The following is a 58,208-nucleotide window of genomic DNA, read 5'->3' as shown; positions in this document are numbered from 1 at the left end:
AGAGCAACGCATTCTGTAATACCTCTCGTTTTATACTTTATTAAATGCAAGTAAATTCAGATCAGTTTATCAATTAATGTTATTCCACCTTCCGGGTACCTGTTGTATAATAATTGTATTACAAAATAAGTTTAAAAACATGTGCGGGTGGAATGAAAAAAAAAATCCCTATATTTTCCGTGAACCTGATAACATTTTCCAACCAAACTTTACAGACATTATTTCACCACCGATTTATCTAAACACTTCTTAATTCATTTATTTTTATTTAAAATGTTACTATTTCAAAACTTTTTTTTGTAGTTTCTGTTAAATACTATGCACATTTTCAAACAAAATTTTTCATTCAGAAATATATTTTGAAACCCTTATTTTAAATTCAAACATTAATTTGAAAAACTTTTCTTGCATAAAAATATTCCATTATTGTATTTGTAATAGATAAATAATATTTATTACAATACAGTTTGGAAATTTTCGTGTTCAAATATTTTATATTTCGGCAATTCTCATTTGGAATGTTGAAATTTGGTAATTATAGAAACTTTTGGCTATTTTATTATTCGGAAGTTTTCAAAATCTGTAGATTTATAAAATGTTCGGGAATTTTATCTTTGGTAATTTCACGATCAGGGATTGTTATATTTCGGCAATTTTATTATTCGTAAATTTTTCAATTCGGAAGTTTTACAATGTTAAGAATTTTTTCAGATCTTTTTAGACGTTCGTGATTTAATAAGATTTTTTTATTGAAATAGTTTAATTTTGAGGATTCACGAATTAAACTTCTTAAATTTTGATGATCCTGATGATTCTGGGAATCAAAAGTTCAGCTTTTCATTCCTCAGTGTCCAAGTTAAACAAACTTCACATGTAAAGCATACAAATTAAAGAATTTAAAAAGATTTTTTAAGGATTAAGAATTCAATTTTCTACAATTTGGAAGAGTTTCAATTAAAAATTCTTCAATTTTAAAGCTATAGTAATAAAAAAATCTTATATCGGAATAATTCTCAAAATGAAAAGATAAAATTTTAATTCAAAGTGTTCCAAATTAAAAGAATTTTAAATTGAGCATAATAATTGCACAATATTTCACGGAAAAAATTTAAACTAGCGTAACTTTTAATTGTAAATTTAAAAAATGACAACTCTTTAATTTTGAATAGTTCCAATTGAAAATTCCAAAATTTTAAAGATATAGCTGAAATATTTTGAATTTTAATGGTTTTAAGTTCGAAATGCTTTAATTCAAAAGATGTAAAAGAGAATTTCTCAAGCTTTGATAATTTTAAAGGTAATAAATTAATACTTTTCTTTTCTAAATCTTCCAAATTCATAAAATTTAAAATTTAAAAGAGTTGCAATAAAAAAATCTACGATTTCAACGATCTGCTTTTTTAAATTCTTTAATTTTCAATATTTGCAATTGAAGACTGTTCAATAATTAAGCAATAATTAACCATTAATAAGAATCCTTCAATTTTAAAGACCGTCGATTAGAATTTATTTGTTAATTTATCCACTTCGATTCCACTGACTAGAAATGTTACATGTTTCTATTCAAGGAACCTATATTGTCATTAGAGAATAGCTGGGAATCGAACCACAGAATTTCTGAATACCGATCGGGTGCTTATCCCTTAATCTATCGAGTCTGAAAGGACAGTAAGAATTTCTGTTTTTCTCTGATGATAATACAGATTCCTTGAAATAATTTTGATACGTAAGACCAGGCAAAAGAGTGGGTGTATTTCTGATCTAAGATTCTTCTTTCGAACTCTCTAGTAGCTTATGGGAAAAGCACCCAACCAGCAATCAGAAATTCTGTGGTTAGTTGCACAGCAGATCGAAAGACTAGATCTTTTTTCAGAAAAAATCTAATTAAGAAAATTTTTAATTAATATTCTCACCTACTCTGAAAAGACGTTAAGAATTTTCGTTATTCTATAATTATAATACAGATTATTTGAAATTTTTGAATTCGTAACACCTGCTAAATAATGCGTGTAATTTCTGAAAAAGGATTCCTCTTTCAATTTCTCTAGTAGCTTAAAGGTAAAGCACGCGACCAGCAAACGGAAGTTCTGTGACTCTATTACCAGCGGATCAAAGGAGATCTTTTTTTGGACAAACTTTCATTTAAAAATGTTTTAATTTATAACTTTATCTAGTCTGAAAAGACGTTAAGAATTTCTGTTATTCTCTAATGATAACACAGGTTTCTTAAATAATTTTAATACGTAAGACCAGGCAAAAGAATGAGTGGACTTCCGAAAAAATTCTTCTTCCCAACTCTGTAGTAGCTTATAGGAAAAGCGCCCAACCGGCGATCGGAAGCTCTGTGGGTCGATTCCCAGCGAATCAAAGGAGATTTTTTTTAGAAAAAAATTTTATTGAAAAAATGGTCCATTTATATATCTATCTAGTCTGAAAAGATGTTAAGAATTTCTGTTATTCTCTAATGATAGTACAGAATCCTTAGTAATTTTAATACGTATGATCTGGAAACTAATGAGTGTTTTTCTGAAAAATAATTCTTTATTATCAAATCACATTAAAAGAATATTTATGAGGAATTATAGTTATTATAATTAAAATTATAAAAATTATAAAAATTATTATGATTAAAATTATTAAAATTATAATTAAAAAAATAGTTATTGTAAAATATTTCCTATAAATCTTTTTAAAAACATTTGTTTGTAAATTTTTGTATACATTTCTACCTGTAAAAAAAATACTAAACAGTTGTGAAATAATAAATAGGTCACAATTAAAAATCAAAATTACGCGCTGAAGAAACTGAAGCAGTGATCAATAAAACAATAAGAATTGGAGACATAGTTCTTTCAAGTTTAAGAACAGAAATTGAACTGAAGTTTCTTGAATTTTTGATAACTTTTCTATCACGAATCTTTAAAAATTTGCAATGACATTCTAGTTTTTGCCTCCCCTGGTACTGATGATACAATAAAAATTCCTTTATTGTTGTTATCTTTAAGACATTTTTCCACTACGTAATAAAGAAAATAAAGACATTTGTCAATAAGGACAAATTAAAAATCGCATTTTCTTGTAGAATGGCTAGTGGATACATTTAAATATTCCAATATTCCAATTTAAATATTTCAATAAAATTTATTCTAATGTTGCATTTTCCATTATGCACATTAAATATTGACGATTTCAAATTGCAGATCCTTTAAAACGAAGAGTTTTTAATAGCGAATTTCTAAAATTGAAATATTTAAGACAAAAATTAAAAAACTATTTTTTACAAATTCGTCTTCTTAGGTTTGAAATTCAATTCCTTTAGTATGGGTCGCACAGTGGGGCCAAATGAGGTGTCCCTGGACAAATTAACTTTCAGCTCAAACTGTTCGACCAATTAATTTTTTTTTTAAATTAAACCTTATGAAATTTTTAAGAAAGTTGTGGAGGCGTATTTTTAAAAAGTTGATAATTTTTTTTATTTAATAATAAAAAACTATTTTAAAAATTTCAAAAATGCCATTTTTTGGAAATTTATCAAATTTATGCAAAATGAACAGAATTAGTGGGGAAACTTGTCTTGAATGATGTGCAGCAGTATCAGATATTTAAAAAATTGTTTATAATTTTTATAAACAAATTATTCAAGAAAATTTAGATTTTTAGTAAAAATGATTCATAAATTCTTTATTTTCGAATAGATTTATGTTGTTTTTTAACATAAAAACGTTAATATCTTCCTTCTATGATACTTTGTTATAAAAAATATCATGTATTTGTTTCAACAAATTGAATAAACAAATTTATTACTTTGCCATTTTTCAACATATAAATTTCGTTCTTGCAGAGAAATATTCATAATGTCTTGCTAGTAGCTCTATAGTTATTTTTAATTAACACTTTAGAATTAGAAATTCATATTGAAAATATAGTAAACAAATGCATTAATTCTTTATTTTCAATCGGATCTGTTTAGTTTTTTTTAACAGAAAGAATAATAAATATCTTGCTTATAACTGTTTTGCGGTATTCTTTGTTTTAAGACAATTAGTGTTATTTGTTTAAACAAAATTAATTAACAAATGCATAACATTGTCATTTTTCAGAATAAAGCATTCGTTTTTTTTAATAAACGTCAGATTTGTTAAGAATACTTCCTGATATAATAAATGGTTATAAAAATAATATATAGTTGTTTAAAAAAATTAAATAAACAAATGCATTGTTTTGTCATTTTTCAACATATAGATTTCATTTTATCAGATAAATACCTTTCTAATGTCTTTCTAGTAGCTCTCTGTAATTTGTTTCAACAAAATTAATTAACAAATGCATTAAGCTGTCATTTTTAAGTAAAAGGAATTTGTTTCCTTAAAATCACTATCCGATATGTGTTAAATACTTTTATGATATTTGGTTATAAAAATTAATATCTTTTTGTTTAAACAATATTAAATTAAAAATGCATAGCTTTGCGATTTTTCAACAAATAGATTTTGTTTTTTCCAAAAAATGAATTCCTAATGTCTTCCATTAGCCCTCTACAGTTAATTTTATTATTTAGATAACAATTCCTCATTTTTAAACAAATTTAATAAATGATTTACTCTGAGGTCTAATTGTTTAGTGATGATAAAAAATAACTATAGAGAGCTACTAGCAAGACATAAGGAATTTATTTCTATAAAAAAAACGAAATCTATGTGTTAAAAAATGGAAAAACAATCAATTTGTTTGTTGACTTTGTTTAAACAAGTCGAAATTATTTTTTTATTATCAAATTTCATATCAAGAGGTATTTTTAACATGTCTGAAGTTTATTTAAAAAAAAGGGATTCCTTTTTCTGAAAAATGACAACATTATGGATTTGTTAATTAATTTTGTTTAATCAAAGAACACTACTTGTCTAAAATCAAATAATCGAACAGAAAAGATACAAGCAAGATATTTATTGTGGTTTCTGTTAAAAAAGACAATAAAAATCTATTTGAAAATAACGACTCGATGCATATGTTTATAATTTTTTTTAAATATTCACAAATTGTCTCTATTTTTTTATAATTCATATACAAATTTTTTTTCTTGAAATGTCCACTTCACTTAAGAATATAAATCTGAAGTAGCTATGTATCATTTTTACTAAAAATCTAACTTTTGTTAATTAATTTGTTTATAAAAATTGTAAATATTTTTTTAAAATTAAAAATCAATCGAATAGTTTGGGCTTCAAGTTAATTTGTCCTTGGATAGCTCATTTGGTTTTTCAAAGTAAGATTATTCATCAAGATAGGGCAATCAAAATATAATTAGCAATATTTTGCAAAAATGGGTTTGAGAGATCCCTTTGTATATGTTTTTACTATTCTGAAAAAAATTAGGAAATTATTTGTTACCAAAAGGAACAATTTGTAAGAAGCCATTTTAAAAAAATCAGCTTTTTTGGATTACCCTAATATCATATGCTATAAACTATAATTTTAATTATATAATTACTTTTTTAAAAATTTGAGTCTAAAGAGAAATTTGCACTTTCTGTGTTAGTTCATTCTCATTTTGACAAAAAAAGCGACAAGAAGAAGCAATAAAGTAAAAAAAACCAAATAAATGTGTATGAAGTAGGGAAAGGAATAAAAAATAAGCGCACTGTCCAGAATATTTATTTTATACAATTAGAGTCACTTTATTCATGCCTGCAATATAATAAACAAATAAATAAAGATTTAAAAGTTTTTTATAAATTTATATATAGGTTTATCAAAAGTATTATTAGCAATTCTATTAATCCAAATTGCGTTAAACTGGAAATTTTAATTATAAATTTTAAAGAAAAATTAAAAAATCCTTTCTTTCTTGCTTTTATTTAGATGCTGTTAAATCGAAAACTTTAAAATTATCTTATCCATTATTGAAAATTTTAAATATTTATATTGTTATTATTTTTCTCTGGAAATAAATGTCCCTAACGAATTATTTCAATAAAAATCATTTCATAAAAATCAGTTTCATAATTTTTGAACAATTTTAAGTTGTTAGCGTTTTGCATCAAAAAATCACACTTCAGATGAAAGTATAATTGTAGTTTAAACTAGATTTTAAATTTGGAAGAAGTTGTAGGCTATATTCATGTTTCTTTACAGGAAATTGAATATTTTCAATAAAAATTTGATTGTAAAAAACATTAACAATTAAAAATAATTAATATTTTATTAACGCTTCTAGTGGTATTATAAACAAAAATGATTAAATGCCAAAGAAAATTTACATCTTTAAAAATTATCGGTACTGTTAAGTAAAAATTAGTGGATTTCAAAGAAAATTAAAATTTTTTTGACAACCTCTTTCAATGTAAAAAAATTGATTAAAAAATGTTCTCTCTTCCAGCTCTATAAAAATTCTTCAAATAAGAATAATTTTCCCATTTAATAAAAAATCAAACATTCCAATTCGACAAGATAACTCAAAAATGCAAAAATGTCCTTCTTTGATTATAAATAAAACTAATCCAAATTTCACCACTTCCAACTCAATAGAAAAAAAGAAAGCGTTTTTTCCATTCAGGAAAAACTGAAAACTGAAAAAAAAGGAAAGCCAAAGTTTTAAAAAAATGTGTACACAGGAGGGAAAAAAATAAAGAACTCAAGGAGCAGGTTCAAAAATGTTTATTTCATCCATTAAAGGTCATTATACTTACATCTGAGCCCAAGAATTTTTATAATGTTTCTGTAACACAAAATAAAGCAGATGATTCACTTATCTCTCAGTAATTCCAGTTTACAATTCTAAACGTATAATGAATATAAATTTATAATAAAATTGATTAAAAAGCTATCTAATTACAATAACATCTAATAAATATTGCTTTATTTTTCTAATTAAAGAAGTTGTAGAAAAAAATTAAAAAATACTTTTTCTATTTAGCTTTTATTAAGACGCTCTTTAGAAAATATATCACAAAAAAGATTAACCAATATTATGTTTTTAATAATAATTTTTTTTCTCACATTGCGTCTCAACACTCTTCTGGCAGAACACAAAGTTGTGAAGAGTCATGTCTTACGTATCCTGGCAAACAGTCACAGCCAATTTTGCATATCTAAAAAAACCACATTAAATATAAACAAGATATTTAATTCTGATTGCAAAAAAAAATTAAAAATTCTATTATCAGGGAACTGAAAAATAGTTTCATGTTCACTTGAAACGAATCAAATTAGAAAATACGATTTGATAGACTAGAACACAAATACGTATGCTGCAAGAGTTAAGAATGCATTTATTAATTTAGATCCAATTAACAGAATTAAGAATCATTTTACCTATTAAAAACTTTAAAAAAATTCGATTTTGAACAATTTTAATATTACAGAAAAAAATATTTTAATGATAAAATCAAGCTCACCGCAACACATGCACGCGATTCCCTTTGATCATTGCATGTTTTCGGGCAAGCAGTCCCACATCTGTTGAAAACTTCATTTTCGCCACAATCCTGGCTTGGTGGACCTTCAAATTCTGTAATTACACCATTTATTTTTATTTTAATCAAATAATACATAAGTTTATCAATTCGCACATCCTCTGAGGTATTCAGTCGGCACTAGATACCTTCTTCAGTGGCTGCTTGGATTTCATAATTGCACTATGCATCACCACACATTCTTCCTACAACCGCAGTACCACACACTTCAGTCGCACTCTTAAAAATAACATCCGGGATTATATTCAATGCGTCATGTACATCATTATATAAATAGTCTTCTGATTCCTACTTTCATTATAACTTACAACAATCTGCGAGATTCACATTCATGATCTCTGAGATGCTGCTTCGCTCTTTCATTCACAATCAAGAACACCCTTTGACTACCATGTGATTCATTATCATTCTACTCCTGACTAATTCAAGTCCAGTATCTATTTATCGCCTGAAACTTTTCAGGATTAACAAAAACCGAAATTACAAAATTGCTCAAATATAAAAATCTCGAATTGAAAAATTCCCGAACAGTTTATAATATAATCGATTGTAAAAAAGTATATGATATTCCAATAAAAACAATTTGAAAAATTGTTTTTTTAATTTAAATTATTTTTTCTCAAAAATACAATAATGATACATTCTGATAAACGATATTTGTTTCCTAATGCTGAATGAGTGCCTGCTTGGATTTCATAATTGCACTATGCATCACCACACATTCATCCTACAATCGCAGTACCACACACTTCAGTTGCACTTTTAAAAATAACCTAGCAGATCATATTCAATACGCCCTGTATATCATTATATAAATAATCTTATGATTCCTACTTTCATTCTAACCTACGACAATCTCCGAGATGCACATTCATGATCTCTGAGATGCTGCTTTGCTCTTTCCTTCATAATCAAATACACCCCTTGACTACCATGTGATTCATTATCATTCTACTCCTGATTAATTCAAGTCCAGTATCCGTTCATCACCTGAAACTTTCCTGAATTAATACCTTTCGACAACCAAAGTTTCAGTCCATTCAAAAGCTACTCTTTTGCTTATATTATTCATTGTTTAAAGTATACGATCCAAATATAAACTTGATTCTATAAATGCATTTTGCGAGTCGAAATCATACCCAAATTAAGTAGTTAGTCATCGTATGGTGAAAAGTTGAGTTATAACGTCAGTCCCAACAAACTTAGATCACATTTGATTTGCGTATATTTTAGAAGTTGACCGTTGGAAGCATCGAAATTTCTATTTCAGGCTTTCCACAAATATACTTGAATTTTCATGAAAACAATTAAATCTTTAGCCAATTATAAAGTATTTTAACTTTAGGAATCGCAGGAAATTATTTAAAGTCTTTTTAATCTCTTAAGACAAAAAAAATGAATGATGACATAAAAATGGTTGGGATTTCAATTAAATTTTCAAGAAAAGAATCGCAGTTTCACAACAAAAAGTAATAGGTTTTTGAACCAAATATTTTTTTATTTATTAAGAAAAGAGGGTACACCCCCACCCTCTCAACGGATGAAGCAAGTTATTCTAATTTCAGTTCGAAAATAACTTTATATTTGAAAATCTTTGAAACATTGTGAAATACCTTAATTGTTGTAAACAAAATTTCTTGCGTAGCATTAAAATATTATATAATCCTAGGAAATTTGAACATCTGATACTTTTTTTAATATAAAATTGTGAATTCTTTGGTAACACAAAACGCCCTATAATGTTGAAACATCTTGAAAATATTTTTAAAATATTTTTAAATTCTTATAAATTACTCAAATCATTTAAAAACTTCATAGAATATTTAAAAAAACATTAAATCATTAAAACTCAAGAAAATAATTGTGTGACAATAAATAAAAAAAGTGATTTTGTTAGAGTTACACCGGAAATAGGTATTTAAAAAAAAATAGATTTTAAAGGTCCATAATTTCTTAACAATTTTAGGTTATTTTAGCATTTTGCACCAAAAATTGATATTTTATAACAAAAATCATTATAGTTTAAACAAGATTTTATTTATTTTTTTAAATACCAAGGTTTTATTTACGATTTTCAAAGGAAATTGGTTCATTGAAACCAAAATTGGTTTCAAAAAATATTTAACCCTTTCGTAAAATTGTAGCTTAAGGTAGCGATTTTTAAGGTATATATAAATATGAATTAATAAGAAAGGGTTTTTTACATTTTTGGAGACAATTTAAGCTTATGTTCTGTTAGTGTTTATCGTCAAAAATTGGTATTTACAAAGACATTTTTTTAAGGATTTTCCAGAATAATTAGGATTCATTACAATTTTGAAAAATTTTAGGTTATGAGCGAGTTCTTCATAAATTTCAAAAATATTTGCAATTTTAGAACAATTTTAGGTTATGTTAATATGTTGAATAGAAAATTGGTTATTTTAAACAAAACACATTAGTTTTAAGAGAATGTTAAAAATATTAAATAATTAGTTGTTATATTATTTATTGTTTGTCTAAATTGCTATTAATAATAAAAAATAATCAGATTTAAAAGAATAATTATATTTGATCAATAATAATGTTTTATAGAATTTTTCACTGAAAATGTGATTAAAAATATTTTTTTAAATGCAAAATTCGATATTTCTACAACCGATTTATATTCCCCAATTTTTTCCAATTTTACTGCGAAAATATAAAAAGATGGTATTAACAAAAATCTAAATTACAAAATAGCTGAGATATAAAAATCTCTAATTGGAAAATTCCCGAACAGTTTATAATATAATCGATTGTCAAAATGTATATGATATTCCAATAAAATTAGTTTGAAAAATTGTTTTTCAATTTATATTATTTTTTACCAAGAATGCAATAATAATACATTCTGATAAATGATATGTGTTTCCTAATGCTGAATGAAAGTTTTTTACTATTGATTAAATTGAAAATTAAAACAATTCAAAAAATGTTTTCAATGCATTTCTTTTTTTAAATATGGGTAGTAGTTTTTTGAACTATTTTCCTCATAATAAAAAATTTATTTCATTTATTATTCTTTTGTATTCAGAAAATTTAATTCGATGATTAATATTTCAAATTTAAACCATAATTTAAAAAAAATACATTGGAAATAAAGAAAAATGTTCTATAAAATATTTAGTTATTGTATTTTTAATAAATAAATGAAGTTAATTAAAAAACAGTTTTTAATTGTTTATTTTTGTTAATTAATTAATTTTCGAAAATTCAAACCTTAATTTAAAAAAAGACATTGACAGTCAAAAAATTTGAATAACATATTTAGTTATTGCATATTTAATAAATAAATACGATTAATTAAAAAACAGTTTTTTTAGTTTTTTTATTTGGTTAATTTACTAGCGTTTAGCAATTTGTATCATTACTGAAATTTTTCAAGTCAGGATTTTTAAATTTCGGCAATTTTATAATTTCGAAAATTTTTTTATTTTTAATATTTACTTTTGCTGGAGTTTGAAAGTGTCATGATATTTATTTTTCGGGATTTTGCAAGTGTCCCTAACTTTTGACAATTTTAATTAAGTTTTAAATAATCAGGCAGGAATAAAATATTGTTTTATAAAAAAATTACTCACGAGCTGATGCAACGGCCACAATTAATAAAAGAGCAAAAATAGGAGACATGTTGACAACTTTATGAAATTTAAAATTCAACTGAAATTCTCATTTCTGTGAGTCCTAGTTTTATAATACTGATATCTGACATATAATCAAGTAGCCTTCAGAATAATTGCCTCTCTCTCTCTTCCTCGCTAAATTCGATGGACTCACAAATTGGCATTTTTTCAATTTTATATTGACCTTTTTCATTTTATCATTCATTGTGCGAACTTTAGGTAGACGGTGATAGTGATAAAACAAGTAGTGTTCTTCTTGTTAATTAGAAATAATTTTGACAGTCTGAACATCAAATTTAAAAAATCAAATTAGTCTCAAATTTAATTAATTCAATTAATAAAATTCGATTCATTTAATTAAATTTAAATTTAAATAATATTCATAAATATTGTAAACTTTCCAAACAAATAATTTCAGTTACTCTTAAATATTTTCTATGAAATTCGATTTCTTAAAATAGGGGAGACCACCATACAGTGAATAATGAACTTACAGTAGATAATAATTAGTTAAAAGCAAAAATATATTTAAAATGGTTAATTTTAATATTAATTGGTTAAGGCATATAGTATTCTATCTATTATTTAAATTGAATTCTTTATTTAACAAACAATGTTATTTTTAATTAATAATTATCTAGTGTATATTTATTATTTATTGTTGGGTGGTCACTAGTGAAAAATAATTTGATTTCAAATCAAAATATTTTCATTTTCACTATCTAGAGACTCTTGCATGTTTTTAATTTCACAATCTACCTCGATTAGACAAACAGGCCTGAACCAATTATTTCATCCAGTTTTGTGAAAAATATCATTCACCAGTTTTATAAAAAAAGAGCCATTTATCAACTTCTCTTCATTAAATTCGTGAAAAAATTGTAATCATCATAATTACATTTGTAAAATTAAAGTGGCCCGCTTAATCAATGAAAAAAATTTTCGGTCATTTCCTGATTTTTTCGGGTTTGAAAAATATTTTCATGGTCATTGAAATTAAAAAATTTGAACTTTTTGAAACTAATTTTTTTCATTCGAAGCTGTAAATTGAGATTAATTCTCCTTTTATCTCGTAATAATAACAATGTTCAAAATAAAACATTTTCCTCTTCCAATTTAGTGACAAAAATAAAAAGTTATATCTTTTATCTGATATTTTAAAACCCGAAATTTTCCCCGAAACGCTCATTAAAAATATTAAAAAGAAAAAAAATAACCTTTTTTCAGAAATAAAAAAAAATCTGCTCAAATTTAGAAGAAAAAAAAAAGATATTTTCTTTCTCAAAAATCAATAAAAATATTCAAAATAAAAACTGTTCTCCGTCAACTCAATAAAAATTTGAAAACCAAAAATAGCTTCTTCTAAATTCAGAGAACAAAATAAAAAACCAAAATTTAATTTCTTTAAACTCCACAAAAATAATAAAGGTAAAAAAATATTCTTTGAATTTATAAAATACGGAAAATAAAAATTTCGTCCTACTAACTTAATAAAAATATTAAAAGGGAAGAATTTTTTCTTGAACTTCAGAAAAAAAATAAAAATTTTCTCTCTACCAATTTAGAAAACAATGGAAAGTTTACGATTAAGTTTTAAGCGTAACATATTTGGTTAAAAATACGAAATTATTTTTCTAATTCATGAAATATTTAAAATGAAAAATTTTTCTCTCAAACTTCTCAAAAATTTTAATAAGAAAAAATCACCTCTTTCAATTTAGAAAATATTTAAATAATCAAAATTCAATCCCGCACTAAATTTCTCTCTTTTATCTCAATAAAAATGTTTAAAATTGAATGAAAAATAAGTAGTTTGTTCTTCTAATTCAGAAAATAAAAATATCCCCGCAAACTATATAAAAATGTTAAAAAGAAAAAGAAACTCTTTCAATTCGGAACAAAAATAACAAAAATTTGTTTCTTCCAATTTAAAAAAACAAATCAAAATTTCTTTCCTTACAACTCAATAAAAACGTTAAAAATTAAACATTTTCCTCTTTCGATTCAGAAAATAATTTAAAATAAAAAAATCTTGCCCTAAACTGAATAAATATCTTAAAAAGAAAAAGATTGCCTTTTTCAATTCAAAAAAATATCAAATAACCAAAATTTGTCGCTTCTAATTCAACAAAAATGATAGCAACAAAAAAGGGTCTCTTTCAATTTAGAAAAAATAAAAAAACAAAAACTTCTCTTTTTCCATCCTAATAAAAATACTAAAAATAAGAAGTTTTCTTCCAATTTATGAAATATTGAAAGCAAAAATTTCGTCCTTTTCAAGTTTATGTAAAATTTTAATTTAAGATTATTAATTTTCAATCAATCAATAGATTTTTGTAATAGTTCATACTTCCACCAAGAATATTTTGATTTAAAATTAAAAAAAAAAATTTGAGTTAATCTTAAATCAAAACAGAATCATTCTTAAACCAAAACGAGGAATTAACTGTTGAATAGTACAGTTTAATTTTCAACGAGAAAAGATTTTTTAATCAACTAACAGGGGAATTTTTTACAAAAAGATTAACTTAACAATTCAAAATATGTATTTTATGACAAAATAATTGAATTTTGAACTTATAAAAGACAATTATTCTTTTAAATTAGTGAATTTTAAATTGAAAAAAATCAGTTATCTAGAAAAATGGGATAGTTTTATTTCCAGTCAAAAAAGAATTTTCGACAAAATAGTGAAAATTTGAATAAAAATCATTACATTCTCAAGCCAGAAGATGAGTTTTCTACAAGAATAATAAATGTCTATAGAAAAATATTGACAAAAAATCCAATCGTTACATTTTCAATTTGAAAAATTAAATTTTTAAATTTAAAACACAATTCTGAACCAAAGAAATTAATTCTTATCGAAAATATTAATTTTCTATGAAAAATAATCATTTTTAACAAAACAGATGAATTTTTATCCAAATAATTTAATTAAAAAATGAATTATCAGAAGATAATAATAAATAACATTCATTATTAATGAAAAACAAAATTTTTTAAACAAATAATTGAATTGATAATTGAAAAAGATCCAACATGATGAAATAGCTCAATTTCCAGTTGAAAAAGTAATTTTTCAATCTAAAAATAATATTAAATGAACCAAAGAAATAAATTTGTCACTAAAACGATTGATTTTTAAACAAAAAAGATCAATTTTTAAGAAAATACATGAGTTATTAACCAAAAAAGTAAATTAGTCACCAAAAATATTAATGTTCTACCAGAAAACACAATGTTTTATTGTAAAAGAGAAAATTTAAAACAAATAGTTGAATTATCATCCAATGGTGACGAATCTCCAATCAAACATGAAATAATTAAATTTTCAGTCAACAAAAATTAATTTACAGTAAAAAAAAAACAACTAATTTTCGACAAAAAAATATTAATCATAAGCCAAAAAGGCAAATTAGGCACACAGAAGAATAAGTCTTACCACAAAAAGCAAAGTTTCAACAAAATGCAGCAATTTTCAAACAAATAGTTGAATTTTCAACCGATGAAGATTTAAGCTTATTTAAGAGAAAGTTTAACAAAACATGGAATATTTAAACTTCAGAGAAAGATCTTTCCAAAATTTGTAAAATTTTTGTCAGAAGAGATCACTGACATTTCCCAATCCAGTGGCTACCCTTAAAATTAATACGAAAAAAATTTTTTAAATAAGTTCAGTACTAAAAAGGAAATTTTTTATTTAGGTTCAGCTGCAGAATTTGATCACCTCGAAATTTATAGCCCACTTCTTGGAAGAAGTTTCGATCTGGCAAAAAAAATTAAGTGTAGCTGATCAAGTGACGACAGTTTGGTTTGAAGTTCAGCGAACTTGGATGCATTTGGAGAGCATTTTCATGTCTTCTGAAGATATAAGAAAACAGCTTCCAGTCGATGCTGACAGATTTAATAGAATTGACAAAGAATTTAAAGCAATGACCGAAGATATGGCAAAAACACCAAATGTCGTTGAAGCAACAAATCGGGAAGGATTAGCCGCTAAACTGGATATTTTGCAAAAAGAATTAGTCTTGTGTGAGAAAGCATTAGCAGAATATCTGGAAACGAAACGACTCGCCTTTCCAAGATTTTATTTTGTCTCCTCGAGTGATTTGTTGGACATTCTTTCTAATGGAACCCAACCTGCTGTCGTTGCTAAACATCTGACAAAACTTTTTGATTCAATGGCTAGATTGAAATTTGCTGAAACTAAAGAAAATGCACCCAAGAAAATTTATGGTAAGTAATGAATTGATTTTGTCCAAAAATATTAATTAATGTCTTGGAAATTGATCCTAAAAACATTATTTTGGTACTACTTGCTCAACTCTATAATCTGGGGTTAGCAGTCTTCTTCTTTGTTTTCATGGTTTTTAAAAAAAAAGAACGACTGTTGACCCCAGATTGGAGCGTAAACTACAGAGGTACCGTAAAGGAACATTAATTTGGAAATTCTTTTTAAGCTCTCCAATTTGGGGTAAGCAGCCTTCTTATTCTTTGTCTTTATTGTTGAAAAAGGAAAGAAGCACTTCTAACCCCAGATTGGAGCGTTTAGCATAAAGGTACTCGTACCAAAAAGAATATCAATTTGGTATCTCTTTTTAAGCTCTACAATCTGGGGTGAGCAGTCTTCTTTTTCTTTGTTTTCATAGTTTTCAAAGAAAAGGAAGACTACTATCCCCAGATTGGAGCGTTTACAAAAGACGTACCAAACAAGAAAATTAATTAGGAAACTCCATGTTAAGCTCTTCAATCTGGGGTAAGCATTATTCTTCTTTACTAAAAACAGAACATTATTTTGGTAGCTCCATGCTAAACCTTTCAATCTGGGGTTATTAGTCTTTTTTCCTTCCTTTCAAAGAATGAGAATACTGCTAACCACAGATTGGATAGATTAGCTTGAAGGTACAGAAACAAACATTATTTTGATACCTCTATCCTCAACTTTTCACTTCGGAGTGAACAGTCTTCTTCTCTTTTCTTTTTTTTAGAGAAGAAGAAAACTGCTAACCCAGAATTCTAGATTTTAACATACATGCACTGAAAAAACCATTGTTTTTCTACTTGTATGCTAAACTCTGCGCCCTGGGGTTAGAAGTCTTCTTCTTTTTTTCATTGTTTTCAAAGAAAAGAGGCACTGCTTATCCGAGATTGGAGCGTTTAGGAGAGAGATACCGAGAAGACCATTAATTTGGTATTTTTTTTCAAACTATCCAATCTGGGATTAGCCGGCTTCTTCCTCTTTATTTTGGTAGTTTTTAAAGAAAAGAACGACTGCTAACTCCAGATTAAAGCGTGTACCAGAGAGGTACCGAAGAAGAACATTAATTTGGTTACTCTTTTTAAGCTCTCCAAACTGGGGTTAGCAGCCTTTTTCTTTTTTTTTTTTTTTGCATGATGTTCAGAGAAAAGTAAGATTTCTAACCCCAGATTGGAGCGTCTAGCAGAGGTACGAAAGAAAAACATTAATTTGGTAACTGCATGCTAAGCTCTCCAATCTGGGGTTAGCAGTCTTTCTCTTCCTCTTCTTCTTTGTTTTCAATGTTTCCAAAGAACAGGAGCACCGTTAAACCCAGATGAGAGCGTTTAGCAGAGAGGTACCAAAAGGAATTTCAATTTGGTACCTTTTTAAGTTCTACAATCTGGAGTAAGCAATCTTCTTCTTCTTCTTGGTTTTCACGGTTTTTAAAGAAAAGGAAAACTACTTAACCCAGATTGAAGCATTTAGCAAAGACATACCAAAAAAAAATTAATTAGGCAACTCCATGTTAAGCTCTTCAACCGAGGGTAAGCATTCTTTTTCTTTTTTGTTTTCATTGTTCTCAAAGACGAGGAAGACTTTTAACCACCAATTGGAGCCTTTATCGTCGAGTTACTAAAAACAAAATATTATTTTGGTAACTCCATGCTAAACCTTCCAATCTGGGGTTAGAAGTCATATTTTTTTCTTCGTTTCAAAGAACAAGAATACTGCTAACCCCAGCTTCGATAGATTAGCTTGAAGATACAAAAAAAAACATTATTTTGATACCTTTATGCCAAACTCTTCACTCCGGAGTTAACAGTCTTCTACTATTTTTTCTTTGGTTTTAAAGAAAAAGAAAACTTCTAACCCCGAGTTCCAGATTTTAGCACGAGGGCCCTAAAAACAACATTGTTCTGGTACTTGCATTCTAAGCACTTCAACCTGGGGTTAGAAGTTTTCTTCTTATTTATTTTCAAATTAGAAGGTGAAGAAAAAGAAGACTGAAATTCTTCCAAAACGAGGGATATCAGTCTTCTTCTTCTTCTTCTTCTTCTTCTTCTTCTTCTTCTTCTTCTTTAGAAGCAATAAGTAAACAAAGAAATAAAAGACTGCTAACCCTAGATTTGATAGTTTAGCATGGAGATATCAGAAAAAGAACACTATTTTGGTACCTCCATACTATTTTCTCCAATCTAAGATTATTAGTCTTTCTCTTTGTTTTCTTTATTCTCAAAGAAGAAGAAGAAGAAGAACACTAGTAACCTGTCGTTTGGGCTCGAAATGTTCATTTTCGTGTGTTTTTCTGGAATTTTGTAAATTTATAACTCTGGTAATTTTTGAATTTTTCAAAAAAGTCATCAGGATAAATTGTTCAAGTTTTTGAATACTCTGAATAACCGCACAGATCATTTTTGAATTTCAAAAGAAGCGGTCTCAAAAACATTCCAAATGTGCCTCCTTTTTTAAATCTTTATCCAAAATGGCTCGCTAACGAAGTTGGCCTGTAGTTTAGAGCAATAAACTAGTGTACCCAAGGGCAATCTAGTAGATTAATTTTTTCAAAAGTAATCGTGTTCACAGACAGACAGACATGCAGACATACAGACATACAGATATACAGATATACACATTCATGTAAACCTTTTTTTCGGATTTAGGGGGTCTCAAAACGTGGAACTTTGACAAAACCTGGGAGGGGGGGGGGGGGGGGGGGGGGGGTCAAATTTTACAAAAATCTAATACCTTTTGTGATGACAATGTAAGAACCAAAATTATTACTTTTTTACAAAAAAAAATTATTTTTTATCCGGAAAGATAAATTTTTAACCAAATATTTGAATTTCTAACAACAAAAAATTCTTTTTTAACTCAAAAGTTCCATTTACAACCAAGCATTCAATTTTAAAAAGATCAAATTTTTAAATGATGTTTAAATTCTCAAAAAAAAGTTTATTTTTAATCTAGAAAAATGAATTTTTAACCAAACTGTTTGCTTTTTAATCAAAAGTTATGACATTTCTACAAAAGAAATGAATTTTTAAACCAGCAAAAAGAATTTTCTATAAAATAAATTGCTGTCTTTAAAAAGAATTATTTTAATGATTAAAGTCATAGAATTGTATTTGATTCTTGAACCTATAAAAAAAATATTTTGAAGAAATCATTAATTTTCAGTTATAACACCCCTTCGCCCTTAATTATTAATTTTTTTATAGATCCGCATAAACAAACAAATTATAAGATTTTATATATTTTCTCACTAATTTTCAATTTTTAAAACTATTTTCACTTATTTGAACAATTTTATTTCTATAAAAGTTATAATTAGAATAATGTATAATTAATTAAAAATTAATTACAATAATTTATGATTAAAATTTAGAATTTCATTTCTATCGCATATTCAGTGTTTTTCATTAATACATCACTTCATGATCATGAAAAGTTTTTTTTATTTAGAATGTTTGATTATTGTTTAAACAATTTATTTTCGTTTCAATCCAATTTTTTAACGGAAAAAGTTAGAAAATCGCACTATTTTGCTAGTTTCTTTTTGCATTTAAATTTTAGTCCTAATAATACCTTTTACAAGTTATTAAAAATTCTTTAAACAATTTATTATTTTGTAATATCGCGCTATAATGGTATTTTCTGAATGCCTTTGCTGTTTGCACCATTTTGTTTCCATAGGGTATTTTGATAATACCATGGTCTATTTAATGAACTTGGAGAAGCGTATTTTTTAATTAATTTTTTTTCATGATTGCTTAAACAATTTATTTTTGCTTAAAACCAACTTTTAACGGAAAAATCTCGAAAATACCATTAAGTTTTCGATCTTACAAGATAATAAATGGTTTAAACAATAATTAGTAACTTGAAAAAATAATATTTAGGCTAAATTTTTAATATATTCTAAAAAAAGTTACGATTTACTAACTTTTTTCTTGAAGGAGTTGGATTTAAGCAAAAATAAATTGTTTAAAAAACATAAAATCACACGTTTTAGGTTCATTAAAGAGACATTGGTGTTAATAAAATATCCCTAATTCGCGATAATATATGCAAAGGAAATGGTTCAAATGACTAAAAATTATTTAAACAAGTAAAAATTCATTAACAAATACAAACAGTTTTATAATTTAATTGTTTATCCTTATAGCACTAACCTGGGGCAGTCTTTGGCTAACCATGAAAGAGGCTTATACCGAAAGAAAGGCTAACGAAAAAAACGTCAATTTTCAAAACAAAAAAAATTGTTTTATTGTTAAAATCTTAACCAAAAAAGACGAATTTTCTACCAAATTGTTGCAGGATCAAACGAAAAAGATTACACCTCATACCAAAAGCTTTGCGTCTTAAACAAAATTATTGAATGTACAAGATAAAAAAAGTAGATTTTTCAGAAAAGATTTAAATTCCCAATACAAAATTTTATTTTTTAACTAAGTAAAATAAATTCTCAATGAAAAACTATGAAATTTAAACAAAAAATTATAAACTTTCAATCCAAAAGTATGAATTTTTTATCAGAAAATATGAATATTCAACAAAGCAGTTGAGGTTTTTATTTAAAAGGATAACGGTTTAACATAGTAGTTTAATTTTCAAACAAATATTAAAAATTTTAACCAAAAGAGATAAATTCTGAATAGCAATATTAATTGCACAAATTTCAATAAAAAATAATTAACTTTTAGCAAAAAATAGTATATTCTTTGAAGAATTCTAATGTAAACCCAATATATTTTAATTTTATGTTCTTAAATAATATATTATTTTTCTAATAAAAAGCTTAAAATTTTGAATTAAATTTTCTTTTAAAAAGATCTTTCTCTTTTCGCTCCACTGGGAATCGAACCACAAAAATTCTAAATTCCTTTAATTTTTAGCTAAGTGTTAATTGTACAAATATTTATTTTAAAATGTATTTGTTATATCATTAACGAATGTTACTTTACCGACAGTAGATAACCCTCCAAAACCATTGACGCAGAAAATCCACAATATCGATCAAGTTAAGAATCTTCAATAACAGAAAATGCTCAAAGTCTTAATCAGACTAGATGGAAAATAATTTTTCCAAATTTAATATTAAATTTTGTCTTAAAAAAAAAACTTTCTCTTTTCGCTCTACTGGAAAACGAACCACAGAACTTCTGATTTCAGGTAGATCTACTGTCGGTCCAGTAACATTCGCTGGTGATATAACAGATTGATTTTTAAATAATTATTTGTATCTTTAACACCTAACTAAAAATTAGCAATATTTTCTTGAATTAAGGTTTTTATTCTAATCTCTCTAATAGCCTAATGTGAAAGCACCTGACCGGAAATCAGAAGTTCTGTGGTTCGATTCCCAGTGCAACAAAAAGAGAAAGATTTTTAAACAAAACTTTTTATTTCAAATTTGTTGATATAACAGATTCCTTTGCAAAGATTCAAATAAACATCCTGATAATAAAATTTTCTCTATCAGGAATGTACGCGAAGGATGGTGAATACGTTGAATTTACCAACTATGAAATGGTCTGCGATGGAGCAGTGGAGGTCTGGCTGAACAAACTTCAAATGGCAATGCGAGTTTCGATACGTCATTATTTCAGCGATGCAGTAGTCTTGTATGAAGAGAAACCTCGTGAACAGTGGCTTTTCGATTATCCAGCTCAAGTGTCATTATGTGGAACTCAAATTTGGTGGACGACAGAAGTGACCCTAGCTTTTGGAAGATTAGAGGAAGGTTATGACAATGCTATAAAGGATTACCTGAAAAAGCAGATTTCCCAACTAAGTACTTTGATTTCCTTACTTCTTGGGGAACTGAGTAAGCTGGATCGTCAGAAAGTGATGACAATTTGCACAATTGATGTGCACTCGAGAGATGTTGTGGCAAAGTTGGTACAAGCCAAGGTGGAAACTGCTCAAGCCTTTCAGTGGCAGAGCCAACTTCGACATAGATGGGATGAGAAAGAAAAGGATTGTTTTGCTAATATTTGCGATGCGCAATTCAAATATTCCCATGAGTATTTGGGAAATACACCTAGATTGGTCATAACTCCATTGACAGACAGATGCTACATCACCCTAACGCAATCTCTTCATCTCGTGATGGGAGGTGGACCGGCAGGACCAGCCGGAACTGGAAAGACGGAAACTACGAAAGATTTGGGTAGAGCATTGGGAATTATGGTCTACGTTTTTAACTGTTCAGAGCAAATGGACTATAAATCTTGTGGGAACATCTATAAAGGTCTTGCTCAAACAGGAGCATGGGGTTGTTTTGATGAGTTTAACAGAATATCAGTAGAGGTCTTATCTGTCGTAGCAGTTCAAGTAAAATCTGTTCAAGATGCTATAAGAGACAAGAAAGTCAAGTTTAACTTCATGGGAGAAATAATAGCATTGGTCCCTACAGTTGGTATATTTATAACTATGAATCCAGGTTATGCCGGAAGGACCGAGTTACCGGAAAATTTGAAAGCTCTTTTTCGACCTTGTGCCATGGTTGTTCCAGATTTTGAATTGATATGTGAGATAATGTTGGTAGCTGAAGGTTTTCAAGAAGCTAAGATCCTAGCTAGGAAGTTCATAACTTTGTATACCCTGTGTAAGGAACTGCTTTCAAAACAAGATCACTATGATTGGGGGTTGAGAGCTATCAAGTCGGTTTTGGTGGTTGCTGGGAGCTTGAAGAGAGGGGATCCTGGAAGACCAGAAGAAGAAGTGTTGATGAGAGCACTTAGGGATTTTAACATACCCAAAGTTGTATCAGATGATCTACCTGTGTTTATGGGCTTGATCGCTGATCTTTTTCCAGCTTTGGATGTTCCTAGGAAAAGGGACGTTGATTTTGAAAAGACTGTAAAGCAAGCAGCTGCTGATTTATTTTTACAGCCTGAAGATGGTTTTATATTGAAAGTGGTCCAGCTGGAAGAGTTGCTGGAAGTTAGACATTCTGTCTTTATTGTTGGCTTGGCAGGATGTGGCAAGACTCAAGTTTGGAACACACTCTTCAGGACCTACCAGAATATCAAAAGAAAACCGATATACAACGACCTGAATCCTAAAGCTGTGACCAATGATGAACTTTTTGGAATCATCAATCCAGCTACCCGAGAATGGAAGGATGGTTTATTTTCTGTGATAATGAGAGAGCAGGCTAACCTTGGAGGTGAAAATCCTAAATGGATCGTACTTGATGGAGATATTGATCCAATGTGGATTGAGTCACTCAATACAGTCATGGACGACAACAAAGTCCTGACTTTAGCCAGCAATGAAAGAATAGCTTTGAATCAAGCTATGAGGTTACTATTTGAAATATCGAATCTCAGAACTGCTACCCCTGCTACTGTTTCTAGAGCTGGAATTCTTTACATCAATCCTCAAGATCTAGGTTGGAATCCTTACGTAACCAGCTGGATTGAAAAGAGAACATTGCCGAATGAAAAATCAAACCTGGTGATTTTGTTTGACAAATACATTCCACAGTGTTTGGAAACACTAAGAACAAGGTTTAAGAAGATTACACCAATTGCTGATATGGCTCATGTCGAAATGCTTTGTCATCTACTTAACTGCCTATTGACACCTGAATTGACAGCAACTGATTTCACTAAGGATGACTATGAAATGTATTTTGTATTTGCAGCCGTATGGGCCTTTGGGTCCTCTATGTTCCAAGATCAAACTGTGGATTATCGGGTGGAATTCACCAAATGGTTAGTATTAAAATAGAAAATTCTATAGATGTTAGATAATTTGATACAAGTCTTCCCTTTTCAGGTGGGTCAACGAATTCAAGCAAGTGAAATTTCCTGTTCAAGGAACAGTATTCGACTATTACATTGACTCTGAAACAAAAACCTTTGTATCCTGGACTCAACGTCTTCCAAAATTCGAATTGGATCCAGATATTCCACTACAAGCAATTCTTGTTTACACATCTGAATCAATCAGGATCCGATATTTCCTGGATCTCCTGATGGCTGAAAAGCATCCTGTAATGTTGGTTGGTACAGCAGGTTGTGGAAAGACGGTTTTGGTTTCAGAGAAACTACTTCAGCTTTCAGAAAACTATGCAGTCGCGAACGTACCTTTTAACTTCTACACGTCATCTGAGATGCTTCAGAAAATACTAGAGAAGCCACTGGAGAAGAAAGCTGGTAGAAATTATGGACCACCTGGTAACAAGACCCTAGTGTATTTTATTGATGACATGAACATGCCAGAGGTGGATACATATGGGACAGTTCAACCTCATACCTTGATTAGGCAGCATCTGGATTATGGACATTGGTATGATAGGACAAAGCTGACATTGAAGGATATTCACAATTGTCAGTATGTGAGTTGTATGAACCCAACAGCTGGGTCCTTCACTATTAATCCAAGATTGCAGAGACATTTTTCCGTCTTTGCTGTCAGTTTTCCAAACGCTGATTCTTTGACCACCATATATGCTTCGATACTGTCACAGCATCTGGGAAATGTTGAACACAGGTATATAGATCGCTCTCACTAATTAAGAATATTTTAGTTCATTAATTAATGCTAAAAATGTTCATCAATTTTTTTAGGTTCCCTGTTTGTGTCATATCCTTGTGCAACAACATCGTTCAAGCTTCTCTTCAACTTCATCATCGTTGTGCCCAAATGTTCTTACCAACAGCCATGAAGTTTCATTACATCTTCAACTTGAGAGACTTATCAAATTGTTTTCAGGGCTTATTATTTAGTACAAATGAATGTCTACAAGTACCTTCTGATGTTATCAGATTGTGGTTACACGAAACACATCGAGTGTATGGGGACAAATTGGTTGATGAAAAAGATATCGAGAGTTTCTACAAGTTCCAAATTGACATTTTAAAGAAGAACGTCGAGGAGATTGATGAGGGAACTGTCTTGGAGAAACCAAACATTTATTGTCACTTTGCAGGTAAGATAATCAAAAAAAGAGTTTTTCCAAAATTGATAAATGATCACATCTTTTAAATAAATAATGAATTGCTGAATGAAGGTGGTGTTGGAGAACCCAAATACATGCCAGTAATGGACTGGGCAAGTCTTCACCGTTTGCTCTCTGAAGCTTTGATCAGTTACAATGATCTGGTGTCTGCCATGAATCTAGTTTTATTTGAAGATGCTATGATGCATGTGTGTCGAATCAACAGAATCTTGGAATCACCCAGAGGTAGTGCTTTACTTGTAGGGGTTGGCGGATCTGGAAAACAAAGTCTCTCTCGTCTAGCAGCCTTCATCAGTTCATTGGAAGTATTCCAAATTCAGCTAAGAAAGGGTTATGGGGTTATTGACTTTAAATTAGAATTGGCCTCTCTTTACACAAAATCAGGTTTAAAAAATTTAGGAATAATGTTCCTGATGACTGATGCCCAGGTGCCTAATGAACAGTTCTTGGTTCTCATAAACGACATGCTGGCTTCTGGTGAAGTGCCTGATTTGTTTCCTGAAGATGAGGTGGAAAATATCATAGCTGGTCTGTAGAATGATTTATGTTGATTTTACAATTAATCAGTGTTGCAAGTAGTCGATTGTATTGCTATACAATGAATTTTGAACAGTTTTAGAAACATGATTGATTTTAGGTGTGCGCAATGAAGTCAAAGGGGCTGGAATAGTCGATTCAAGAGAAAATTGTTGGAAGTTCTTTATTGACAGAGTTCGTCGTCAACTGAGAGTCGTTCTTTGTTTTTCCCCTGTTGGTTCCACCCTGAGGGTTCGATCTAGAAAATTTCCAGCTATCATAAATTGCACAGCTATTAACTGGTTCCATGAATGGCCTCAAGAAGCGTTAATGTCTGTTTCCAAAAGATTCCTACAGGAACTGAATGAGTTACCGGAAGCATACAGGTGATTTCTCAGAATTCGATTTTAATAATGGTATAATTAGGTGAATTGAATATTAAATATGTGAAAATAAATAAATCTAGGGAGTCAGCTGCTAAGTTTATGGCACACGGTCACACAACTGTAAACTCTGCTAGTCGTCAATACTTAGCAAGTGAACGACGTTATAATTACACAACTCCCAAATCTTTCTTAGAACAGATTAGCCTGTACACCAAACTTTTAAAAGCGAAATCTAAAGAACTTCGTGGTCGGATTGAAAGGTTAGAAAATGGATTAGCGAAGTTACGGTCCACAGCAGCTCAAGTGGATGAGTTAAAACAAAAGTTAGCAGTACAGGAAATTGAGTTACAACAGAAGAACGACGCAGCTGATACACTGATCACTATAGTTGGAGTGGAAACTGAGAAAGTGTCGAAAGAAAAGGCTTTAGGTAGAGTCGAATCTTTTTTTACTTCTAAGTTCAAGTTAAGAATTTATTTCGTACTGGAACTTAAAAAGTATTAAGGCTTTAATTCTTCAATTAAATTTGCAGCTGATGCGGAAGAATCTAAAGTGGCAATAATCGCAGATGAGGTTTCAAAGAAGCAAAGGGATTGCGAAGCTGATTTATTAAAAGCTGAACCGGCATTGTTAGCAGCCCAGGAAGCTTTGAACACGTTAAATAAAGCAAATCTTACCGAGTTGAAATCTTTTGGTTCACCTCCAGGGGCTGTCACGAATGTTACAGCAGCTGTTATGGTTCTCCTGGCTCCTAATGGGAAGGTACCGAAAGATAGGAGTTGGAAAGCAGCCAAGGTAAGAACATAGATTAAAAAATATATTTTACTATCGGGAATAACTTGATTCAACAGATTTTCTCCATTGTTTTGGTAGATTGTCATGGCAAAAGTTGATAACTTCCTTGATGCTTTGATCAATTATGACAAAGAAAATATCCATCCTGAAGTTATTAAGGCTATCCAACCATATTTAAAAGACTCAGAGTTTGAACCAGAGTTTATAAGATCGAAATCAGCCGCTGCAGCTGGATTGTGTGCTTGGGTCATTAACATAATCAAGTTTTATGAAGTGTTCTGTGATGTAGAACCCAAACGAAAAGCCCTTGCTCAAGCAAATGCTGAGTTGGCAGCAGCTCAGGATAAGCTGAGTGTTATAAAACGCAAAGTTTGTGTGAGTAAATGATTGAATTATGTTTCATTAATAATTTAGTATTAAGCATCAGATCAATGTCTCGTAATTGTTTCTCAGTCCTTAGAAGAACAATTAGCAAAGTTAACTGCAGATTTCGAACAAGCCACAGCTGAAAAGGTAAAGTGCCAGAAAGAAGCTGATGCCACAAATGCTACAATTGCACTTGCAAATCGACTAGTTGGTGGCTTGGCATCAGAAAATATCAGATGGGCGGACTCTGTAGCAAGGTAAGGCTTCGGGAATAGTTACGAAAAAAATCTTCGAGAAGTATTGATTAAGTTTCAACTTCAACTTCAATGATTAATTAATTTTGATGATTCAGTTTTATGCAACAAGGATCAACTTTACCAGGAGATGTCTTACTCGTTACTGCTTTTATTTCATACGTGGGTTGTTTCACAAAACAATTGCGATTAGATCTTCTCACTAAGCAGTGGCTTCCTTTCCTTCGAAATATTGATCCAGCTATTCCTATCACTGATGGTCTTGATCCCTTATCACTGTTAACAGACGACACTCAGATAGCAAAGTGGAACAATGAAGGTCTACCAAACGACAGAATGTCCACTGAAAATGCTACAATTTTAACTAACTCTGATCGTTGGCCTCTGATGATAGACCCACAGGTAAATACAATCAAGGAATACATACGAGGTGTGTTCAAAAAATAAGGTGACTTTATGGTTCTCTCAAAATATATTCATTTATTCCTCAATATTTATGTTGTTCCCTTCAAAGTAATCCCCCTCAGATATAATACACTTGTGCCAACGCTTTTTCCAATCATTGAAGCACTTCTGATAATCATTTTGTGGTATAACCTTGAATTCTTTCAGCGATGCAGTTTTTGTCTCCTCAATCGTTGAAAATCGATGTCCTTTCATAGGTCTCTCCAGTTTTGGGAAAAGAAAAAAGTCACTGGGGGCAAATCTGGTGACTATCATTATTGACTTCCTTCAACATCTCCTGAGCGATGGTCTTGCGATGGATCTTTTGATCAAAATTAGGCAGTTTTGGAACAAATTTCGCTGACACACGTCTCATGCCCAAAACGTTCGAAAAGATAGCATGGCATGAGCCAACCGATATTCCAACATCTTCAGCAACTTCTCTTATGGTAATTCGTCGATTTTTCAACACCATTTCTTCCACTGCTTGAACGTTTTCATCCGTTATTGACGTACTGGGACGTCCAGGTCGAGGTTCGTCTTCGACATCCTCTCGGCCTTCTTGGAACAGCTTGTACTACTTATACACATTATTCTTACTCAGAGTAGACTCACCATATGCAACTGTCAATATTTCAAGAGTTTTAGAGCACTGTATTCTATATTTCATACAAAATTTAATGCAAACTCTTTGCTCCATTTTTTTTCGAAAGAAGAAAATCGCCGAGCACATCAAACCCTTCTAACCTTTTACGCTTTTTCCAGAAAAACAGCAAGAGCTATATAGTCAAAACTGTGAACATATGATCGTGACGAGTGTACCAACACAACAAAACAAATAATTTCAAAATTAAATGTACGTAGCCCGCGAAAATTGAAAAGTCACCTTACTTTTTGAACACACCTCGTAAATTTAATAACCTCGTAAATTCAAGCAGTAATTGGTAAGCATTGCTATTTTTTTTTAGCTTCAAGGCATAAAGTGGATTAAGCAAAAGTATGGAGAGGAACTGAAAGTTATTCGTCTTGGTCAACGAGGCTATCTAGACATAATCGAGGTATCTTTAGCAAGTGGTTCCACTGTTCTTGTTGAAAATATAGGAGAATCTGTTGATCCCGTTTTGGATCCTTTGCTGGGTAGAAACCTTATCAAGAAAGGACGTGCTATAAAAATTGGTGATAAGGAAGTTGAGTATAACTCCAACTTTAGGTTGCTGCTTCACACCAAGCTGGCGAATCCTCATTACAAACCAGAGATGCAGGCACAAACGACTTTGATCAACTTCACGGTAACTAGAGACGGTTTAGAAGATCAGCTTTTGGCTGAGGTGGTTAAAGCTGAAAGGCCAGATCTTGAAGAATTAAAAGCTGAACTGACGAGGCAGCAAAATGATTTTAAAATCACTTTAAATAGTCTAGAAGACTCCCTTCTCTCCAGGTAACTTCGTCGAATACATATGAGCAGATAATAAAAGTATATGATCGATTAATAGACAAATCCTTTTTTATCTGTCAGACTTTCATCAGCAGACAGCAATGTTCTTGGTGATACAGCTTTAGTAGAAAATCTTGAAACTACAAAGCGAACTGCAGCAGAGGTTGAACGAAAAGTCACAGAAGCTAGGGGCACCAGTAAGGAAATTGATGCTGCTCGAGAAATATACAGGCTAGCAGCTGCCAGAGCTTCGCTTCTCTATTTTATCCTTAACGATTTGAATATGATTAACCCGATTTATCAATTTTCACTAAAAGCCTTTAGTGTTGTCTTTCAGAAAGCTATTCTTAAAGCTGATGCAGCTCCTGATGTCTCTAGTCGTGTAATGAATCTAATAGAATGTATCACCTACTCAGTCTTTATGTACACAAGCAGAGGACTTTTCGAGTGTGATAAATTAATCTTCACGTCACAGATGACCTTTCAAATTCTTCTTGTTAGAAAAGAGATTTCCGCTACTGATCTGGACTTTTTGTTAAGGTTTCCGCTCACTCCACACGTAACATCTCCTGTCGATTTTTTGACAAATACTAGTTGGGGTGGAATCCGGAGTTTGGCTAGCAAAGATGAATTCCGGTATTTTGTCAGATTTATTGAAACTAATTAGAGATTAGGCTAATGATAACTGATTATCATCATCTTTACAGAAATCTCGACAGAGATATTGAAAGTTCATCCAAACGTTGGAAAAAATTTGTTGAATGTGAATGTCCTGAAAGAGAAAAGTTCCCTCAGGAATGGAAAAATAAAACGGCTCTTCAGCGTCTTTGTATGTTAAGGGCCTTAAGACCTGACAGAATGACATATGCGATTTCTGCTTTTATTGAAGACAAATTAGGTCCACGTTTTGTTGAAGGAAGAACTGTTGAGTTTGCAAAATCTTTTGAGGAAACGAGTCCATCAAATCCTATTTTCTTTATCTTATCTCCAGGAGTAAATCCACTGAAGGTAATTAGACCTATGTTTTGCTTCTGTCTATATATCTGTATTTCTTATAATTCCTCAGGATGTGGAAGACTTGGGAAAACGTCTAAGCTTCTCCTCTGATAACCAGAATTTCCACAATGTTTCTCTGGGTCAAGGTCAAGAAGCTGTAGCAGAACAAGCCATGGATGAAGCTTCCCAAAAAGGCCACTGGGTTGTTCTCCAAAATATACATTTGGTTAAAAAATGGTTGCCGTTTCTAGAGAAAAAATTAGAAGTTGCCTCCGAAGGATCTCATCCTGACTATCGAGTTTTCATGAGTGCTGAACCAGCAAGTACTCCTTCTGGCCATATTATTCCACAGGTACTAGATACTAATGATACTCTACTGGTACCAAAATTTTCTAAGTTGATAATTCTAACTTTCACAATTTTATTGGTATCAAATCATAGAAAAATCTTTTCATCTAGGGGATTTTGGAGTCATCAATAAAAATAACGAACGAACCACCAACTGGAATGCAGGCTAATCTGCACAAAGCCCTGGATAATTTTTCACAAGAGACTCTGGAAATATGCAGTAAGGAAGCAGAGTTCAAAGCAATCTTATTCTCCCTTTGCTATTTCCACGCCGTTGTTGCTGAGAGGAGAAAATTTGGCCCTCAAGGCTGGAATAAAATTTATCCTTTCAATGTTGGAGATTTAAATATCAGTGTGAGTGTTCTTTATAATTATTTGGAGGCGAGTCCAAAAATACCTTGGGAAGATCTGAGGTACCTTTTTGGTGAAATTATGTATGGAGGACACATAACTGATGATTGGGATCGAAGATTGTGTGTATCTTATTTGGAGGAATTGATGCAACCTGACCTTGTTGATGGAGAACTGCAGTTAGCTCCAGGTTATAATATCTCCTTTTTAATTTATTTGGGAAAAATCAAAATATATTGAAAAAGCACATTATTTATCATTATCAATAATTTGTCTGAAACCAGATTAAGAAATGATCTTTTATTTTTGTAGTATTTCTATTTTATTATTTCCGTCAATCTTTGAATGCGAGGAGTGAAGATAACAGCCCCACACAAGAAATGTCTGCAACATGAGATAAACCATCATATTCATACGTTTTTGAGGTTGCTGAATCCGAATCCGGAGTCAGTGTGACCCCGTCCGATCAGGGTGTAGGTCAATTGAGGGTCGAAATGAGGACAATCATAAGAAAACGACGTGAATCACTACTTTGAGACGTTTAAGGAGTTGATAAATCCAAATTCAGGGTTATTTCGACCCCAGTGGGTCGGGATGACGGTCATCCTAAGGTCAAACACAAAATAAAACCATGGATTAGAAGAAAACTTCTACTCTTGACGTGTTTGTGGCCGCTGAATCCAAATCCGTGGTTAATCCAACCCCATGAATTCAATTCCATGATTTCTCAGTATTAATCATGGTGTGACCTTCACCCCGACCTAGTGGGGTAAAAAGGACCCCGGATTCGAATTCAGCGAACCCAAAAATGTCCGATAGCAGAGGTATTTTCCGATCCAATGGTTTTCTTTATTTTAAGCTTTACTTGACCTTAATTCTGACCAGATAAGGTCAAACTGAACCCTAATTCGGCATCAGCGGCCACAAAATATTCCAAGATTAAAGCGTTTCTTCGATCCAAAGGTCTTCTTCACTTTGACCTTCAATTAACCCTCATCCTGACCAGATAAGATCAATGTGACCCCGGATTTAGATTCAGCGACCCTAGCAACGTATATGTATGGTAGTTCAGCTCTCGGTGTAGATTTGTTTGTGGGGCGTGTATCGTAAAAAAATAATTTGAAATTGAAATAAAATGCAGGTGAAATTAAAAATAATTTTGGCAGTTGTACATTTTGTCTTGAAAGAAATAAGGCATTATCGAAATAAAGTTGAATTATTGAACAATTAAAAAAAATATATATTTCCTATACAAACTTTTGCACGTGATCAAAATTTGAAAAAATATAATTCTGTTTCAAAGCAGCAATTTATTTCAAAAATATGATGATTGCGATTAAAGGGAAACTTATTTTACAAATTAAAGGATGTCAAGTCATGACAGCACAAACGAAATCTCTTACAACATCATTTTTTTGCCTAATTTTTTTTAGGTTTCAGATAATAAATTGTTTATTACAAAAAAGTGTAGGTTTCTTTTTTTAAATATATAATTAGTGAAAATTTTATTTAATGAAATCAATAGTGGATAGGATTGATGCAATAAAATTACGCTTTTAAATTTCTTTTTGCATATTTTGATTTTTATAAATAAGACATTCTTACCTAATTATTTCAGTTTTCCGAAGCTGCGAAAATTAAAAAAAAATCTTAGAAATTCTTCCAACAACAAAATTTTTTTGAACCGAAAATGCAAACGTCAAATGTTTAGTTTCAAAAATTAATTCTTGAAAAAATAAAACAAATATTTCAACTAGTTGAATTTAATCAAAAAAACTATTTTTCAACCCAATCGTTTAATCCATAAACAAAAATATTAATTTTTAATAAACAAGATACAATGTTTTAAAATTTTTTTATTTTAATGCTAAAAGGATTAATTTTTTACAAAATAATTGTATTTTCATACCGAATTTTTTTCCGCAGAGTTCATTTTTAACGACAAACTTAAACTTTCATAAAAAAGGATTAATCCTTAGTGCAGAAGAGATAATTTGCAAAAAGAAAAGTTAATAGTTGATACTTCTACCAACAAATATTTTTATTTAAAATAGAGAACAGTTTATATCAATGAAAAAAGAAAAAAATGTAATGGAATAGTTGAATTTTTATCCAGAAATAAATTTTTAAATAGTAATGATCAATTTTCAATTAAAATTATCAATTTTAGCCAAAAATGGGTTAGTCATATTTTTATTCAAAAAAAATTAATCCTAAACCAAAAATAGAAAAAAAAATTCAAATAAAAACAGTGGCATTTTTAACGAAAGAGGTGAATTAAAAACGAGAATAATTAATTTTCAACAACTACAAAAATGATTTTTAACAAAAGAGTTCAACATGCAACAACACAGATGATTTTTTATTTAGGCAGATTTTTTTTTAACAGAATAGTTGAATTTCAAATAAACTTTTTTACTAAATAGTTCTATTTTCAAACAAGTAGCAGAATTTTCGACCATAACAGATGAATTATTAATAAAATAGTTAAAGTTACAACAAAATAATTAAATTTTGATCTAGATACAGTTCCATGATAGATCTAGGGGAATTCATCAATAATAATCTGCAAAAATTAATTTTCAAACAACAAATTTATTTTTCTACGAAAATACGAATTTTCAAAAAAATAGTAAAAGTTAAATCCAAGAAGATTAATTTTTCAATAACTAAGAGAACATTTCAACAAATTGCATTAATTTTTGAACAAATAGTTTAATGATGAAATTCTTGAATTTTCAAGCCTTGTTGACTGAAACAATTTTCCACCCAAAAATTTTAATTTCTAAATTAAAGAAGATGTATATTTAACAAAAAAATCCGATAGTTCAATTTTTAATACGAAAAATTAATTTAAGAAAAAATTGTTTATAAAACAGTTAAATTTCGTACCAATAAGATTAATTCGCAACAAAATACATCCACTGACAAAACTTCATGTACATTTTAAACCAAATAGGTGATTTTTATTTAAATGTATACATTTTTTACCAAAAAAGTAATAGGGGACTTGTGTTTGAAAAATTCATTTTCAGAAAAGAAACTAATCCCCTACAAAATAATTGAGTTTTCTATTTAGTTATTAGATTTTCGAACCAACACCTAAATTATTATCAACCCGAAAATGTTAAATTTTAGCAAAAAAGTTCATTTTCTACCAACAAAATGAATTCTTAACCAAAAATACAAACAAACAAATATATCCGATTTGAACTAATTAGTTAAATTTTTATCTAAGAAGATTGACTTTTTTTTAGTAAATAATAGAAAATTTCTATAGAATACATAAATTTCTAAGCAAACTCTTTTTTTTACTAAATTGTTCAATTTTGAGCATTATTAACTGAAAAAATTTCCATCAAACAGTTCTATTTTAAAACTAAAAAGAGATCAAATTATAAAAAAAGGTAATAGTTAAATTTTGGTGTAAAAAATCAACTTTTATCGAAAAACCTAATTCTTTACGAAATAGTTGCAATTTCTAATTAGCTATTCAATTTTCCAGCTAATAGTTAAATCTTCCACCCGAAAATATGAACTTTTAGCAAAAAATTTCATTTGCAATTTTTTCTACAAAAAAAAGGAATAGTTTCATTTCCATTTAAAAAAATTAATTTCTAGCTAGAAATATTAGTTTTTGAAAAATTACGTAAATCTTCTACCAAACATTTAGTTAAATTTTTTCCCAAGAGGATTAACTTTCTTTAAGAAAATAAAAATTGTCCACCAAATAGCTGAATTTTCAACTAAAAAAGATCAATTTTCTACATTAATTGGTCACGCCTGAGTAAGCATAACCCCCCAGACTCGAATGAATTTGTATTTGAAAAAAAAGTTTAATTTGCGCACAATTATAGTCGTTAAAGAAAAAACAATGGTGAAGAAACTTTGAAAATTACGTTGTGTAAGTTTTAATTAATGATGGAAATCATTTTTTCATTTATAAAAAAAATTATTGTTGCCTACAGGTTTTCCTGCTCCTCCTAATACAGATATGGTTGGCTATCATACATATATTGATGAAGCAATGCCCCCAGAATCTCCATATTTATATGGTCTTCATCCTAATGCTGAAATTGGTTTTTTAACAACCACATCCGAGAATTTGTTTAAAACGGTTTTTGAAATGCAACCCAGAGATGCTGGAAGTTCTGGTGGACAAACGGTCACAAGAGAAGAAAAGGTGATTGACAATTATAGTCAGTATATCATTAATTAAAATAAAAATAAATTATTAAGTTAATAATAATTTTACTGACCATTAACATATTTATAATTCTATTATAATATCTATTTTATTAAATGTCAATACTTTTCACAGACCGTCACACAAAACTTGAACCAAAAACACAAGTTTTTAACAAAATAATTCATTTGGAAAAAAATATTTGATATATCAAACTAAAAAGGTGCATTTTCAACAAAGTGCTCGAATTTTAGAACAAAGCAGATCAAATTTCAAACAAAAAAATTAGAGTTTTCAAACAAACCTTTTCTACAAAAAAAATGTTCAACCGAAAACTTTTACACTAACGAAGCCGATTTTTCTATCTAACGTCACAAATTTTAAATAAGGTAGTTCAAATCTTCAATAAAAAGATAATTTTCTAACAAAGTAGTTAATTTCTCAACAAAATAATTTTATTTTAACGATCTATTTGAGAAAATGAAATAATTAACCCACCAGTTGCATTTCCAATAAAACAGTTGAACTTTTAACAAAATATTTGAATTTTCAACTGAATAATTAAATTGTCAAAAAAGTAGTTGAATATTAACTAACAAAGCGATAAATCTGAAATTAAAAAAAAAATTAAAATTAAAAGGAAATTTAAAAAAATTAATTCTGAGCTAAAAAAACTATAATTAATATATTAACTAAAAAATATTAATTTTCAGCCAAACATATTAATCCGTAACTAATAAAATAAATATTTAACAAAGTAGTTAAACTCTTAAACAAGAAGATACAATTTTCAATGAGGAAGATTAATTGTCAACTAAAAAAAAAGAATTTAGAACAAAAGTCGAAATTGCAAGATAATAATGAATTTTTAAGAATACAAATTAATTTGATCAAAACAGTTGCAATTTTAAAAAGCTAGTTGAAGATTCAAGCCAAAAAGTCGATTTTTTAAAAAAGAAAGTTGAATTTTCTACCAAAAACTTTCCTACAAAAAAGGATGAATTTTCGACAACAAAAATTTCTACCAACAAAAAAATTAATTTTCAAACAAATATTTTTGACCGAAAAAGATTAATATTTAATTCGAAACTTTTCTACCAAAAAAAATGCATTTTTACATTTTATCAAAAAGGATTAATGTTTAATTACAAACTTTCCTACGCAAACACAGATGAATTTTTAACAAAAACTTGTCTGTCAAAAAAATAAATTTTCAACAAAAATCTTCTCTGACAAAAAAGATGAATTTTCAAACAAAAACTTTTATACAACAAAAAAATAAATTTTTAACAAAAAACTTTTCTTAAAAAACAGATGAATTTTCAACAATATAGTGCAATTTCAAAAAAAAGTTGAATTTCCATAAAAAATGGTGAATCGTAAAAAAGAGAATTTTGAACAAAGAAATTCAATTTTGGAAATGAAATTTCAAAAATGTTGAAAATGAATTTTCAACAAAAACATTTTCTGCTCAAAGAATAAACTTTCAATCAATAAGCCAAATTTAAAATAAGGCACTTCAATTTTTATATGAAAGATGGCTTTGGAATAAAATAGTTTTATTTTTAACAACATAATTAAATTCGCAACCAAATTGTTGAATTCTCAATAAAAATGGTGCATCTTGGAAAAAGGGAATTTTTAACAAAGAAATCAAATGTTGCAAATGAAATTTCAAAAAAATTAATTGAAGCAGTTCCATTTTCGTATGAAAAATGACTTTTCAACCAAATTGTTCGATTTTTCAACAAAATAGTTGAATTTTCAATTAAAGTAGAGAATCTTTAAGAAGGGAGTTTTAAACGAAGAAATATAATTTTGAAAATTAGATTTCAAAAAAAGTTGAAATTGAATTTTCAACAAAAATCTTTTCTGTCCAAAAAATTAATTTTCAATAAACAAAATAAATTTTAAATACGACACTTCAATCTTGTTACGAAAAACATAATTGTTCAACTTAAATCTTTTCCACAAGAAAATAGGAATTTTCAACTAAAACCTTTTCTACAAAAAAATATGAATTTTCAAGAAAAATATTTTCTGCTAAAAAAGATGATTTTAATTCCAAAAAGATACAGTTTAAACTAAGCAGTTCACTTTTCGTAAAAAAAAGACTTTTCAACAAAATAGTTCAATTTTTAACTAATTAGTTGAATTTAATCAAAATAGTGAATCTTGAAGAAGGGAATTTATAACAAAGAAATTCAATTTTGAAAATGAAATTTGAAAAAAAGTTGAAAATGAATTTTCAACAAAAATCTTTTCTGTCTAAAAAATTAATTTTCAACAAAAAAAAATAAATTTTTAAACAAAAAATTTAAAAAGAACCATTGAAAAAATGACTTCTTAATGAACATTTTTCTGCAAAAAAAAATTAATTTTCAAACGAAAAAACATGAATTTTAATTCCAAACAGACAAATAATTCCAAATAAAACAATTTTCAAAGAAAGAATTAAATTTTCCACCAAAAATGTGATAGTTTATATTTAAATGAAAATGTTTTTAATTTCTAATAAAAAGCAGTTAAGTTTATACAAAATAATACAAATTTTCAAAAGAATAGTTGAATTTTCATCAAAAAATAATGACTTTTTAGCAATATCGTGGACTTTTAAATAAATTAAGTAATGTTAATAAAATATTTCAACTTTTAAACCAAAGAGCATATTTTCAACAAAATATTTAAGCTTTTAACGAAAACGATAAATTGAAAAAAAAAATTATCGACGAAGAAGTTTAACTATACAGAAAGCAGTTCAATTACAAATGAATACAGATTAATTTTCAACAAAAAATATAATAGTTAGTATTTCAAATAAAAACTATTCATTCTGATGAATTTGCATCAAAGAAAGATTTATTTTAATTAAACAGTTCCATTTCAAGCCAAAAGAGATTTAATTTCTAACATAATGGATGAATTTTCATTACCAAAAGGCGAATTCTCTCGAAAGAAGTTTATTTTTCGATCGGAAATGAATTTTCAATTTATTAAAGTTATTTTTGAACCGAATAGTTGAATTTAAAAATAAAAACGACGTCTTTAAACAGAACTTGAATAATTACATTTGAAAATCGATGTTTATTCCCCCCCCCCTCCTCCAAATAAATTTTCAATAAAGTACTTCTTTCAGTCAAAGGGCTGATTCTCAACTAATAAAATAAATTTTGCAATTAAAAAAAATGTCGAACAAAAAAGTTCAATCTTCAACCAAAGAAAAAATTGTAACAATGTATTTAGAATTTAAGCAAGCAGTTAGATTTCAAACTGTAGAAGGAATCATTTTCAAAAAAAAAGTTCAAATATTCAACAAATAAAATGAATTTTCAACAAAGTAATTAAGGTTTCAAGCGAAAAAGATGTGCTTCGAAAATTAATTTTTGAGAAAAAAAATTTGTAACTAAAAATTAAAGTGTTAACAAAAGCGTTTAATTTTTAACAAATTAGTACATTTCTAAACCAAAAGAGATCAATTCAAAACCAATAGTGTAATAGGGGACTTTTCAATTCAAATAAATAAACTTTAAACAAAAAATGGTTAGACTTTCTCAATTTTACAAATTCAGTTCTCGTTTAAATAAAAAAAAACGATAAAAAGGAAAAGTTTCTTAAAACTTTAGAAAAGAGTAGTTTGTTTAAAAAATGAGTGAAGAGTGAATTAGCGGAAAGAGTGTAAAATAAAATCAATAATTTTAATCTTTTCAAGCTTAGAAAAAATGGTGATTTACATTTATATTTATCGCTTGTGATGTATCATTCTGCGTCAATTTCTCATCCGTGGATCACAAATCGTCAAAAAGCCTGTACCCACCCCCCTCCCCACCATTTTAAAATAAGACAAAAAAATTATAATATTAATATAACAGGTAAAGCAAATATTGGACGAAATAATGGAAAAATTACCGGAAGAATTTAACATGGTAGAAATTATGGGAAAAGTGGAAGAACGCACTCCGTATGTAATTGTTGCGTTTCAAGAATGCGAAAGAATGAATTACCTTACAGGAGAAATTAAAAGGTCACTTCGAGAATTGGATTTGGGTCTGAAGGGTGAACTTACTATTACATCGGATATGGAAGAATTAGAAAATTCCTTGTTTCTCGATCAAGTTCCTGCAGTCTGGACTCAAAGAGCATATCCTTCTTTGTTAGGGCTAACTCCCTGGTTTGTTGATTTATTATTAAGGTTGAGAGAATTGGAAACATGGTCTACTGATTTCGTTGTAAGTATCCTTGTTCGTTTCCTTAAAATGTTATAGTCACAAGATAGCGCACTCATACTCACTTTTCCTACTTCCCATCGCCTTACCTTCCTCACTTCTCCTACCTTCTCTCACAAAGTAACCCTCACTTTACCTTATTCCGTTTCTCTCATTCGCCCTATCTACCCTGGTCTACTTACCTTTATATCACTTTCCCCACTTTCCATCCTTTCGCTTTTTCCACCTTCCCTCACCCAATAACTCTCATTTCCCCTACCTCTTCTAGCTCTTACACTTACTTCCCCCTCTTCCCGCCCTCTTAGTTTTCATATCTTCCCTCACCCATTCACTCCACTTCTCCTTCTCTTTCTTTTAATTCTTCTCTTTCTCTAATTTTACATACCTCTCTCCTAAACCTCGCGTTTCCCACTTTCCATCCTTTCATTTCCTCTACCTTCCATCACTTAGTGACTATCACCTTTCCTGCCACCTCTCATCTAATCGCCCTCATTTCACCTACTTCCTATTTCATCACTTCGCCTGACTAATTTCTACGATTTACATTTTTTTAAATTTAATTACATAAGTTAGTTAAATTTAATTTTCAAGAGCAATAATTTTTTAAAAATTTATTTTTGAAAGTATTATTACATAATTTTTCATTTTTTACCGCTTACTCTAACTACTCAGCTATTGATGCACTTGAAGTTTGGTTATAAAAACTCCGCTAAATGGGTTGATGCTCCCGGTACTTATTTTTATTTTCATGTCAGTTTTTTTTAATAAGGAACTTTATGACAATTTTAGGAAAATTCATCATTCGTTAATTAATTTTATGACTTTTTAAAAACATATTTAATAAACAAATGCATTATTCGCGCATTTGCCGGCATTAACATTCTTTTTTTCAATGCCAATCCTTTCAATTGGGAACTTCTTTACAATTCAAGCTACATTTATAATAAGTTGGTAAATTTAATGATTTTTTTAAAACAAATCTAATGAAAAAATGCCTTAGTCAGGCATTTGTCGACATAAAAATTCGATGCTAACTTTTTAAATTCCAAACTTCATGATAATTTCAGCAAAATTAATAATTTTTTGTTTCAATTTTATCATTATTTCGACAAATTGAATAAACAAATGCATTATTAGGGCATTTGTCAACGGAAAAATTCTTTTTTTTTCGATTTCAGACTTTTTCATTGGGATCTTCATAATAAATTCAGCAACATTTATGATCAGTTGATATATTTTATAATTTTTTTAAACACATTTAACAAACAGAGGCATTATTCGGGCATCTGTGGACGGAAAAATTCGTTTTTTTTTATATTTGTCAGTCCTTTTAATTGGGACCCTGATGAAAGTTTCAGCAAAATTCACAATTCGATGATACATTCCATGATCTTTTAAACAAATTCAATAAACATATGCATTATTTGGGTATTTGACAACGAAAAAGTTGTTCAAAATGTTGGAAAAGTCGAAAACTGCCTCATCAATGCATTTCTTTATTAAATTTATTTATAATGAGAAAAATTACCATTTTCATCATTGTATTTATTTATTTATTCATAAAAACATTGAGTGCTTCATTTAAAATATAAAAAATATTATCAGATAGGAAATATAAAATAGGTAAATTTCATTGGCGAAATTTTTAATTATGATCTTTTGTCACAAATTAAAAAAGCTTTTTAATTTTGGTAGATTTGAGATTCAAGTTTATAATTTAAAATGACGCACGGACCAAGCTTTAACCGACTGTCGACTTTTATGTTAAAAATTATACTATTTTTTTTTTAAATTCATTTTTTTGGTTTTGAAATCCAACAATTTAGTAGAAGATTAAACTGTTTGGCTTTAACTTCATAGTGTCCATTGTAGAAGTTAATAATAAAAGTATTTGGTAAAAAATTGATGCATTTTTTGGAAAAGTCGCCTGTTTGAGTAGAATAGTATTCTTTTTTGTTGATTACAATTTGCAATTACATTGTAAATTTTCTTTGTGTTACAATTATTGTTTATTGTAAAGAATTATAAACAAACACGTGAAAAAAATAGTTTTAAATAAGAGTGCTACCGGTAAATAATCCAATAAATTCGCGCGAAAACATTAATTATTATTAATCAATTTTTGGCTATGTAGGAACAAATCCACTTGCTTCGAACTATTTTTTCTGATAATTAATTTTTATGCCGAAAATTAATTTTATTGTCAAATAAATATCAATACCTAAAAGAACTCTAATAAATATTCTTACATTATGATATGCAGTAAATTTTATTGAAGGTTCACATTATTATTTGATAAATGGTAATTATTTCAAATATACAAAAATAGTTATTGAACAATATTTTAGTTAATTTTCAATAATTTTGCATTTGATACCTCTAAATAGAGTTTTAAATTATCGCAGATAATTTAAGAGAAGAGAATTTTTTTCTCGGAAATGGTGCAATATATCATAAATAAGTGAAAGAACTTTTTCTAGAACTTTCTTAACTGCGCTAAATATTTTCTCAACCTTTTTTTCGTATCTATTGTTGTTTTCACAAAAAATGCGAGAATTCGATTTTATGAAAGAAAAAAAATCTCCTGGCCACAAAAATTATTTAGCTCGCTTAAACTCAGAAGGTATTTTCCTCGTGTTAGTGAGAATTCAAAAAAAAAATTTTCACAAATCGCAAAAATAATTATCGCCTAATTTTAAAGAACCTATATATTCTTCATGATTTTCGAAAAAATAAGCCTTTTATGAATTTTGAAGGGCTTAAAAAAATAAATTTTGTTCAATATTCCTGAGAAATTTCAAGTCATTTTTCATTTTGAAAAATCAATTTTGAGCGAAAAGGCGCAAAGATTCTTAAAAATTTCAAATCATTTCTTAGAATTTCAAGAAAGAATGTATGAAAGATTTTTCCAACAAATTGAAGAAAAATTCGGAACATTTTAAAAGATTAATTTATTCAAAAGTATTCATACCAATTTAAAATTAATATAATATAAAGATTTAATAATTTAGAAAACTTAAAACATAACAAATAATTTAAATTTGAAAAAGATTTTTGTTAAATCTTTTGAAAAATTTATTTTAGGAGAACATTGTCAAAGAAATCAGAGCTTTAAAAAAATAATTAAGAAAATTTTAAAAAGAATTGTTTCAATTTTTCAGTATTCGAAAAAAATGCAGAAAAAACATGATAAATTTTCTAAAAGTGTAAATTTTTCTAAATTTCGAAAACAAATTTAAAAAGTTTTTCAAGATTTTAGCAAAAACTAGAGTACAAATTTCAACTTTTACATTTTGGTCGAAATTCATGTATTTGATAAAAATGTAAATATTTTGTTGAAAATTTGTCTTTTTTTTAACTTCATATTTTTGACACAAAATTAATATTTTCTGGTGGCGGATTCAATTATTTTGTATGAAATTCCTCCTTTTTGGATTCTTTTAACTATTTTTAATTTGAAATTAAAATTTTTTAACTGAAATATCTACTATCATATATTTTGTTGAAATTGTGTTCAATGTGGTGGAAAGTTAATTTTATTGGTAGAGAATTCATCGTTTTGTTTGAATTTATTAAATGGCTGACAATTTTTCTTTCCTTCGCAGACAATTTTTCTTTTATGACGGAAAAGTCATTTCTTTAAGTTAAAAAATAACTCTTTTTCGTGAAAATTTAACTTTTCGCTCTGAAAATTTGACTCTTGTCTAAAATTTATTTATTTTTTTATTATTAAATTATCATTAAATATCACATTATTCGTGTAGAATTGATTTGTATTTTTTGAAAACCCAACTACTTGGTTGGCAGTAGAACAACTTTCTGACAAATTATTTTTTTTCGTTAAATTATGCTTCTTAGTTTAAATTTAATTTATTTTCTTAAAAATTTATTTAAGGCTTGCAAATTATATTTCTTTAAATTTAACTATTTCTGATTGAAATAAATATCTTTTCTGGTTAAAGATTCATCTCATTGCTCGGAAATACAACTTTTTTATCGGAAATTGGTCTTTTCATAAAATGGTCATACTTTAAAAAAAGCAACTGGTTTTTATAGAAAAAAAACACACCTGAGGTCTTCCAACAGAATTTTTAATTTTATATAGAACCTTAGAGAAATTATGTTTGTATCATCATAAAAAAATACATAAAGAAAATAAAAAATTCGAAATTTTATATTCCATTAAGAATGTTAGTTTGCGCCTCAAATCGTGCGATTTATGATGTCAGTATCATTAAAAACTGATTAATATTTTCATTAAAAGATATTCTATGATAAAAGAAATTCCAAAATTTAATAACAAACATCAACAATATTTTCTGCAGTTACCGGCTTCAGTTTGGCTGGCGGGATTTTTTAACCCCCAATCACTCTTAACCGCAATCATGCAGTCTACAGCCAGAAGGCATGAACTTCCCCTCGACAAAATGTGTTTGCAGTGTGACGTCACGAAGAAAAATAAAGAAGAATTCACGTGGGTATAAAAATAAATAACTTTTTTTTCATTTTCGAAATGAAGGTTTTCAGCGGCCCTTTTAAATTATTTAGGACAGCGCCACGAGACGGCGCTTATGTTCATGGGATTTTTATGGAAGGGGCAAGATGGGATGTTCAAGCAGGAATAATTGTGGATTCGAGACCAAAAGAATTATTTCCAGCTATGCCGGTGATAAACATACGAGCCATTACTCAAGATAAACAAGATTTAAGGAACATGTATGAATGTCCTGTTTACAAAACGAGAACTCGAGGTCCAACCTACATTTGGACATTTAATTTGAAGACGAAAGATAAACCTGCAAAATGGACATTAGCTGGAGTAGCTTTATTGTTACAAACTTAATTATTTGATTTGTATGATTAAATTTTTAAGAAGTTACATGTTAAATAGATGTGAAGTTGTGTGAATAAATATTAAAGATGTTAAATATATATTTTGAGCATTAGTAGTATTGCTTATAGCCACTGGGTCACCTACCGACCGATGGTAATTACCTGATGCCGATAACTTAGCCGGTAACCCCGTACCGTTGAGCTATACTACTATCGTATACTTTTATTTTCCGATACCCTATTTAACCGGTGTTCCTTCACTCCTCTCTTTCTTAGCCTTGTCGGTTAGCATTCTCTGAACATAAATTTCCTTCCTCGTCAAATATTGATCGATGAAAACCTTCTTATCCTCCATCCTATTTGTGTTTCTTATTACCCCGAACTTTTCTTCCCAGCTCTTCAATTCCACAACCGCTACTTCTTCTCCTTTCTCCCCTCTAGCCTAATTTTCTACACCTTGCCTTTAACCCGCCGTATGATCTCTAGCAACGCTTCTACCCCTTCGCTTTCTTTCCCGCTTTTTAGCTTCAATCGTATTACAATATTTTTTTTATCTGCCTTATCTCTTCTTTCCATTCTCAACTCCATTACCTTCATCCTTAACCTATTCACTCTCTCCTTTTTTTCTTCCCTGCGCTTTTCCACTTTCTCTGCTATTATATTCTTTTGCAATGCTTCCACCTCCTCCCTTTCTTCCCCGCTCTTTAGCTTCAATCGTATTACAATATAATTTTTTTTATCTGCCTTATCTCTTCTCTCCATTCTTAACTCCATTGCCCTTATCCTTTACGTCTTCACTCTCTCCATTTTTTCATTACTGCGTTTTTCCACTTTCTCTTCTTTAAATATTCTCCAGTCTCTCCCAAATACCTTTCTTCTCGTCCTCCGTCCTGTAAGCCACTTTCATTTCCGACTTGCCCTCAACTTTCTCAAGCCTTTTTCCGACCTTTCCTTCCATACTGTAATCTCTTCTTGTGAAATCCTACTCTCTCCCTTAGCTCTTTAACCTCCTTTTACCATTTTCTTTTTCTTCTTTGCCATCTGCCAATCCATTTTCAGGGGGGTGGAGGTAACCTACGTGTCCGTATACGTTTTTGGAACGGACTCTAGTGCGCTTCTCTCCGAACTCTCTTTGCTGTCTCTTTTCATCTTCTTTTTTCCCCTTTCCCTGACCTGCCAGTCGATAAGGGGCCACGCACAGCTGGCCGTTGCCTCGTGGCCTGTTGGAAATTTCCTTACTGTCGAATTCACTACCAGCACTGCCAGTACTCTTTCTGACCACCTCCTGCTCTACCGTCGGTAACTGTGACCTATCCATACAAAAAGTGTACTTACTGACAGCAACAGATGTCTCTCAAGACGGCTGTCGCTTCTGCCCCAAATTTTCCCTTTCTTTGCATTGCTTTACTCTTTACAACCCCTGCAAATACCCTTTTCTCTCTCACCGCGCAACTGCAATGAAAATTAATTTTTAACTCCCAATTCACCCCTCACAACCCTAATCACCTCCTAGGCTTCCACCCTCACACTCCACTGACACCTTCTACACAAACTCCGTGAAGTATTGTTACCACCTGTTACCGCACACTTTCTCACTCCTGACATCAACATGCAAATCTAGTTTATTTCTAGTATTAATTGTTTTATTATTAACATGTTAAAAAGGTATCAATTTCTGTGAATAAACTTTAAAGATGATAAATATAATTTATATAAATTTTGAGCATTAGTAGTATAGCTATATGATTACTGGGCCGCTTACCGACCGATGGTAATTACCTAATGTCTCTAACGTTGCATTTAACAGCAGCTTGCTCGGTCGGTAAGTTACCCCATAACGTATAGCTATACTACTATCATTTCATCTATTTTTTTCTTTTACGAAAAAAATTACAAATACGAAGAAGATCCTCTTTTTTATTACCTCCGGCAGGAATCGGGCTCACGTTCGACTATTTACCAAAAATAGTTGAATTTTTACAAAATTAATAAATTCGTATTAAGATAGTTAAGTTTACCCTATTCAACTAAGTATAGTTCAATTCTCAAGGAAAAAGATGACCCATAATCGAAAGATGTAATATTCTCTATTAAAATAAAACAAGATTTAAATTTTAAATAAAAAAAAGAAAGAAAAATTCATTTCTAGCAAAATAGTTCAATTCTCAACTAAGGTAATGAGCTAAGCTTATCTTGATGAAGTTTTTCAATTAGACAAAAATTATCGAGCGCGCAGCGCGAGTTATGTAATAGGAATGCAATCGTCAAAGCCGTAGATGCTTGGAGAACATTCTTTAAAAACAAATCGAAAAAAATTGTATTTAAAATTTAAGGCTGTAATTCCTTAGAAGTTATAATCACTCTTTTTATTTTAAGTTATAATATTTATGATATTTAAAACAATCTAGTTAAAATATATGCATGAAACGTACGAAAGCGAGCGCGAAGCGCAAGAGCGTACTCGCGCACCCTAGACGGACTCAAGCTGGACGCGAAGTGCTGCAAGCATATTTATTTATTTATTTTTATACTAATTTTATAAATCCCTTGAATGCGTTCAGCAATAGTGTCATTTATAAATTAGGCGGAAAATTATTATGTATCAAAGTTGCATTTAAAATATTAAAATTTTCTTTTCTAAATTTAATATCACTCAGCTTAATACACCTGTCTACTGAACCTTTGATTAACCTAATTTTGTGTCAAGATAAATTATGTGAATAAAAATTTAAGTATCTTTTAGACCATGAAGGCTTCTTATACCAAATGGTTGATTAGTTACCACTAGGAATTTTTTAAATTTTCAAATCAAGGTATATAGGTAATAACGTTGTTACTCTCACAATCATGAAAGAATTTGATAGAATCTCCAATACTATTGAACACTTTTAAGAAAACTTTAATTTCGTTAGTAGCAATAAGAGTTAAAATGCCATCGACATATCGTTTATGTATAATAGGTGTAAAATTTAATTAATTTAAAGACCTTTTTTCAATATCCTGTAGAACCAAATCAGAAACTACTGGAGACAATAAGGTGAAGCTATAGGACTTACTTTTGGAGCAAAATATTGCAAACTTTCCCAGTAGGCACAAAATTTGGCGACGTTTTTACGACATCGTTACGACATCGTTACGACAACTTTACGACATCCTATGTCTATGTCGTTAAGGTGTCATTACGATATCGTAAATTTGTCGTAAAGATGTCGTAACGATGTTTTTAATACGTCGCCAAATTGTGCGCCCACTGGGTTAATAATTTTTTCGCACCTGTCATAATATATGAAAAATTAGAAACAAACTCTTCACCTTGAAAATGAGAGCATTATATTAATTTACCAAAAAACGCATGATATGAAAAAAATGAGAAAAAAACATTGATTTTCAAAAGCCCTACAAGATTATCATTACAACCATTTTAATTTTGTTGAAAAGTTAAAAATTTTGAATTTGATCGTACAAAAAATAATGAAAAATCGAAAAATTCTATTTTGTGCTCAAACTATGTAAGATACGAAAAAAATGAGTAAACAAAAATTGCTTTCGCTGAAAATATCTACAAATTTTCGAGTAATTACTTTTCGATAGGACGCGTAGTTCCTGTTTTTAGTCGTAAACAACAATATTAAAAATAAAAAACTTAAATTCTTAGACAAACGACGCAAGCTATGAAAAAATAATAGACAAAAGTTGCTCTTCCAAAAAATAGCGAAAACTAAAATAGGCAAATGTACGAAATTTCTTATAGATTGGTGATTTCTTTTAAAAAAGTCAGATGAAAAAATGTTTGTATATAAGTGTACTAAAAATTATATTCTCATTACTGTCAGTTAATCCCAGAAATATAAAATCCCTGTGGAATTGTTTTTTAAGAAAACAGAAAAAACTAAAAGCATATTCACAGGAATCTGCGCATAAATACAATAAATTTCAACTAAAATTCCGGGAAATTTCAATCTTTCTCCTTATTCTTACGAATTTGGTACTCTTTAGCATTTTATTCAAAATTGTTGTATTTTATTGAAGTTTTAATTTCTTACAAGAAATTATAAAGGAATGGTAGAATATTAAACGACAGTCACTAATAATTGTTATTAAACAACAAAAAATCTTACCTATGAAGATTTTTTAAATAAATAAAAATAGCTTAAACACTATACACGTCAGTAAAAATTATGGCTTTGTAAGAAGAACCTTTTGACTGCATATAAAATGCACAATGGAGAAAAAATGAATCACATAATCCTTAATATGAAATCTCTAAACGGTATTGTCGATTTCGATTGTCACACTACTCGATTTTCATTGCCATATGCGTGAGACAGGAGTTATGAATGGGTTAGACAGAGTTGGGAAATATTGAAAAAATTGTCACGATTGCTCGTTATTTGATAGCCACACGCGTTGCGAAAGGGACACTCGTGAGTCACGGTGAGTTAGACAGTAATGGAACGTACACGCATATTCTTGTTTCTTGATGTTAAATGATCCCAACGGAGGTGGCTTGATCTGCGCTTGCTTGGATTTGAGTGACGTTCGTTGGCTACGGTGCGCGTCTGTACTTGATTTTTAAATACGCACGCGCACTAGAGCCAAAGAGCGACGCTCAGTTCAAGCATGCGCAAGTATTTTTGGATCACTGTTGGGAATAATAATCGAATCCAATTTCGAGGTCGATAATACCAATCAACGCTTCTCATTTACCACCACCTTCCCATCCGTACCACTGCAATTTCAATACAGGGCATCTGCTTGTTAGTTATGATCGAATTCTTATTTCAATTTAAGCCTCTCTGCTTGTTATTTATGATCGTATTTTTATTTCAAGTTCAGAAAGAACATTTTAAAGCCTTCAAAGCATTTGAACGAGCTATCTGGACCCTTAAATATATCTACCTGAGTGCCTGCGGAGAATTCCTCCGAGCTTCTCAGAGCCTTGAGGATCTTTAGCATATACTCTGAGATTTCTATCGGTAGGGTTAGTATATTTTTAATTATTAGCTAATGCTTAATCTATTATTTTTTATTAATATAAACATTAACATTAAGTAATATTTCTATGAAGCATGGAATTTGTTATTAAAGTCCATTGCTGGTGGAAAATGCGATAACAAATTTTGAAATTTTGAGGTTAAGAATTAATTTTAGAATACAAAAGCGAACTGCTGGTCGCAGAATTAGATAATTTTGGCCACTTTAATGTAAATGTTTCGTATATATCCCCAAAAATCTATCAAATATTTTTTGCTATGAACGATTACGAAAATGTACTACAAAAACTTTAAGAAAGTTAAGCTTTTACTGAAATTTTTCTTACAAATTACACAAAGATTTCATTTAAATTTATAAAATGTTTGGTGAAAAAACAGAAACTATTTTAATCAGGATTAAAATAAAACATACCTTTTTATGTTTTCATCTTACGTCTTTTTGACAAATTTGTTTACTGCGAGCAGTTCGCTCTTGAATTGCAAAATTTAATATTAACCTCAAAATCCCCATAAGTTGCTACCGCATTTTTAATCAGCAATGAAATTTTATAACAAATTCCATGCATCACAGGAATAATACCTAATGTTTATATTGAGTGCAAATAATAACTAAAGTATTAACTGATAACTAAAAATACAACAATGTTACACTAACTTTCCTCTATATCAGAAAAGTACAAAAAATATAATTTTCTACAGGTTATTAAAACTTTAATTAAAACAGATGAACTTGTCACCAAATAGGAAAAGTTTTGACAAAAAAGATGAATTTTTAATCACAACGATTAATTTTTAATTAAACAAAATTTTCTAAAAACAAATAATAGAATTATCAACCAAATTAATTTTCAATGCAAGAAGAATATTATAAAAAGAATTTAAAATAAAATAGAGTTTACTTATAACCAGGCAGGTTCTACACATTATTTAGCAGAATCTCTCAGCGATTAAAATTCTTTTATATTAAATTACGCAAGATGCTTTTTTTCCGATCTCACACAAAAAAGGCGAATTTGGGCACCTATGTTAAGAATTATAAAAAACAGATTAATTTTTCACCCATAACATTAATCCTCTACAAAAAAACGATTAGTTTTCGACCAACAAATGATATAATTAAAATTTTCCTTAGCAATTAATTTTTAACAAACAAAAAAAATCAAGAAAACAGTTCAATCCTGAATAAACAAGATAAGATTCTAACAAAGAAAAATGATTTGCTACCAGAAAAACGAATTTTCAAATGAAAAAATTAATTTTTAATTGAAAATATTATTTTTCATCCTGAAATTTTCAACCAAGAAGATTAATTTTATATAAAAAAGACGATGTTTGAAACAAATAATTGAATTTTCAACCCAAAAATATACATTTTTAATTCCAAATTTCAGTGTTCCACCAAAAGTGGGATAATTAAATTGTCAATTAGAAAATTTAATTTCTAACAAAAAAAGGAATGTCCAACTTAATAGTTTTGTTCTCAATTAAAAAGATGAAATTTTCAAGGAAGTAGTTTTATATTTCTAACAAAACACACAAATTTTCAACAAAATACATAAATTTTCAAACAAATAATTCCATTTTCAACTAAAAAAGATCAAAGTTCAATAAAAAACATCAAATTTTGAACAAAAATAGAATAATGCAGTTTTTAGTTGTTAAAAGTTAATATTCAATCAAAAAATGAAATTTTCTACAGATTATTTCAAATTTTAACTAAAACAGATGAATTTGGTAGCAAAAAGTAGAAACAAGGGTGGCCTATATCAGAGAATTTTATTAAATCTATGAAAAGTACACAATATCTTGTAAGTACGCAGTTTTACAATTGGAAGCAGTATTTTTTTATTAATATCTTAGTTATGAAATAATAAAAAATAAAAATCACTTATATTCAAATTTAAATTTTGTTTAATTTTTTTAAGAACTATTGATAAATCTTGCAGTAATCTTAAAACATTATTTTATTTTAAAGAAGTGCAATTGATGATAAAACAATACCAATGTAATCTAAAAAGTTAATTCATCAATTTTTTATGTAATGAAACCATTTTCAATCGCAAAAGTTTTTTACAAATGATTTTTTCAGTGACGTATATGTAATTATATTAATTTTTTTATTATTTTATTCCTTTTTTGTTATTTTTCAGATGATCTGTTTGTAGAAAATTTTTTATTATAAATTGTAAGAAACCTTATACAGATGTCAATAGTTTTCAACTAAATTAATTTTCAATCCAAGAACAATATTATAAAAAGTATTTAGAATAAGATAGAATTCACTTAAAATCAAGCAGGTTCTATACATTATTTAGAAGAATCTCTGAGCGATAAAAATTATTTTATAGTCAATTATGCAAGACGTTTTTTCCATATAAAACAATAAAAAGCCGAATTTGGACATCTATGTTAAAAATAATATAAAACAAATTAATTTTTTACCAATAAAATTAATTCTCTACAAAAGACGATTAGTTTTTAACCAACAATGGTATAATGAAAATTTTCCTTAAAGACGTTAATACGTAGTTGAAGTTTGAAACAAACAGATGAATTTCCAATCGAGAAGATTACTTTTATATAAAAAAAGGCGATGTTTGAAACCAGTTATTGATTTTTCAACACAAAAATATCAATTTGTAATTCAAAATTTCAATTTTTTACCGAAAGTGGGAGAGTTTAATTTTCAGTTAAAGAATTTAATTTTTAACGAAGAAAAAACGGAATGTGCAACTTAATAGTTTTGTTCTTAATCACAAAGATGAATTTTCAAACGAGAAGACTAATTTCCCTGTTTAAAAAGAAGGTTTAAAAAAAATTATATTTTCAGGAAAAAAAGATCAATTTTTTTTAAATATCATTTTTCTATAAAAAATGGTATAATCGACTTTTCTCTTAAAGAAATTAGTTTTTCACCAAAAAACGAATTTTTCATGTAATAATAGAATCCTCGAAACTAAGATTGAAATTTCAATTAAGAAGTTTATTTTTCTACCAAAAATAACGAATTTTTAACAAAATTCTGAATTTCTAAATACTGCATCAAAACAGATAAATTTATTTCCAAATAGTTCAATCTTTAAAGAAAAAAGGTCGATTTTAAACCAAAAGGATTAATTTTCTACCAAAACATAAAAATGAAGAAAATTTTATTATTAAGTTCAAAAGGTCAATTTTCAATTTAAAATATCAATTTTCAACCAAAAGTAGTAGAATAGAAATTTCTTTTAAATAAATTTGTTTTTGACAAACTGACAAGGAACTTTTTTAAATAACTCAATCCTTAATGAAAAATATTAATTTCCAACCAATAATATTACGTTTCTACAAAAAATTACGAATTTTCTACAAAATCTAGAAAGTTTCAAACAAATATATTATTTTTATCTAAAAAATATCATTTTTTAACCAAAAGTAATATAAGTAGATTTTATAATTATAGAAATTAATAAAAAAAAAAGAAATTTAAAGAAAATAGTTGAATTTCCAATCAAAAAGTTTCGTTTTGAACCGAAACAGATGAAGCCTGAATTTTTAACTTGGTATTCAACGAAAAATTAAATAGTTCAGTTTTTAGTTTAAAAAATAATTTTCAACTTAAAGAAGTGCAATTAAAAAAAAATCTGAGTTTTCTACCAAAACAGATTGCAAATAAAAATATCAATACGTTTTTATACCAAAAACGGAAAGTTAAATTTTCACATTAATAAATTAAAGTTGAAAAAAAAGAATTGTCAGAAAAATGGTTGAATCCTAAATTAGCAAGAAGAATTTTCAAACAAAAAGATTAATTTTATACTAAAAAAGACGAATTTTTAACAAAATCCATAAATTTTTAAACAATTACTTAGATTTTTAACTAAAAAGATTAAACTTTAATTTGAAAAATTACTTTTCCACCAAAAATGTCACAGTTTAATTTTCTATTAAAAAAATTAATTTTCAACAAAAAAAAGTGTTATAAAAATTATTTGGAACCAATAAGATTAATGTTTTACAAAAAAGAAGAATTTCGAAACAATTACTTGATTTTTAAACCATAAGGGAAGTTTTTGAAAAATTTTTTGTTGAAAATGTTCAACAATTTAGATGCATCTTTTTTTATGTTTTGAATAAAATTGTTTCTTGGTTAAAAACTCATCTCTTTGGGTAGAAATTTGATTTTCTTACTGAACATGAACACAATGAAAATGTATCCCTTTAAGTTGAAAATTCAACTGCTTTTCAAAACTTGCCTATTTGGGTGAAAAACTCAACAATTTTGTAGATATTTTTCTTTTTTCTTTGTTCGTTCTAGAGCTTTACGCTCGATAATATTTATGCATATATGTATACATCTACAACTGTAATTTGGTGGTTGTGAATTATCTTTTGTTAAAGCTCCTTTTTTGAGGAGTCAATTATTTTGTTTAAAATTTGTATTTTTTGTTTGCATTCGACTACTTGGTTAAATGTTAAACTGAATGAGTAAAAATGGATCTTTTTTGGGTTGAAGATTCATCATTTTGGTTGAAAATTCTTTCTTTGATTGAGAATTAATCTTTTTTGTTGAACATTTCTCTAATTGTTTTAAGGTTGAACGACCTTTTACAAATTAATTTTTTTTGTAGAAGATTGATTATTTTAGTTAAAATGTATCTCTGGTTAAAAATTAAAACATTTTCTTGAAATGAATTTTTTTATTCAATTCAGCTGTTGTTCTTTTAGAATAATCAAAAATGTTCTATTTTCTGTTTGAAAATGTTACTGCTTTGTAGAAAGTTTGACCTTTTGTATTAAAAATTACCATTTTTTGGTAAAAAATTCAACTATTTTATTGAAAATGAACTAATTTTTAGAAAATGCGTCTTTTTGGTTTGAAAATTTATCTCTTTTGCTAGAAATGTTGTATTTTTTGTTTGAAAATAGAACTAACTGGTTAAAAATTATTCTTTATTGGTTGAAAACTCATCTATTTTAATGAAAATTTGATCTTTATAATAAATTCAAATGTTTTTTAATTTAGGATTAATTTTTTTTTGTTTGATCGAAAATGGACTTTTTTTGTTCACAATTCTTATTTCTGGCTTCAAATTAAACAGATTTTATATCGAACTAAATTATGTGTTTGTAATATAACTTTTTTGTTGAAAAGTGTACTGTTTTGTAAAAAAATCGTCTTGATGGCTTAAAAGTTCAACAATAAAGTTGACCATTTTTGGCTCTTTTGAGGGAAAAATATTTATTGGTTCAAATTTCAACTATTTCAATCGAAAAATTATATTTTTGGTTTGAAAATCAAACTTATTGGTTGAAGATTTAATTATCTTGATACAAAATTTAATTGTTGAGTTAAAAATGGACTTTTTCGTTTAAAATTAAACGAATTATGCTGGAAGTCAAATTTTGGTTGAGAATTTAACTATTTAACTGATTCAAACCCGATTTAATTTCAATTTTTATATTTTTTTTGCTCTAAAATTTTCAAAAATTTAATTAAGACATTTTTTTGCTGAATATTTAAATACTTTGCTAAAAGTTAAACAATTTTTTGGTAAAAAATTGATTCTTTCAATTCAAAATTCATGTATACAGTTTGAAATTCGCCTTTTTTTCAAAATTAATTTTTTAACTGAAAATGTAACTAGTCGAGTTAAATATTCCATTATTTTTGTTGAAAAATAATATCCATTCTACTTGAAAATATAAATTATTAGGTTAAAAATTAATTTATTTTTGAAAAAAATTCGACTTTTTTTGGTAGAAAATTTGTTCCTGTGTTGGAAATTTGAGGTATTTCGTTGAAAATTCGTTTTTCTTGTTTGAAAGATAATAGTTTTAAACGAAAATTTAATTATTCGATTGTTTGTTGAAAATATATCTTTTTTAGTGAAAAATTCATGTATTTTGTCGAAAATTTTTTTTTTTGTACAGTATATTCAATATTTTTACTTGAAATTGAAATTGAAATTGAAATTGAAAATTTTTAGGCACTGTTAGGTATACAAAAAAAGATATTTTAAAGGAACAATATCCAATGAGATTTCATATAAATATGTATTTTTGAACAGAAAGTTTTATATTTATGCTGGTTCAGATGAAGAGACACTTTAGGTCACTTTTCTTTCTCAAATCAGTTTCCAGTGACATTTCTTACCTAAAATCACTATATTCATTTTTTTATATAAAAATGTTACTTACTTCCTTCAATAAATTAAAAAGAAGAACCTAAAGATTTCTGAATTTAATATTTACAATTACTTTGAATTCGTTTGAATTAATCTGAATTCACCATCAGATCTTATTAACTAATTCTATTCACTCGCTCGCACTTTAAAAACTATTTATTTTAAATTAAAAGTTCTACAATTAAGAAGAGTAACAATTAAAATTTTTAATTTCAAGTATGCAAGTATCGAAAAAAATTTCTCTTACGATACATTATTGTAGGAGTTATGCGGCGCCTGCACTGCGTTCTCTCATGATCGTACACATCCCCTCTCTTATACGACTTGCTTTTATCGCACTTGGACGACGAGCGCGCGCTGAGTCAAAGTATTCCGTATTGAGATTTCCGTACGAATACACGTATTGTGAATTGAGGCATAGAATATATTCAGTATAATTCTTTATATTGTCAGTGTTGTTTTTCTATTAAAACCCGTCCCTACAGTATCTACAACAGGTTATGGGCCCAGAGGTGTAGTGCTTAACGCTTCCACTGTGCAATAAAGGCAGACTTTTTGTTTAAGTACAGTTTTGTGCCTGGAACAGCAAAAGTATTTCTCGGCATGGTAAGTTAGGAGAACCAGCAAGATCATGGCGAGCTCGGATGCAGAGATGACTGAGTGGGAAAACGAAACAAACAATTTAACGAGTAAGTTATATACATATATAAAAAGTATATTTTTCTTGTGGCAGTAACCGCCACATAATCGTTTTTGTTGTCTTTAAGATGTAAAATGGCGAGATAAAAGAATCGATATTACATGTTGAATGTGTGCGGGTTTGTGTAATATTCCCGAGAAAAGTGAAACTCGCATTTATTTTTGTACAAAAGACGTGGTGCGGTTAAAAACGAGACTTTTGCATGAATGGGAGATAATCGAAAATCATTTTCGAGAGGTGTGGATTTAATGGAAAGAAATTACGTCTTGAGATCGCGTGTGAATGCTGGAAGTTTTTTTGAGAACGCAAAATACGCTTGAAAGAAAACATCGATGAACAAATTGAGAAGCGTTGGCCGCAGGAGTTTTGTTTCTTCCACGAATTCATATGAGCCCACAGTTTAAAATGTTTTACAGCTGAAGAGGTGCTTAAGGTTCTGTGGAACTATCTAACTATTTCATTCAAGTTAGACGAAATACATAAGGATGAGACAATCCTGATAAGAGTTGAAGGAGAAACTCTCTTTATAAATCCGGAAAAAGGCGAGGGATATAGGACGGGTGAGTTCTATAGAGATGAGTTTGGTGAGGTTTTGGTGAGCTACATGCATGTGTGTAAGAAAGAGAGAGGTAGTGCAAGTGGGTGTGTGTGTGGGCTAGCACGTACGCACATAACGCTTGTTCTCATAGATAGATTCTGTCTGATCCTCAGGTTCATTAAATTCAAATTGAATTGTCTAAATATTTACATTGAGATCAATACAGATTGATTAAACATATTCCACAAATATTAATTTAAAATAAATAAATAAGATGAAATAAAAATTAATATTGGGAAGCTCCAATTAGTTGGCCCAGAAGGGCGTGCTTGTTGTTCGGTTACACATGACTTGGTCAACTGGAACGAGCATACATTGAATCTTGTTGTTCGGATTCATTGTGCGTTTGTTCTTCTTGAGGTTAGCCATACTTGATGTTCGGTCAACTGGCCTCAGGATACAGTTACCCGGCTCATTATTAAAATTTCTGTACAGAAAGAAGAATGCTAACTGATGATCAGTGGACTTGTCTACTCGAGGGGATAGAGGACAAATTATTACAGGGAAAATCACTCGAGATGCCGCGGACGAAATTGGAGAGCCCAACTATCAATGGTGCGTCAACGGCGAGTGCATCGGAAGATGAGAGGCGAGCGGAACATAGCGGGGTGAGAGAAGGAGATGAGGAAGTAGAGGAAACGGCGAGTAGAGCGAGTAACACAAATTTGATAGTTAGAGGAAATAAAACAGGTGAAGGTCTGCCAGTCGTTAAAAGTGATCACGTGGTGGATATCGACCCTAGTTTACTTGAAAATTTGTTAAATAAAAATAAACCTGACCTCGAGAATGGGAATAAAGTTTCTAACAAAACTGAACTTACAGTCCCGGTGAGATTGACTGGACTAGAAACTAAGTTGTCCGAATTGACTTCGACAGTCAGCACATTTTGCGCTGCATCAACTCGGACAATGGAGCAGTTCGGTGCGACACTACTCCAAATGAAAAACCTAGTGCAAAAGACGGACAATATGACGTCAAAGGTGCAGACTAATCTTTGATAATTTTACGCGCGTCGGGAAAGGTCAGAATTGTGAGAACGGAAACAGTTCATTATTAAATGATGTAAAGGAAGCGTTCAAGTTTGAAATTATAAATAAAGGTGGGGGTATACGACGGGATTATAAATTAGACTACTTATCGTCTGAGTTGAGAACATGTGATTTATTACACATTATAGACAAAACAGTCAAATCTAATACACAGGATGAGAGTGTGCTAGAAAATCAAAAGTTCAAAGTTCGCGATATTTTGATAAACCATTTGGATGAACAGTACCACTCTAAAGTTATGCATATTCAAGATCCGGTTGAAATAATGAATATATTAAGAGAACTTAAAAGATGCGAGTTTAATTTAACGTCACATACGGTAAGAAAACAATTATACAGTATGAAATATATAATTGGCAAGACCAAAGCAGTAGAATTTTGCGAAAAATTTGAGGAGATTATTAGAAATTACGAAAATACCCTTAGCGCGACTCCTTTGTCTGAAAATGAGAAAAGAGATGCATTTTTCAATGCAGTCATGGTTTCTGTGCCACAAATTCAGACAATTGAGTTTGTGTCTAAGAACAACAGTGGTAAAGGCGTGTCATATGATCATCTGAAACTTATAGTAATCCAGGACGAGGCCACTAGAAATCAGGTGAGTAGTGGTGGTGTGAATGAGGCTAGAGCGGCTAACTTAGCTCGGTCTGATAACAGGCGATGCTATGAGTGTCAAGCTTCTGGGCATATTGGTGCGAATTGCCCGAACAGAGGTGAAGGCACACAGTGTTATAACTGCTTACAATTCACTGATCATATTGCAGCTAATTGTCCTCACCTAATGAAGCTTGAAAAGAAACATGATCAGTACAAAACCAGCAAATATAACAATTCACATTCTCGAGGTAGAAATTATAGAGGTTATGGTCGAAGGCGCGATTTGAAAAGACAAAATAATAATGATGCAAGATCTAGCGATTCAAAAAGAGGTCGGTATAACAACTACAGAGGCAGAGGCAGAGGTAGAGGCAGAAATAATTATAATAACAAAAATAATCGCAATGATAACACCGGGAATAAAGGAAATTCCACTAAGCAAGCAAATCAGCAAAGCAACGAGAATGCAGCAGGCGAGAAAAATACCAACAAAGCTAAGGAGAATTTCGTAGATATAAAGGATAGCTGCTTATCACATGTTCTTGCTGCGAATGATGCGTTGAACATCGAAGATGTAGACACTAATACTGTGTATACACGTAATGATAAATTCTTTACGAAGTTCCTAGCAGATTCG

General features: G+C 29.1%; 3 protein-coding genes across 3 annotated transcripts in view; 2 read left to right on the top strand and 1 right to left on the bottom strand.

Moving 5' to 3' along the window:
* Positions 1–6,651: 6,651 nt before the first annotated feature.
* On the bottom strand, positions 6,652–11,143 carry LOC117172104 (chymotrypsin inhibitor-like). The gene is made up of 4 exons (XM_033359882.1): positions 11,075–11,143; positions 7,395–7,507; positions 6,997–7,088; positions 6,652–6,715 (listed from the first exon to the last, which is right to left on the bottom strand). The coding sequence occupies exons 1-3, from the start codon at positions 11,121–11,123 to the stop codon at positions 7,005–7,007; spliced, it is 246 nt and encodes an 81-aa protein (XP_033215773.1). The 5' UTR covers positions 11,124–11,143; the 3' UTR covers positions 6,652–6,715; positions 6,997–7,004.
* A 3,794-nt stretch (positions 11,144–14,937) lies between these two features.
* Positions 14,938–43,476, top strand: LOC117171499 (dynein beta chain, ciliary). Its single transcript, XM_033358864.1, has 20 exons — positions 14,938–15,355; positions 20,842–23,083; positions 23,148–23,864; positions 23,942–24,303; positions 24,385–24,861; positions 24,971–25,235; positions 25,316–25,665; positions 25,768–26,030; positions 26,109–26,405; positions 26,484–26,653; positions 26,749–27,052; positions 28,063–28,532; positions 28,611–29,165; positions 29,237–29,537; positions 29,596–29,877; positions 29,985–30,414; positions 34,193–34,407; positions 38,280–38,636; positions 42,959–43,107; positions 43,182–43,476. The coding sequence occupies exons 1-20, from the start codon at positions 14,953–14,955 to the stop codon at positions 43,474–43,476; spliced, it is 8,904 nt and encodes a 2,967-aa protein (XP_033214755.1). The 5' UTR covers positions 14,938–14,952.
* A 13,976-nt stretch (positions 43,477–57,452) lies between these two features.
* LOC117170790 (GATA zinc finger domain-containing protein 4-like) overlaps positions 57,453–58,208 on the top strand; it is a 2,040-nt gene continuing 1,284 nt past the window's right edge. Inside the window, exon 1 of the mRNA XM_033357828.1 lies at positions 57,453–58,170. Within this exon, the coding sequence (XP_033213719.1) occupies positions 57,453–58,170 (718 nt within the window). The remainder of the gene's footprint in view (positions 58,171–58,208) is intronic.

The sequence above is a fragment of the Belonocnema kinseyi genome, chromosome 4 (genome assembly GCF_010883055.1).
Source record: "Belonocnema kinseyi isolate 2016_QV_RU_SX_M_011 chromosome 4, B_treatae_v1, whole genome shotgun sequence".
NCBI classification, from domain to species: Eukaryota; Metazoa; Arthropoda; class Insecta; order Hymenoptera; family Cynipidae; genus Belonocnema; species Belonocnema kinseyi.
Note: the sequence above shows the minus strand (reverse complement) of the source record. Positions and strands in the feature narration are given on the sequence as shown.

Bases quoted from the DNA above. Each gene is read 5' to 3' on its own strand.
- LOC117171499 (XM_033358864.1), top strand. From the start codon at position 14,953: ATGCATTTGGAGAGCATTTTCATGTCTTCTGAAGATATAAGAAAACAG. The intron at 25,236-25,315 runs GTGATTTCTCAG...AAATAAATCTAG, and splicing joins GAGTTACCGGAAGCATACAG to GGAGTCAGCTGCTAAGTTTA. The intron at 27,053-28,062 runs GTAAATACAATC...ATTTTTTTTTAG, and splicing joins CTCTGATGATAGACCCACAG to CTTCAAGGCATAAAGTGGAT.
- LOC117172104 (XM_033359882.1), bottom strand. From the start codon at position 11,123: ATGTCTCCTATTTTTGCTCTTTTATTAATTGTGGCCGTTGCATCAGCT. The intron at 7,508-11,074 runs GTGAGTAATTTT...GTGTAATTACAG, and splicing joins TGTGGCCGTTGCATCAGCTC to AATTTGAAGGTCCACCAAGC. The intron at 7,089-7,394 runs GTGAGCTTGATT...TGGTTTTTTTAG, and splicing joins AATCGCGTGCATGTGTTGCG to ATATGCAAAATTGGCTGTGA.